This window comes from Sycon ciliatum, chromosome 12 (assembly GCF_964019385.1).
Source record: "Sycon ciliatum chromosome 12, ocSycCili1.1, whole genome shotgun sequence".
NCBI lineage: Eukaryota > Metazoa > Porifera > Calcarea > Leucosolenida > Sycettidae > Sycon > Sycon ciliatum.
The window spans coordinates 25929910-26001998 of record NC_088654.1 but is presented as its reverse complement, the minus strand read 5'-3'; the positions used below and the strand labels follow the sequence as shown (position 1 = coordinate 26001998).

The 72089-nt window shown below is 47.9% G+C and overlaps 2 protein-coding genes across 3 annotated transcripts; both read left to right on the top strand.

Annotated features, from left to right (window-relative positions):
- Window positions 1-20306: 20306 nt before the first annotated feature.
- On the top strand, window positions 20307-67919 carry LOC135828416 (complement receptor type 2-like). 2 transcript variants are annotated; one of them, XR_010555660.1, is made up of 10 exons: window positions 20307-20605; window positions 25130-25216; window positions 36908-36998; window positions 43255-43449; window positions 48486-48656; window positions 53510-53674; window positions 59045-59215; window positions 64123-64149; window positions 67093-67682; window positions 67735-67919. XR_010555660.1 is itself a non-coding variant. In XM_065340866.1 (9 exons), the coding sequence occupies exons 2-9, from the start codon at window positions 25208-25210 to the stop codon at window positions 67458-67460; spliced, it is 1197 nt and encodes a 398-aa protein (XP_065196938.1). In that variant the 5' UTR covers window positions 20307-20605; window positions 25130-25207; the 3' UTR covers window positions 67461-67919. The 2 variants fall into 2 exon arrangements, 1 of the variants encoding a protein (XP_065196938.1); XM_065340866.1 differs by having other exon boundaries at window positions 67093-67919.
- On the top strand, window positions 30764-35419 carry LOC135828389 (uncharacterized). Its single transcript, XM_065340836.1, has 2 exons — window positions 30764-32302; window positions 32627-35419. The coding sequence occupies exons 1-2, from the start codon at window positions 30916-30918 to the stop codon at window positions 34963-34965; spliced, it is 3726 nt and encodes a 1241-aa protein (XP_065196908.1). The 5' UTR covers window positions 30764-30915; the 3' UTR covers window positions 34966-35419.
- Window positions 67920-72089: the final 4170 nt, after the last annotated feature.

Below are 72089 nucleotides of genomic sequence, written 5' to 3'. Positions count from 1 at the left end.
TCAGTAGAACAAGCGCCCCAGGGCGCAGCACACAAAGGCAAACAGGACACTATGTACACACGGGCATGGCTATCAACACGGAAAGGAAAACCCCGAACACAAGACACTGACAATGGAGAAACGTCTCTGGCAAGCGGCTAACAGGACACAGATTCGGCATTAGCCCCAGGAGTCATCGGTGGGTCAGGAGAGTATACACACACACACACACACACACACACACACACACACACACACACACACACACACACACACACACACACACACACACACACACACACACACACACACACACACACACACACACACACACATACACACACACACACACACACACACACACACACACACACACACACACACACACACACACACACACACACACACACACACACACACACACACACACATGTGCACACACACACGCACACACACACACACACAAGCACGGCCAGGATGGGAATAGACCGGCAGACGTAATCGCGGCAGCACACAGACTAGCACCGGAGAAGTAAATCGCGTCCAGACTGAGACATGGCGCAAGATTACTATTGAGCAACATTATGTACTGTAGACTGGTTGGATCCATCTCATATCAAGACCCCAAGGTGTGATACTGTAGCTGCGGGCATTGTAAACGCCACGGGAAGTTTCCAAGTCGATAATGCAGTCACAACGCCGGTGAAGAACAACGAGAGAGAGAGAGAGAGAGAGAGAGAGAGAGAGAGAGAGAGAGAGAGAGAGAGAGAGAGGGAGAGGAGAGAGAGAGAGAGAGAGAGAGAGAGAGAGAGAGAGAGAGAGAGAGAGAGAGAGAGAGAGGGAGAGGGAGAGAGAGAGAGACCGGCGGAAGTGAGTTCTTTGGAGCTGTGTGTACCAGCGCACACGCTCACACACACACATATGTGTGCATTTGCGCAACTTTAGCACTTTGCTGGCATTGGTTACACCAGGTAACCAAGTTTGCACGAAGCCTGATTGCTAGCTGGACAGCACTCACTGAGTGGAACACAATAGTGGCAAAAGCGGTGCACGCGTTACGTTACCCCTGCTGAAGTGTTGCCACGGAGCAAGTCAAATCACCAGCCGTTGGATTGCTTATTGGCCGACGCCTGGTCTACAATACTGTCGTCAAAGTCGTAGTCGAGGAGATTATCGTCTGGGACATCGACATCCAGGTCATCGTCCCATACAGGCTCTTTCTTGACTACCGCTGGGACGGCAGGGCTGTGAGCAGGTGGAGCGGCGGCATGAGTAGCAGCAGGACTAGTGGCAGCGGGACTTGTCAGCCGGTGGCCAGGCACGGGTGACTGAGCAAGTGGTGAGCTCCCAGCCGTACGTGTCACCGCAGACGCCGCAGACTCTGCCACTGTCGCACTCGACTCTGTTGTTGTTGCTGTTGTTGTTGTCATTGGCATGTCCTCGGTGCTGGTTGGAGTTGCAGCAACGGCCATTCCGCTGTCATCTTGCCCACCATTGGCGTTACCATCGTCATCCACTGTGACCTTCGCCGGCTCGGCATACTTAGTGTACAAGTACTCGACGTCGCCGTCCGCATCTTCCACCAGGTACATGCCGTCGCTGTTCTCCTCTTCGGTGATGGCCTGCGCCGGGTCCTTCCAGGGCGTGGTGCCGTCGTGCATCCAGGGCAGCTCCTGTTTGATCTGCACCGGCTTGTCGCCGGCCATGTGGACGTAGTACGCCGGATCGTCCTTCTCCCGCTTGATGGTCAACGGCTGGCCGTCCAGGCCCACCACCACATGCTCAGCCGCGCCAGCTATTGCAGCACTACCGGCCGTCGGCGGCGTCGTCGCGCTGCTGGCGGCTGCCACCGCCACCGACGCTGACATTGTCTGCTCTAGCTGTGACGTCGCCGTCGCTGATGATGTCGCCGTGTTGTTGTCGTTGCTGCCGAACGGATTGCCGTCCACATTAACTGTGTACATGTACTCCACTTCGCCGTCAGCATCTTCCACGCGGACTAGACAATGTTGCTGCCATTCCTCTTCGGTGCGCGCAGGCAACCTCTCCGATGGCACGTCGTGCTCGCCGGGAGCGCCGGAGGAGAACTGCCGCCACGCCTTCTCCTGCTTGATCGACCGACGGTGGCCGGAGTCCACGTCCATTGGCTCGTCTCCGTCGTCCAGATTGCGGCTGTTGCTCTCCTCGTCGTCGGCGCGGTGGCCGGTCATGCGCGACTTGGCCGCGGCACGCTCCAGGTGCGACAGCAGCAGAGACTTCTGTCGGCGGCCGCGCGACCCGTTGGTGGCGGCGGCAGGCTTCACGTCCGGCAAAGAGGACACGTACTGGTCCTTGTCGGGGCTCGGCGAGAGACCGTCCATTGTGATTGGTTTGCGAGGACGTTTCGCCGCTGGCCCATCACCCGTGCTGCTCTCGTTAGCAGCATTGCTAGCGTGATTACTAATTTTGCTATTATTACTGTTATGGGGTGATTTGAGGGGTCCGAGGCGGTCGTGTACGGACACGCGTGCCTTGCCAGTGCTTTTGCTTGGCGCCGAGATTGTTTTGAAGTGCGACCGCTTGTGGCCGGCCGACTCAAACTTTGGCCGCCGTAACGTCGTCTCGGCCTTGCCGTGCGAGCAGCCGTGCCCGCAGTCCCCGCCGCCGTCTGCGGACTGCGCCGCGTTGGAAATCGTGATGGTCTCGCCGCTCGTCTCCTGCTTTGGGTCCGAAGTGGCTTTGTCGCGCATGTCGTCGTAGAGCGCCGCCAGCTTCTTGTCCGCTTTGTCGGCCTTCCCCTCGTCGGCCGCACTGCACGGCGGCAGGTCGCAGTTATCATAACCACACTTACCGCACAGTAGTCCCAGATGCGGCTTGCTTGTCGTGCTTTTCGGCCGCTGCGGGCCGGCCAGGAACACCTTGAGGCTGAGCGTCGCCAGGCGAATGAGGCCCGAGCGCAGGAAGCTGCGACAAACCAGCCGTCGCTGCTGCGTCTCCAGGAACATGGGGATGGCGGCACTCTCTTTCTCCTCGCAGCAGTGCATGCACTTCTGCTGGTAGTAGCAGCAGATGCAGCCCTCCCACAGGTCAATGTCCACCCACGCCATTTCGGACGCCCAGGTGTGCCGGCACAAGCGGCAGATGAAGCAGCCCTTGGCGTGCACCGACGCAATGCGCTTGGACTCGGGCACCAGCTCCCGGATGCGCCCATACTCTATATCATACAACTCGCATATGTGCCGCATCACCACCTCAAACTGTTTACTGTGCATGACCTGTGGCGTCTTGCGAGCGCGTGATGGCTTGCCAGCCGGACCGTACAGCAGCTGGCTCATTTCCCAGCGCCTGTAATCCTCTACACGCTGACGTTCTCGAGCCACGGTTCCGAACTTCTCCAGGTAGTCTCGACGGAAGCCGTTCTCCTCGCGAGGAGGCTCCTCATCTCGCCTGTAGTCCTGTTCCGTGCGACGTGAGCTGTTGTTGTCTACGTCCTCATCGTAGTCGCGGCTCTGGCGACCATAACCACTGTCATCTCTGTCGCCATTGCTACGCCTGTCATCGCGGTGCAGGTCATTGCCAATTCGGAACCTTATGTCCGCCATAACTACCTTCGTCCGATTCAAAACAAAGGAGGCAAATGCTGCTTGAATGCAGCTTCTCAATAAAGCTTTTTGCCGCCCCAGCTACTGGCCTACTGCGCGTTTCTTCAGTGTTCCGACATCAGGCACTGCTAGTGCTACTGGCGTTGCATAACAGGCTACCGCGACGGATGCAGAAGAAGAGGATGAACTTGAACAACTCGCACAAAGTCTCCGAAAACAACAATTCAATACTATCCCTCTCAAACACATGTTCAGACTCACAATGTTATGTTTTCATTTTGAGAATGAGTGATAATATTTTGCAGCTTTCCCCATATCGATATCATGCATGCAATGATCGATCAAACCAATGAACATTTTTTATTCGCAATAATCATTATTTTTAAAAAAAAATTATGCACAAAGTACTCCTCTTTTTCTGCACAGTACAGTGCGTACACGTACGTACGTACACATCTAGCTATATCTGTACGCGGATCTGTACGATGCCGGCCGGGTTGTAGCTTGGCTAGCTAGGCTGGCTGGTGTTGCCACGGTCGTGACGTCGCCATGGCAAATAATAATGGTAAGGCCAAAACAAATAATGACCTTGTTTCCGGTCGCCCGACCGGGCCACTTTTTCCCAAATTCTGAAACTTTTTTTTGGTCCGAAATGTATACAAACGGTGGCAATGCCATGTGTGCAAGTGCACTCAACGAGTCATAACTCAGTCAAATCTCAACCGAATTCCAGAATCGAAACACCTACAAGGTAGCAGAGGTTCTCAGCTGTCGGCTCGAAAACCTCCGGGGTCGATACGAGCTAGAATAACAGAGCTGGAAGGACTCGAACTGTTTGCTTGATTTCTCAGAATGTACGAAAACAGGAATACACCCCATGCTGTACAAGAACAGTGAGTCAGTCAACTTTGACATTGATTCTTGCCATGATATATGTACAATGTACATGTGTAGGTGCTCTTGTCCATCAATACCACAACGATTGAGGAACCAAAAAAAAAGTATCCAAAAAGAGTTTCATTCCGGCCGACCGAGTCTCCTTTTTGAGGGGTTGCCGACCGGAAACAAGCCTATTTTTTGTTTAGGCCTAAGAAATGGCACTTCACCCGATTTTTTCAAATCGCGTTTTTCCTAGTTCATCATAGGGTTTGTAGTACCGTACTGGCAATATATGTTGCCGCAGTGAGGCCATGAAGCGTTACATTGGCACATGTTTGCCGCACGCAGGGCGTTACATGCAAAGTCGCACAGGAGCCGTTACACAGGTTTCTATATTGCCGCAGTCCTTTTTTTGCTATTGCCGCATCACTCTTTTGCTATTGCCGCATCATTTTTTTGCTATTGCCGCATCATTTTTTGCAAACTGCAATGAAAAGATCGCCGCACCCCGCCGGACGCGCGTTACGAACTCAACGAAAATTTGTCGCACTAGCCTGGTCGCGAGTTACGCCGCACCCCCCTGCGTTACGCGTTACGCGGCAACTAGTACGGTAGTTTTTTTTGTTTGTTTTTTTGACAACTGTCGACACTGCATTTATTCGCACAGCAGAAAAGCAACCAACAGAAAATCACGGAGTCATAACAAACAAAACAAGATCATCGGATAATAAAAAGTGTGGCTAGACATGGCTACTCCGCAAGAGTCTCAGTCACGCAACTGACAGTCGTTGACTGCCAGCACAACAGGAGTGGCAGCATCCAAACGACTGCGGTAGGGAGAAGCACGGTGACCACGGAGGCTCATGTTGCAGGATCTAACCAAAGCAAAGGAGACAAGAGAGCGGATCCAGGACATGACGGAGGAGTAGGGTTCATGCCGCTTCTCCGAAACCATATGGCCAAGACGCTTCAGGAAAGCGTGGGCTACCTTGCCGCACCCACCAGATGCACTGAATACCAGTGGGAGAAAGGAAGCATGCTCCACCTCCCTGACGCGTTCTTCGTAGGCCCTTCTCTTCTGCTGTTCGTGCTTGGCATAGGTGGACGCGGGAGTTGAGGAAGTGTTCGAGCGCGCATGAGGGTTAAAAACCCGAACATCACAGAACGTGCGCTCAAAACGACTTCCCCAGACACCAGATGCCGCCACATCAAGACGAGCACCATCTTCCAAGATGGCAGAGCGATACCGGAGCCTTTCACCCTCCAGGGGCTGCAGAGGAGGTTCTATCTTCACATCCGTTGCCACTTCACGCAGTAGGTCGGCTGTCAGGTCGCGGATCGTGTTATGGCGGAGAGCCGGGTATCCACCAGTTGGGCACGAAAGAGCATGGCTGGTGTTAAATGCCTTGCCACACACACAAGTGGATGGCAGGCGGGGAGGGACCCAGCCGAACCGCAGACAGAGTGCGTCTCTGAAGGCGCCTTTGTGGAGGACAAACCCGAACTGCTTCAGGGGCCGGCAAGTGAGCCAGTTGGACGCTCCTTTCTCGGCCGCCATCCTCAGGGTTCAATATTGTAGTAGTAGGGAGGTTTAGTCCCACGTAATCCGTGGGTACTTTACGTGGGTGTACCACGTGATACTCAGTGACCCACGTACAGACGTTTTCTGATTCACGACATACCGTGTATGGAGGCTCACCCACGTTCCGCCAGAACGTGGGTGAAAATCAGAATGGAGCGCATTGTGCGAGCTGTGAGGGTGCTCAGCTGAAGGAGTTTCCGAAGCACGAAATCAAAATATTGGATGAGCTTCTTAGGCCGGGGTAGCTTCGTCTTTGACCAGGTTTTGGCCTTTAGCTTCATGCTTTTGTTTGTTCCGTGTGACTAAACCGTGACAACATTGCAACGTGGGTGCCCTTCATCCACTTTACGTGGATCACCCACGTACGCGTTTCCGTTACGTGGGAACTAAACCTCCCTAGTATCAGGCCTGGTTGTCTCTAACCGTGACTCCGACCGCCTATCGTAATGGATAGCCGCCTGGAGTCTTGGGCTAGCTGCTAGTGCTAGGCATCAAGTCTGTATGCTCCTTGCAATGAAAGTAACAGTTGCGATGTTTTGTACAAGTCCGAAGATCCTTGAATTTTTTTATTGCTTTTTCGGATGAATTGGGTGGACCATCCTGGACGAAAAGTCGTACGACCATGGTCGTAGTGGTCGTACCGTGTGTGACGCCCCTGAGTATAGTCGCTTCTTGTAGAGCTAGAGGTGGGTACTCAGATTGTTAGATTGACAGCATGAAACAGAATATGTGTGAACTATAACAAGGTTTATCTAGTATTGGGTAATACTTATAAATGGGTACTCGTATGAGTCGTATCACCATGATCACACACAGGGTCATATCTGAGAAAATTTTATTGAAATCCACAGTGATCAGGTGACAGGATCGCTGTAAAAATAATTGTAGCCTGCAGGCTGCAGCTAGCTAGCTGCAGGCGGCGCGGGCACGGTGGCCGCGCAGCAATGGTCAAACGGCACTTGGCGAACTTGGCTGTATCAAAAGCAACTGGACCGGATGGCATCTCTGCTTGTGTGCTCAAGATGTGCTCAATGATTTGAACTGTTACTCGCAGACCCACTGGCAAAGCTCTTTGCCCTCTGCTTCTTAGCCGGTGTGCAACCTGGGGAAACTTGCCCATGTAGTCCCGGTTCACAAGCGGTCCTCCAGATCCTTGGCATCTAACTACCGACCAATATCACTGCCAACGATCATGTCGAAATTCATGGAGGGCATTGTAAACACGCAACTGGTCAACTACCTAGAGAAGCATGAGGTGTTGCCAAACAGCCAGTTTGGATTCCGACATGGTAGAGGAACTGCAGATATCTTAACGGCTCTCCAACATGAATGGGTTCACACCATTAGTACTGGCGGTTGTGTCCGGGCCAGGTCCTCGCCGTGGATGTTGCCGGTGCGTTTGACTGGGTATCGCACACAGGAGTGATGTACAAAGCAAAGCAGACCGGCGTCGATGGACGCCTGCTTGTATGGCTACAGGACTACCTCACCAACCGAAACATCCGCGTTGTGCTTGGAGACCAGACTTCAGATGCTCAACCAATACAGGCTGGTGTCCCCCAAGGCAGCATCCTAGGACCCAGCCTCTTCCTTTTATACACCTGTGACATTGAACAATGTTTAACTCCAGGAATGCAGTTGAGCAGCTTTTGCAGACGACACCACACTCTACAGCTTAGTACAGCCAACTGACGATCTCCAACAGTCCACTGCCTCCCTCCAAGGGTCCCTCAATAGTCTTGAGGAGTGGGGCCGCAAATGGCGCATCTGCTTTGAGCCAGCCAAGACACAGCGCATGACTCTACATTGCAAGCACGTTCCCCCCTGCACTCCACCAGTCGCCTTTGGAAGTGAAGCACTCCAGGAGACAGATACCCTGAAGCTGCTGGGAGTCATGCTCGACCCTACTCTCTCCTACAGAGCGCACACTCGCAGTGTTGCACTGTGCGCCTCCCAAAGGCTGGGTTTCCTACGAAAGGCAGCACCCATCCTGGACGACCATGGTCGAGTGGCAGTCTACAAGGGATTCGTGCGACCCCTACTTTAATATGCCCCACTGGTCTGGTCGAGCGCAGCTGCAACCAACATGGCCCAGCTGGACAAGATTCAGCAAGGTGCCCTGCATTTCCTGGGACCTGGAACCATCCTCCAAAGTCTTCAGCTTCGCCGGATGGTGGCAGCCCTGTCATACTTGTACAAGTCGCACTACATTCCAGGGCCTCTCCAGGTAAAGGCCATGCTGCCACCAACCAAGCTCCCTGCCGTAGCTAGCATGTGCACACGGCAAAAACGTCAGACGCACCATGGCTTCCAGCTGAAGTGGACACCCCTCGCACAGCCCCTGACTACCTCCTGCGATCCTTCCCCTTCTTCGCCATCACACCCTGGAACAACCTGCCTGCGAACCTCCTGCTTCACGAACCTCATTCAAGACGCCTCCAAACCTTCAAGGTCAACGTATGTAAGGATCTAATCCGAAAAAGATGGCTGTGGTCCACAAAGTACCTGTGACGATGATATTGAGACCCATTTAGTATCTACCTTTCTACTAGTACTTGCTTGTTATGATTATTGTTTTCTTTTTTCTTTTTCCTTTCTGGTTTAGTTATTACACGTGTATTTATATTATTTGGTGCAATACTAGCGCCCCTTTCTCGCACCAAATTTTTGCTACTTGACCATGCACCCCCCCCCCATTTTTTCGATGCCAGGTTGCAACACTAACGCCGAGACCCCTGGTCGGTCGAGTTGCTCCCTGTACATCGGCACGTCGTCCCTACATCCCCTGTGTCTTGTTTTGTGTTTGTCTCCACATGTCTCTTTGTAGGGCTGTGTTCCCAATAAAAATAAAATAAAATAAAAAAATAAAAAGGTCACAGATTCACAAGTGACTTTTGTATAATTATAATTAATTAAACCTTGGTTCTCCATCTGAGTCCATTCATTTACAGTATGTTGTAGTCTTTTGGACGATGAGTCGACTGGTTTTGGTTCGAAAAGGCTGCGATGCAGCGTTCGGCCCGCATTCCCAAACGAACGCGGGTGAGTAAGAGGTCACGTGCTCATGCATACACCAGAGAAAGACCAAGGAACTACAAGTAAATAGTTAGTTAGTTACGCTATACTGTCCACTAACACCACCAGTTACTAAACAATCAGCTCATGCGATAACATAATTGCACGCCACTGACCGGCGGTAGTACTGACGTCACGTCAGTACTACCGTCGGCCAGAGTCGTGCAATGTTATCGCATGAGCTGATTGTTTAGTACTGAACTGGTGGTGTTAGTATAGTGGACAGTATATTATTATTATTAAAAAATTATTATTATTCTCGTATCCGACCCGAATGGGACTCACGACGGCAGAATTAACTGTGAGCATGTGTGTGTGTGTGAGAGTGGGAGAACGAAATGAAAAAGAAAAGAAGAGTCTTGTAATAAAGGTCAAATTTAAGAAGAGCAGTACTAGACTAAATGGCTGAGCAGATGTTACTCCATTGTTTTCTGTCGCGGGCATACATGTAGCTGCCGAGATCACGGAGGCAGCTGGGCTCAAAAATACAGATAGGTGTGAGGCGGACAGTATAGCGTAACTTGTAGTTCCTTGGTCTTTCTCTTTTGTACAGTGTAGCGTAACTAACTAACTTGTAGTTCCTTGGTCTTTCTCTTTTTTACAATTAACATACTGTACATGTATGGACCGATCGCGGTCATCCGTGCTTTTTAAGAACGAAACGGCGCTTTTAGTTTTAGTGACATTTTGCACACAAATCCCCATCTACTTGTAGTACTGAGGGCGCAGTCACCCAGTTTCACTTCCACCGAAACTGGGTGACTGCGCCCTACTAGATGGGGATTGTGTGCAAAAAGTCACTAAAAGCGGCGTCTGCACCATGGTGGTTTGTGGCTCTTGTAAAAAAGAAAAGAAAAGAAAGATGGAAGACGAAGAAGAAGAAGCGTGGGAATCCGGCGGCAATGCCGGGCTGGGATGTAAGTCCAACCGATTGCTCGTGCTAGAGCTGCCACTGCTTGTTTGTAAGGGATTCATGTGTGTTGCCTTTTCCCATGTTCTCCTCCGACTGTACTCCCAGGACTATTATTACTATTAACAAACGAAGGTAAGTTTTGGGTCGCAAGTATCCACGCAAACACACATCCAGTCAAATAAGGCACTTGTCAAAAAGTATCCGAACGTTTTCGGTCCCTTCTCTTCAAGGATTGTACAGGGAATGGCTCAAGTTGGAAAGACTAAAACTTATATAGCGTAAAGATAGTGAGATACCAACACTCGTGACAAGGTGGAAAATTATCAAGTTCAGAACGACACAAAACTCGAAGGAAAATGGGTTACGCGAAGCCAAGTGAAAATACGGACTGGTGAGGACGCACGTACAACGACAACGGAAGTGACAACAACCGTGAATATTCGACAACGTGGTAGACCGCGAAAACGAACCTCTACATCGGACACCGGACAAGTTGGAGTAAGAAGCTTAACAGAAAACCGCAATGGAGGAGAAGTAGCTGAAAGGACACAGGGGCATCGCACACAGAACGGCCAGTGTCAGGAAACGTGGAAGGCCGCGGAAACAGACACGCGGAAACAGACAGAGACGGATAGTGGTGGTGCCGCGAAGAGGCGAGATGACGGGACATAGGAGGAGACAACACCCAACGGAGCTAAGAATCGCACCTCGTCAATCAAGCAACATCTGTCAGCCCGTATCAATTGTCGTGAGTTGTACAGTGATAATGTTTTCTTAATATTGTCACGTGGTAGATGTGCGTTGCATTTGGTGTTAGAAGCTTTGTATATCCGTAATAACAAGACGGCATCGTCTGTAGGTAGGCATCGGCGGCTAATGCTAGTGGCATATTCGCAGCAAACTGGCATTATGGGTGCTTTTGATGCCAACTACTGGACTAGCAGACGAGCGAAAACTGGTCACACGCGGCGTAGTCCGCAGCCGGCTGAGGCGTGGTGGCTTAGCGTCATCTGAATCATGGTCCCTATCTATTCCCACCTAGCTAGCTATATCCAGGACTCCTACACTCTACATAATTATGTACCCGTAGTTCAACATGGCAGGCTGTGTTGCTGCGCCGGTCAAAATGCAGTAACATTATTGTTGCAAGCCACTAACTTGGTTCGCGTTCTTGTCAGCTGCCGCTGCAGTAGGCGTAGTACTATTAAAACCCCGCCTGGTTCGCGTCCGCTTATCAAGAGCAGGCAAAGGTAACTAGTACCTGTCCGCTGATGCGGAACAAGCATCATTATCATCATCATGCAGCTCTTGACAAACCAGTGTACGTGTCACATGATCTGACACGCGAAGAGCAGGCCAAGCGTAACGATGTTTGGCCTACATTCCGCAAGCTCCGCCAACAGAACTTTCGTTGGACGCTTCCCAAGTACACTATCATGGTCAAGGAGAAACCAATGACCGACGAGGAGATCGCCCAGGTTGTATCGCAATCTGCATAGGGGCGTGACGGTGGTGCAGCGGAAATGGTGCGCTCCAACCCAACGAACAACTCATGTATGGGCGCATTGCCTCATCCAATGTGCACAGCAGCTCATGATGACAGCTCTTCCACCACGCTAAAATGTAAGTCTGCATACTCCCCGCATCTCAATTGACATTGCACCAAGCACTCACACTACCCAATGTGTTCCATTTGCACTCAGTTTTTCCCACATAAACATTTGCAGCCTCAGAAATAAATTACATGATATCGCCACACTATTGCATACCACTTCCCCTAGAATTGACATTCTCGCCATTACAGAAACTTGGTTAGACGCATCCTTTACTGCTGCCGTCCTCCACATCCCCGGTTATATCTTCTATAGACGAGACAGGCAAAATGGCAGGGGTGGTGGTGGTGGTGGTGGTCGGGGGGGTTCTACGTACATGATCATATGAGTCCATTCGCGTGCAGAAGTCGTTCTCCAGTCCACACTTGAATGTGTCAGATGGTGCCTGTGGTCAGCGCCCAGGTCGATCCATGGTCTTTGGCTGCATATACCGGCCTCCTGATTCCCCAGTCAACTTCTGGAATGAGCTCGAAGATGAAGTTGATGACATCTCTAGCTTCATGGACATGCTACCCCTACTACATGTACTAGTATACTTTAATGTTAAAGGGGAAGTTAAGGCAAAAATTAAAATTTCACCAGTTGTAGTCTTCGGGGTGCTGAGTCGAATGGTCTTGGTCCGAGAAAGCTGAGACGCTCCCTTCCTACTTGAATCCCAATCGAACTCGCGCACTTCCACCGAAACTGGGTGACTGCGCCCTACGAGATGGGGATTTGTATGCAAAATGTCACTAAAAGCGCCATTTCGTTCTTATAAAAGCACGGATGACCGCCATTGGCCCATATGTTGTGCTCTTTTGGACGCTGAGTCGACTGGTTTTGGTCCGAAAAGGCTGCGATGCAGCGTTCCTCCTTTATTCCCAATCGAACATGGTTGAAGAAGCGGTCACGTGCTCCTGGGTGCCAAAATCACCTGGTCACCACGCCAGCAGGCGACAACTTTCACACCAAGGTTCAACTCGAGTGACAGGACTGCACCCAAAAAAGGTCAAAACAGGCTGTAAGTTGTACCCTGCAGGCACGGTGACCAGGTGACTGGTGTACGCAGGAGCACGTGACCGCTTGTTCGACCATGTTCGATTGGGAATTAGGGGCGAACGCTGCATCGCAGCCTTTTCGGACCAAAACCAGTCGACTCAACGACCAAAAGACTATAACATATGGGCCAATCGCGGTCATCCGTGCTTTTATAAGAACGAAATGGCCCTTTTAGTGACATTTTTCATACAAATCCCCATCTAGTAGGGCGCAGTCACCCAGTTTCGGTGGAAGTGCGCGAGTTCGATTGGGATTCAAGTAGGAAGGGAGCGTCTCAGCTTTCTCGGACCAAGACCATTCGACTCAGCACCCCGAATACTACAACTGGTGAAATTTTAATTTTTGCCTTAACTTCCCCTTTAATGTTCTCAATCCGCCAAACATCAGCAACCACAACCAGCTCCAGGATTTCCGCGACAATGCAGTAGGCCTTGGCGGATAATGCCGGCAGAAAAACTGGCAGAATTCGGTACTTTTTCTGGTAAGTTTCATGATGTTTGGTATGTGGATAAAGAAATGGAGCAGAATTCGAGGAATTCCTCGCCATAAGGTTTGTATGGTTCTGCCAATTTCGGTGCAAAAAAAGCAGAATCTGCCACCTTTTCGAGCATTATCCGCCAAGGCCTACAATGCAGGACTCCGCAATGTTATACTCTCACCAACTAGACTACCCAGTGACACCTGCATTGATCTCGTACTCCTCCCCAGTCATCTCCCCACTATCCGACGATCCCTTCTTACCAGCCGTCAGATCCGTAAACCATCAATCAGAGCTCTTGAACCCAATGGCTTTGGCCCTGACTTCTTGCAGTCTCTTTCCTCGCGTGACGTTAGTGACATGACCCAAGATGAGCTGACCCAGTACTGGACTGCCACCCTCCATGCCACCTTTGAGAAGCACTGCCCCATGAAATCAGTTTCCAACTCCACGCATCCACCGCCGTCACCTTGGATGACACCTGAGCTCCGCGCATTGCTGCTTAAATGCAAACACCTGCACAGGAAGTGGCGCAAGCATCCTAATGATGAGCGTCTTCGACAAGAATTCCGTGCTGCCAGATAGGGTCCAGCGGATAATGCCGTCATTATTCGGCATTATACGACTATCCGAGCATCAGGGCATTATGGAGCATTAGAAAGGAACAAAACGAGCATTATGTGAGGTTTGAGCGGCATAACGAATTTCATAGTGGATAATATCGGGAAATCCCAGGTTTTTGGCAACAATCGGCAACATCTCATGATCGTGAGATGTTGTTTGATGATTGGTTTTGGCCATGAAACTCTGAGTAACAACGAAACAGCCCTATTTTACTCCTTTTGTGTACCTCTTGCGTACTACGCTCCGCCCATTCCGGGCATTTGAGCACTGTGCATTGTACCGGCGCATGACTTTGTGATTGTGTACACACGTAACACCTTTAGCACTAACGCTACATAACTAACGTTATTGCTACATAAAAACGTTATGATTGTAGCGATGTGGTCAGGTAAATGTACAAGCCATTTGTGAAGCATGCCCAACCGAGGCCGAGGCAATTGCGCAAGTGACACAAATCCGGAGAAATTATTTACGAGGTTTCTTTTACTTTTAGAATAATGGAGAGCTATGGAGGAGACATACGTGATGTGAATATCAAACAGACGAAGAACAGTTTTCTAGTTGTGCCAGAGGCTCTGGCGATAGCATCTCTAGCGATACTGAAGTAGACACTAATGCATTGCTAAATTTGGACCAGGATGAAGGAGCGGCTATAAACAGAAAGAGCTCGTTCCAAAATAACTGCCTTTGCAGAGTCCAGCTCAGTAGGTTCGAAAAGAACTAGAATTTCTCATGGACTCAGTACCAAGTTGATTGCTCAGCACCGCCTGTCTTACTTTCCTGATGAAGCACGTACAGTTAGTTGTGGACGGTTGTAATGCCTACAGTCAAATGCTACAGTCAAATGCTATCAGAAAGGAAGAGTATTGTGGCAAGCCATACGTCTACACACCATCTCAAAGAGAAGATGAGAGCACAAGCGAAGGATGTAGAGTGGCAAAAATAACTTCTGACCACGTGTTTTCAGGATTTCCGCAAATGGGAGGGCTCTCCATCTGAGATCGGATCTCAGGAGCTGGCCTCACGTCTGGTGTTTCAGATGAAGACATTATTCACAGAGTGGACGCAGTGACAGCTTGTCTGCAGGCAGGAATACTATGTGCCAAGATTAACTTCATCCCAACAATGAATGACTACCTGCAATAATGGTTTCATCTCTCACTACATGGATAATTAGGGGAGGGATTTGATACACCGACTATTCTGCCACAACCCTGCATCAAAGTATTAGTTGGAATGGAGAGCAATCAATGGAGAAGTGATCATGTCTTATAGTGCTAAGAAGTAGTGGAGCTCGTGAGAGATAAGGTGGCAACTTCAGATGCAGATCGACGATATGCATAATTTCCTGGAAGTTTGACAATGTGCAGACTTTCTTCCATTTTTGTCCCAAACCAAGAGCATTATAGCCCTTGCTGAAGCATTATAATCAGCATTATAAGGCAGTTTTTGGAGCATTATGGTTAGCATTATACGAACATTTTCGGAGCATTATCCGCTGGACCCTACTGCCAGACGCGCTGGAACTCTTCTCAACCGTAGGCTGAGAGAAGCTTATTACATCCGCCAGTTCTCATCGAATGCCGCAAACGCACATGCTCAGTGGAAAGTACTGAACCGACTCCTAGGTCGCCATAAGCTCCCAGCTACTCTTCCCGTCGACCCGTCTGCCCTGACCACGGTATTTGAAGCGCAGGTCACCAGCCCAGACTCCTCTACTTCAGCTGCCAAACGACCCGCTGGGCCACCAATCCAGCGAGCCTTCATATCCTTCAAGCCAGTCTCTGTAAACACCATCTCCAGTGTGCTCAGAAAACGTGGAAGGCTACCGGCTCCGATGGGCTACTACCAGTCCTCCTGAAGAGTAACCATGAGTACATTGCTAGTTCCCTCACTACTATCGTCAACGAGTCTCTTCAAAAAGGACAATTCCCCACGGGCTTCAAAGCAGCAGACATCTGCCCAGGGTTCAAGAAAGGAGAGCGCACCCATGCAACCAATTACCGTCCAATATCCCTATTGCCTGTGGCATCGAAGATACAGTATTGGAGCGCGTTATCTACGAACAGCTGCAGACATATATTCAATCTGAGCCTGACCTTTTACCACCTGAACAATTTGCATACCGGCGTTCCCACTCCTGCGAGGATGCTCTCACCCTCTGTGTCGATCGTTGGCACAGGTGTCTAGATAAAGGCCAGTGCGTAGCAGCTGCATTCCTTGATCTAAGTAAAGCGTTTGACTGTGTAGATCACACACTTCTAGTCTCTGAACTATTTTGATTTTGGCCTTGGAGACACAGTTCTCTCCTGGTTCCAGAGCTACCTGGCTGACCGAACCCAGAGAGTCGTAACTCCCCAGTCTTCCCCAGGTGAGCCATACTACTGCACCCGTGGCGTCCCACTAGGGTCCGTCCTGGGACCACTACTATTCACGATTTACACCCGCTCCCTGCCCTGCCATGTTAAGCAGTCGACTACGCTGCTGTATGCAGATGATACTACACTATACGCTGCCAATGCATGCGCAGAGCAAGCCGTAGTTACCTTGGAAAGAGACATTGCTAACGTTGCCTATTATCTCTCTGAGCGTGGTCTCAAACTCAATACCGCAAAGACGCAGTACATGCATATCCGTACTCCGACCACTCCCGCTGGCCGCCCCCTAATGCTCGACGGTATTAGTATTTCCTCGGCTTTGAGCGTAAAATTACTACTAAAATACCTTGGCCTGATCATCGATGAACATCTATCCTTTAAACTACAAGTTGCAGCCCTCCGGAAGAAAGTTGGTGCTAAGCTAAGTACCATGTACAGAACACGTCGCCTCCTGACCACCCGAGCTAAACGTACGTTCTACTTATCCTTCATACAATCCACTCTTGAGTATGCGAGTAATGCATATGACTGTACACTTGATACGTCGGCAGTACGTGTAATATATTATTTAATCAGAAGTAGGTGATCAACTGAACAGGCAGTGAACCCAAAGTAAACTTCTAACTACAGTTGATGGTGTGAGAGTGTGCAAGTGATACTGGTGTGAAGCATGCCAGAGTTATAACGCAAGTAACATCAATGCACACTGTAGCTGATAGTGCTGCCCCTGTCTCACAGTGGCATGCATGTGCATGCAGTCATACACACAACTGCTAATAAATGATCAGCAACAGTGCCGGCATGAAGGCGACACTATAATTATATCTATCACTAGCACCAATCAAGTCCTACATTCACACCAAACTCAGTCACTGTCACTTGACACCATATCACACTGTCTTCGCACCACAGAATATGATAACCTGATCAAGATCAGTAAACGTGCATTACGGATAGTGTTTGGTTACCCCTCGTCCTCCCATTCAGCCCCAATTCTCGCACGCTTCTCTTTAATGCCAATTTCAGTCCGCTTCAGTTTAAAATTGTACTCAGTTGTTTTCCGTTGCGTCCTAGGCCAGACCAGTGCCCTTCTTCAAGACCTCTTTGTACTTCGCTCTTCAGCAGCTAACACTTTGCAATGTCGGACCCGCCTTCACTCCTCCAATAGTCTTGTTTTACCCCGAGTTTATTCACGCTACGGTCTGTTTTCTCTCTCTTATTTGGCTGCAGACAGATGGAATAGTGCTCCATCTGATATCCGCACTGCTGCATCGCCATCCCTATTTCGCTATGCATTACTTTCATTCTTAGGGTACCCCGTAAGAAGACCTTGAGTCTGTGGGGACTGCCCTATTAAAATATGAATAATTAATAATAATAATAATAATAATTGTAGAAAGGAAAAAGACATTATGGATACGAGTTAAGAGTAACTCTCCATCACTGTAACATGATACTTTATACAGTCAGAAAGTGCAATAACTAGGCACAAAACTGACAGAGTACTGAGACATTCGACATCCTGACACCTAGCTTCAACACATCTCCGTAGCGCGGTACTCTGTCAGTTTTGTGCCTAGTTATTGCACTTTCTGACTGTTTAGAATCAACTCGTAAAAACTCCAAGTCAATCTCCCATTGACACAAACCTCGTTTATTCAACATCCAATATCCTATCCTATCCTATCCAATAAAAAACTTAGCCCGGAAGGAAAAATGCATATTTTTTTAGGATGCATATTTTCAGTCCGGTTTTTTACATCATATTCTGTGATAATCAAGGAATCACATCCCAGTAAAATCTCAAAATTGACCCCTGAAGCCAATGTGACCCTTTTCTCGTGTGGGGGCTCATATATGAACTGTCTCACAAAATATGCGGAAATATGCGCAAGCATATTTGGGGGGGGGGGGGAATAATAATAATAATTTAAAAGTTCTGTAGATCGCAATTCTAAAATAATAATAATAATTATTATTATTACCTTCTAATAAGTAAACAGTTTCCTCTGAGACAAAAATGCGATAATACTCATAAAAAGGACACACTTCAGGCTCATTACAAACATCTTGAAATTTTTTGTCTTCACAAGTATACTTTCAAGCCTTCTCGTCAGGTGAAATACTGGCAAGGGAAAAGGAACAGGAACAGTGGATTAAATACAGTACCCTAGTAAAAAGTAGTGGTTGCGACTTCGGCGATGATTTGTAAGAAAGGGTTTGCTCCCCACACCGGAGCTCGCGCTATTCCGCCGACTTTACTTGACACTTGACTGACTCACGACTGCCATCCAGAGCACACGAGAAGTCCATCGAACCTTCGACTCGGCAAACCTGCAAGAAAGCACCACTCCCTGCTCAATACACAGTGTTTCGGGGAATTCACCCCTCATCAGTTGAGCTTGAGTAGGCTGAGGAAGATTGTGCCTGAAGAGCACCACTTATAATTATATAGTGCTCTCCAGGCACAAACATCACCAGGGATACAAACTTACAGAGACGCTCCGTTTCCAGCGCGACAAACACCTCGTGAACACCAGATAGCAGCGTGAGTCAGTGTCGCTCCTGGACGGTGAGGCAGACGTCGAGGACCCTCGGTCATTCGCAACGCTGTCACCTCCAAACCAACTAGTCGCAAGCCCGCGCTGGGCACAGCAGTACGAAGTAGTGGTTGCGACTTCGGCGATGATTTGTAAGAAAGGGTTTGCTCCCCACACCGGAGCTCGCGCTATTCCGCCGACTTTACTTGACACTTGACTGACTCACGACTGCCATCCAGAGCACACGAGAAGTCCATCGAACCTTCAGTTAGTAAAATAATAATAATAATAATAGGTGGTAAAACAGCGCAAAAAAGAAGATAGCTAAAGATAGTCCAGTGGTTGTCTCTTGTTGTCGCACTACATGTCACGCTTATTGAGTTTTCTCGCACTTGCACCTTTGTGTCATTATTGCAATTAAATTTAAGCGGCTCACCAAGCCGCTTACACGTTTGCTGCATCTGATGTTTCCAGTAGTGTTGATCATCTGGCATGGCGGAAATATCAAGATGACCTCAATTGGCAGAAAGCCGTGAAGATAGTGCTCACCATCCCACCCTCATCTGCAGCTCCTGAATGAGTATTCTTCTCTTCGAGTCGGCAATGTCATACCAGCAGCAATGTACATGTACATGTATATTGGAAGGTCACATCGAAGTTAATTAAGCCAATGCTGCAGTACAAGGAAACTGCAGGGAGTTGTGAGCTTACACCTGATGTCCATACTGCACAACGAGAGGCAGAACACAATGTCAGTAGTCTTGATTTTGTTTACCTCAACACATAAGTCCTGTTACATTTGCCGGACTGTCATACGCTGCAGCCGATTTTGAATTTATGACGTTCTTTACGATCCCTTTTAGTAGGCTTTTACCCACAATTTTCACTTCGGTTACGAGCATTACTAGAGTGCAGAAGGAGCATTCAAACTAGCATTATTTGCTGTAATAACGAGCAGTGCTGGAAGCATTATCAGTAAAAATAAACGAGCATTAGCCACCGATGCCTATCTATAGGGCCTTCCCTACCAAAATAATAAATCCTAGCAAGAGTTTTCGATTCTAGGTACAGTATTGGCACCTTCCTCCTATTGTAGATCCTGAATCCGGAACTCCCTTGGCAGGTCGTTGCTAGGATTTGACCAATCAGAGAAGCACCGTACCCTGGCATAATCAGTCGCCGGGTACGGTGTACCCATGTCCGTTAGGGCCTAGCCCCCAGGCGTACTACGTAGGTCTACGCTGGTGCACTGCCAAAATATGCACCAGTCGGCAGTGTTTTTTTTTAAATCTTGCCCGTATTTGGGCAGTGTTCGTAGCAGGGAGTAGTACAATACCCGGTATTGTACTACTCCCTGGTTCGTAGTGACCTGGTACTAGTACATAATCTGCCCTTTGGCTACATATATATACGGTGCACGACCTCGGGCTACGCCCTTGGGCATCAATCAGCCATCATGCCCTCCTTATCCGTACCATCAAGAGTAAAACTGTTTATCTACTCTTGAGTCTTGGTACCATGTGATATGATCTTCATGCTCATTATGATCATACACATAGTCATTCTTCGTTTCGCGTACGGGAAAGTCATTTGGATGGGCCAAAACGGCCAAAAAGGCCGTACGGGAAATAGTCCACTTTTTCCCGATGCGACGCATTTCCCATGCGATATGCGCGAAATGAAGTATGCATACTGTACATGTAGCTGAATCAGACTATACGAGATACGCACTGCACGCGGGTAGCCCGGAAAAAATCCCACAACACCATGTTGCCTCGTACCTTGCAGCGGCAGCTGAAATAAAAGCGGATGCAGTGGGCGGAAGAAGAAGCTCATTCGCTTCACTGTCTCCCCGAGGAAAGGTTACACTGCGTCGGCTGTCCTTGGCTACCGGTGAAGAATATTTTGTTGAACTGTCTTTGAAGGTGAGTTGTGAGTAGGATTGTTCTTGTAATGTTTGTATTATTGTATTTATGGACTCTCCACAGGCTTTATCTTAAACTCCCATAAATAAATAAATAGATAAAAAAACTTGTTAGGCCTCTCCTTGCGCATTGCAAGTAGAGAACCCACTGTTTGATACAGTTGAACATCGATTATCCGACCACCTCTGGGCAGACAACTGTCAGGCGGTGTTCAGATAAGGCAAATGTTCCGGATAAGAAAACACACTGTAAATACATGTACATTGTAAATAGAATAGAGTGCTACTTTTCAAAATTTTCGTATTTTTTGAATGGCTCACTACATGCACAGTGCGTACTCTACGGCACGTGCGCCCAAAAAAACTGTTACGGATAATCAAATGGTCGGATAGTCGATGTGCGGATAATCGATGTTCAACTGTATCTGCACTCTACAGCCTCCCATTATAATGGAACTCCCTACAATTAAATTTGTCTTTGGGAAATCCTCAAGAATATTATAATTATTTATTGACTTTTAATCTCTACTGCCACATCCGCACAGTAGCCCTTTCCCAAAGATGCTCGCCACTTTTTTCCGCAACTTTCCATTGTTCAGGAAAAAATCGAACTTTCGCAACTTCCTTCATTTTCGCGAACTATTTCGCAACTTTTCCACAACCTTGGCCCCATGGCATGGGGTCAAAAGGTCAAGTCACGGACTACATATTGGACGAATGCATACTCGCTCATTTCCCGCCTGCCTTCAGACTCATTTCAGAGAAACAGTAGATCAACGGTAGTTCCCTTTTCCTTGCACTGGAATGATGTACTGATATGGAGGATACATGCAACAGGCTACTGGCACTGTGTAAAGTGGTGGTTCACAGCAGGAAGGGGTGTACGAGTTTGCTGTTGCTGCCCTACTGCTATTTCTGCTCCTTTTTGTTTTGCACAAGAACTCTCCAATTTTAAGTTGCGATATTAGCAACTTTTGAGCTTTTCAGTCTGAAAATATGGATGCGATTTCAGCCGCTACTAGCACTTGTTTAGGCACGATTGCGAAAAGCCTATGCTGCGAAAATTATAGCATCTTTAGGAAAGGTCTACCGCATAGAGTCCTTGGCTACACAACATGAAACATATTCAAAGACCTACCCACAATATCTCACGGCAGACAATGGTGTGAAGGTGAAGAGGCCCGAAAGAGAGTGAGAGAGAGAGAGAGAGAGAGAGAGAGAGAGAGAGAGAGAGAGAGAGAGAGAAAGAAAGAGAGAGAGAGAGAGAGAGAGAGAGAGAGAGAGAGAGGGAGAAAGAGAGAGTGTGTGTCACGGCGATCCACAAAGTTAGTCTCAACTCTTAGCACTAGCTTGATGTAGTTACTTTCTAATCTAGTGGTCACCTTAACTTTCGGACGGGCCTACTGACTTTCAGGCACGAACTGACTTTCAGGCACGGACTGACTTTCAGGCACGCACTGACTTTCAGGCACGGAGTGACTTTCAGGCACGAACTGACTTTCGGGCACGTACTGACTTTCAGGCACGAACTGACTTTCAGGCACGGACTGACTTTCGGGCACGAACTGACTTTCAGGCACGAACTGACTTTCGGGCACGAACTGACTTTCAGGCACGAACTGACTTTCAGGCACGAACTGACTTTCAGGCACGAACTGACTTTCAGGCATGATCTGACTTTCAGACACGAGCTGACTTTCAGGCACGAACTGACTTTCGGGCACGAACTGACTTTCAGGCACGGAGTGACTTTCAGGCACGAACTGACTTTCGGGCATGAACTGACTTTCGGGCACGCACTGACTTTCGGGCACGAACTGACTTTCAGGCACGGACTGACTTTCGGACACGAACTGACTTTCAGGCACAAACTTACTTTCGGGCATGAACTGACTTTCATGCACGGACTGACTTTCAGGCACGAACTGACTTTCAGGCACGACCTGACTTTCAGACACGAGCTGACTTTCAGGCACGAACTGACTTTCGGGCACGAACTGACTTTCAGGCACGGAGTGACTTTCAGGCACGAACTGACTTTCGGGCACGAACTGACTTTCGGGCACGCACTGACTTTCGGGCACGAACTGACTTTCAGGCACGGACTGACTTTCGGGCACGAACTGACTTTCAGGCACAAACTGACTTTCGGGCATGAACTGACTTTCATGCATGGACTGACTTTCAGGCACGAACTGACTTTCAGGCACGATCTGGCCAAGAATTTGCTAAAACCACCCTTTGGTGCTATTTTGCCGAAAATGAGTTTTTGGCGGGAAGTTGGTCCCTGGCCATTGCACAAACATATGGTGAAGTCATGTGATTAGGCTCAAATTTTATATATTCATTGAAATATGACCCATCTTATTAAAGCTTTTAGTGCATAAGAATGCCAAAAGTAATTGATATTCACACTATATTTCGTATCTGAGGCTTCATACACCTGTCATACACCTTTCTGTGTAGAGAGAAACACTATTTTGCACAGCTATCCAGTATTCTACTATGTATGTTCCGAACAAATAATTAGGACATTGGCTCTGCTTGGTCTGGTGCTGGGCAGGTGACATCTCTGCTCTCTGGGTGTCAGTGCTGGTGAATCTGTTGGTGCAAGTACTTTGCACGTTGCTGTGAGATTCCAGCCGTCTGGAGCGTCACTGGCAGATGATCAGATGCCAGGCAGTAATACACTTTTGATAAAGGTCATGGGCCATGTTAGCTTCTTCAATATGAGCTCTGAGTGCATCAGTGTGCTTTTTAAGCAAGTTTCTGCCGTTCTTGCCCTTATGATCTGAGACTGCAGATCGAAACATACACCGCACACATTTTCTTTTGGTCTCATAATTATCACATCACTGCACTCACTAGATCACTGCTCCAAATTTTCAAGAATGTTGTGTATGCTGCTGGTCCTCCAGTTGGTAGTAGCACATGGCAGGTAAGTATTAGTTGGAGCTGGCCTGGGCAGCAGGCTGGGGAAGTCCAGTGATGTCACCATAGTGGTGGATGAACTGCCGGCCTGATGTCAGACACTTCATCTGGAGGCAGTGCATTCCAGGGCAAAGAACCCTCACATGCGTGCTGAGGGGGAGCTACAGCATGCTCATGGACATCCGCCTTATTTGTTTTAGCTTCCACTCCTTTACATAATGTGCGTACATGAAAACAGTCTGGCACACTTCGTCACCATCCACTTCATAGCGATAAGTGGATCGGGACCTTTCTCCGCGCTGCATGCGCAATGCTTCCATGGTGAGAAGTAACTGCACCGCGTTGTCTCAACACATCGAGCTTTCCAGCGACATAACAGTACAGCTCCTCGTTCGTCATTGCGAGCGCTGTGTTGCGTGCAGTGAGTAGAGTATCCGGTGACACGTTCTTAACAGTTGACACCGGCACAACTGCAGCCCTTGTCCACTCGCGCCTGTACCACTTCAACAGTACTGGGCGCCGCCTGGGCACGGGATTTCTTAGGTTGGCCCTGTCGTCCGGCGGCGAGGGCTTGTGCTGGCTGTAGCGCTGGCGCCTCGTTCAAATTCTCCTCCGCATCGATCGCAAGCGCGATCGGCAGGGTCACGAGCGGAGAGGCGTCGGTTGATTCGTCATCGCTCTGGTCGTCAGAATCTTGCTCTGACCACCCGAAGAACAATCTATCGTCATTTAGCAGTGCTGACGACTCCGCTGCCGAGAATCCGACAACAATTTGTGCCAACGAGCGCCTTCGTCCTCCTTCCGCCATGACTGTCACCTGCGATGATGAGAAAATCGAGACGTGCTGACGTTTTCATCATTTTCTGAAAAATTACACAGCACCGAAGGGTGGTTTTAGCAGATCGTGGGGCATCTGACTTTCAGGCACGAGCTGACTTTCAGGCACGAACTGACTTTCGGGCACGAACTGACTTTCGGGCACGAACTGACTTTCGGGCACGAACTGACTTTCGGGCACGAACTGACTTTCGGGCACGAACTGACTTTCAGGCACGTACTGACTTTCAGGCACGAACTGACTTTCAGGCATGATCTGACTTTCAGGCGCGGACTGACTTTCAGGCACGAACTGACTTTCAGGCACGAACTGACTTTCAGGCATGATCATACTGACTTTCAGGCACGATCTGACTTTCAGGCACGGACTGACTTTCAGGCACGGACTGACTTTCAGGCACGATCTGATTTTCAGGCACGGACTGACTTTCAGGCACGGACTCATAAGGCACGATCTGACTTTCGGACCTGACTTGTGTGTACTGACTAGTAGTGGAGAAGTCATTTTCATGTAGATGTACTTGCTAAGCGGGGGTATTTATTTCGGGCAGGTACTTATTTACGGACTTTTACAGTATACCATGATATACTACTCCTGGCTTGTGATGGTCCGACTTGGCAAGTTCTGCCGTTCAGGATGCAGATTAACCTCACGCGCTGTGTCGGAATCACGGGCTTGGCCTGCACGGCGGCCATTATTGCGCACTCATCTGTCTTCTCCTTTGTCTTGCACTTTCATTCTCTTCTTTACTTGCAGAGAAGTCGTTTGCTGTTTCCAGTCGTCTAAGCTCTGTGTACGTTTGGAGTGGCTCTTTGCGAGCGGTGTTTCATAGCGATGGAAATGGTAAGATATTTGGCTTCCTGGTACCTCTTTGTACAAGTAATGTGTGATACGGGGCTTTAGACTGATGTTTTTGAAGGGGTTGTTGTTCTGAAAACAAACAGAAAGAAGCATAAATATAAGGATCATGGTCTGGACGAGTTAGAGTTCATCTATAAATCTTTTCCTCAGGCCAGTAGCCTGTGTATTCGGAAGCACTCTGAAGAGGGGGAGGGGTTTAGGGAATGGTTTGGGAACTGTATTCTATCGGTATGGCATTTTATTATCTTCTTTGGGCATTCTCCGTAGGCGGACCTAGGTCTTCCTACACCGGGGTGTAAGGTGTACGTGTGTGTCGAATCCAGCTTGGGGGTGCACCGTGGGTAAAGAAAGGGAATTAGTGGCTAGGCTTCGGGTGACTTTTTTTGTAAAAAGAAGGGAAAACATCATATCAGAGAGGAGTGAACAGAGGAGATTTTGAAGGCAGCGGAACACGGAGGGCGAATTGGCGAGCGGGTCGGTTTTGTAATTGTTTTCGGATCCCCCAAAGGCTTTCGCCTATCGAGGGGGTTTCCAAACTTTCCATAATATTTTGCTGGTGACCACTGCAATGTTTTCGTCAGTGTTCAAGTCTTGTGGTTCTGTGAAAGCCAGTTGGTGTACTGAGCCTGGTTTTCATGTCATAGTGACTTTCTCACTCGTTGTTCATGTACCATACAGGCCCGGTGCACCGACTTGAGGTGGGGTGGCCATGGGAGGGGTCCGAGGGTCCTCCCCCGGTAAAAAATTTCAAAAACTGAAGCCAATTGCAAGCATTTTCGCCGCGAATTTTCCGGGCATTTTGTGCCATTTCAGTGTAACTACAATGAAAGACTTTTTAATTCTGCAACAAACCAAGAAGACGCAACGATCGGGGACAAACATTACCCGCCCCAGGAAAAAATTCAAAAATCGAAGCCAATTGCAAGCATTTCCAGGCATTTGGTGCCATTTCAGTGTAACTGCAATGAAAGACTTTTTTGTTTCTGCAACAAACCATGATCGGGGACAAGAAATTGCCACGTTGCGCTAAGCTGCCATCATCGTGCTTTGTTTCAGTGTCAGCCGTCGATTTCACCCCTAATCTCGATATTTTGCTCGATTTTGCCAGCGATTTCCGCTTCTTAAAATTCTTCGATATTTTGCCGAAAGGATTACCGGCAGTATCTGTCTGGGCCTAGCCCACAGGTTACAGGTAAGACTGCGTTTGCATGAGTTCAGCATGAGTGTTGAAAGTATAGACAAAATAGGTGAGTGTTTACATGAAGACAGTTGACCCAGGTCAAATACTGATTTGCCGCCAAAAGTCCACTTCTAGAGTCCTGTATGGTCACGTGAAGTCTTTTGCGCGATATCCGCCTGTGCAGTGCTAATCAAACCTGGCGTGAGTTACGCACAGAAGTACGTTAGTATGATTTCTCGCACCGGGTTGATTTCAACCCTCCCCTGGGGAGGGGGGGGGGAGGATTGAAATCAACCCGGGGCAAAATTTCAACCCGGGTCAAGCGCAATGCGTCATGCAAATGCGCCAGTCAGTCGGTCAATCTGTGTTGTTGGTGGGTTGAAACTTGACCCGGGTTGAAGCCCCCGCATGTTTAACACAGCGTGTGCGTGTTCCTGTCACTCGAGTTGAACCTTGGTGTGAAAGTTGTAGCCTGCAAGCACGGCGACTGGGCATCGCGGGCGACTGGTGTACGTATGAGCATGTGACCGCTTGCTCAACCGTGTGACGGCGCGAGCGTCCATGTTGACCGTATCTCTGATTTTCTTCTCGCACAATTTTGTTGACTGTCAGCCGCGTAAAGCAAGTGGTAATATGCGCTCCTGTTCGTTGCTGAAAAGACGAGATGCACTTTAAAATATTCAGCCTCAGCCCTCGCCTAGGCTGCGTCGTGTAGCTCGCTCCTATGCCCATAGACCTACAGTGGCTGCTGTAGACTGCTTCGCGTGTGTGTGTCGTCATTGTGAACATGTCACTGTCGCCATTGTGAACACGCCACGGTCGTCATTGTGAACATGCCACTGTCGTCATGTCCACTTGTGTTAGAATTCGCTTGAATGAACAAATTTCCAAACACACACACACACACACACACCTGTCCTGTCCTGAACATTGCCGTAAAATGGTCACATGTCCCCTCATATGAGGGGCCGACAGACATGGGGTAGGTCGTTGAATACGGTGCGCAGCACGCTCCGCAGGCTAGCGGCCAACGAGAGTTCGGGTGTACTTTGCGCAGCTGTGGAGTTGGAAACCCCTCTTTGATCGGCAGCATCTGCCACATGCGCTGCAATGAGCCTGGCAGCAGGGTAGTGTTAACTGAGTCCTCGCCGGCACTGGTACTGCCGCAACCGAGTTGGGCGCAGACAAAGAAGCGACCGAGTTGGGCGCAGACAAAGAAGGGTCCGCCACTGTGCCTGTAGAACAATCGTCGTCGGGTCGACACTTATGGACACCGAGGCCTCCTGCGCTCCTGAACCATCTCTTACACGACGGGCATTTCCTGTTCCCAATCTGATCTGCGATCGGCTTGCTGCGCTCCTCTTTGCACTTGCGTCGGGCCATACCACTCTTCGACAGTGACCGGCCACAGACCGCGCATGGTGTTCGTGGTTGCGGGCGTGGTCCAGATGACGCAATGCTGGAGTACGCCCCTCGCCATTCACTGCACTCTTGTGCCAGGTCAAACCATTCCTCATTGCCCAGGTCGAGGCATCGAACATCCCCTCCCACGGCGTCACGCCACCTCTTCCGAGGGCCACAGGCAGGACGGGTCGGCAAGAGGGCGCCAAACAGCAGCTGACGCGGAGTACGCTCCTCCTCCATTCTGCACAGATGATCAAGCCACTCCATTCGGCAACACAGGAGCCGGGTCGGTAGATCGTCTTGTCTGGCGGAGTTCCAGATTGCCAGAACCTCTGTGTTAGTCACGCGGGATGTCCAGATGTCAAGTTAAGTGATGCCCAGGATCGAACGGATACATCTCATATGGAATGTCGAGAGGGCGGCTACATCCCGGCTCAGCAGCACCCAGCACTCAGTGCAGTAGAGCAACAGGGATACAACACATGCCTCATACACCTGGCGCTTCGTGGCAACTAATAGGTTGCGGTCCATGAACACCGTACGACGCAGCGCCCCGAAGGCCCTCGATGCTCCAGCAATGCGTGACTTGATGTCATGAGCCGATCGACCATCTATATGTACGATGGCGCTGAGACACCTGAAGCCAGCCACGCTCTCAACAATATCACCCACTACCATCAAAGGCAAGCGGTCATGTGCTGTGAGTCCGTAGCCGACCGGCATAACCTTGGTCTTGGCGAGATTCACCTTCAGGCCAAATGCGCCAGCAACACGTACAAAGGCAGCCAGAGCCTGTTGTGCACCCTCATGGGAGGTAGCAACCAGTGCAAAGTCATCCGCATTCGGCGGAGCGGATAACCTGGGTGTCGATGCAGCGCCGTCTCTCCCACTGGGGTATTACAATAATTCTAGTCAATACAAGGGACTCTCTTTGATCTTGGGTGTTGCCATGTTCCAAGAAGACTGGACTTCTTACAAAACCAGGTGTTACACAGCCATCCTTCATGCAAAGCCAGAAAACTAAGAAGTTCCTCGCCAGATGAATTTACAGCACCCACTCCATGAGGACCGCGGATCCTACACCAATCATCGTCCCTCTGTCCAGAACCTACCCGTGCGTTGAAGTCCCCGAGCAGGATGTATTTTTCGTCTAGTGGAATTTTACTCACTACGTTCTGCAGCGAGTTGAAAAACTCATCCTTTGACGAGCGAGTACTGCTGAAAGTTGGAGCATAGGCTGTGATGATCGTGAGCCACTCTGGGGAACCGTCTGTCGAAGTAAACTTCAGGCGAATTGCCATCACTCATTCCCGGAGCAATTACTGATCTGGCATCCCCCGTCGCGCCACAATTTCAAAGCTCGTCCGCTCAGTACGAAGGCGACACCCTCACCTCGCCACACGACTGGCCCTCAGCTGGAACAGGCCGTCCTGACATTATTACTTCGGCTCCCTCCACTCGATATTTCTCGCATCCAAACCAGTGGGTTTCCTGTACTGCCAGAGCGTCCATGTCCAGGCGGGCAAGGTGACGAACAATACGAACAATTTTTCGCTCGTCAGAAACATTTCCTCCGACAGCTGCTGTCTCAATAGGTCCGTCGCTTTCAACAGGCTGCAGACGTTCCACGTACCAATACTCAAGACCTGTTCCCCCTGTCGTTGTCCTTGTGCGGTAGTTGTCACCACCCGCTGGTTCGCAACACCTCGCGGGGCATCTGAGAAATTTTAGAAGAACAACGAGGAGAGTGTCGGCATCAGAAAGTACCCGATCAAGTCTCCTGTTGAGTCCTTTACCTCAGTACACTCTCCTGGACGGCTGGGGTAATCTTAGGCCACCCCAAGCCGTCCAGGATGGCTAGAAACTGCCAAAAACTACCAGAAACTACGGAGCTAACACATCTCAAACCGTCCAAGAAGACCCTTGACACACACACACACACACACACACACACACACACACACACACAAACACACACACACAAACACTACTACTACTACTACTACTACTACTGTAGCTTGGTTGCCACAGGGGCCACACCACTCCGAAAGGAGCCAGAGTCATTGTCAGGAGCAGAAACGGAGATGACGACTCAGGTCACTTTGTCGACGGAACTGGCGGCTGCAGTCTTTCTAAATGTAGTTATTGTCGTCCATTGTATAAGTGTGGAGATGACACGGGGCTGGGAGCAAGTGAAGAAAGCCATTTACAACACATACACTATCCTCAAATCAAGTGGTTTCTTCACTGCAAATTACAATACCTCCATCAAATTTTCGGCCAGTAGCCATCATCAGGATTGAGGGGAAAAACAAGTGGGAAAAAATATGAATGAAACTACACCTAACGTGATAAAGTACACCATCCTTTGGGCACAGGCACACACACATACACATACACATGCCCATGCACATGCCAAAAACAAACAGACACACACTCACACTCGCACCAACACTCGCTCACACATGCTCACACTCAGAATCACACCCAGTGTCACCCACCCTCACCCGTGTACCCGTGTGCAAAAATAGACACACATACAAAAAACAATGGGTGTGAATAGTGGTCGGACTGCGCCTTGATCCTTGAAGGGTGGTGGCGTTCCTACGGATGCGGAGTGACGCAGACCATGATTTTTTATGACAAAAAGGTGAGATTCTGTCACCAAACTGCACTGACGGTACAACAGAGTGCTGGAGTGTATAACAATGGCACGAACCAGAACGCATGGCCACAGCACAGGACAGTTGCAATGGCAACAGTGATCATTATCCATGTTGTGTTGTTGTTGTTGTTGTATACTTTATTTATAGTGGAAATCAAAACAGGCAAAATGCCCAATAACATTGGACCCACTGTGAATACAATTTTATAGGATATTGTGGAAAGGTAGAGATAGGAAAAAAAGAGAAAGAAGGTTGGTTGTAACGAACAGATATTGTAGTGATGTAATCATGTACATATGTATAGTGTGCGCATGCGTGCATGCTTGCAGTAGAGAACTCGCAGAGCTTGAAGACGAAGCCTGCAATGGCTACCTCCAGACTTGCATTGTTGTAGTGTTGCCCATCTACATTGGCGCAGTGAACAGGTCAAGATGACAACGAAGGGCAGAGTGCCCAAGGATTTTGTACCCGATTACGCCGGCGACATCGGGGCCGATTTTGAGCTTTGGCTCGAGGATGTCAATGACTACTTAGCAATTTGTAATGTTTCTACTGCTGCTGACAAAAAGCGTTTATTTTTGAATTTGGCCGGACTCTCAGTTCGCAAAGTTGTGAAGGGTCTGGTTATTCCTTCTCCGCCAGCAAATGATGATGGTTCTCCTGGAGACGAGTACGTAGCACTGACGGACGCCGTTCTGGCGCACTTCCGTCCCACCATCAATACGACGTCAGAACGTCACAAATTCCGGCAGCTCAAACAAGGGCCGGAGGAATCCGTCTCCACCTTCGTTGGCCGTTTACGAGAGAGAGTGGACTTATGTAAGTTCGGGGCGACGGATGTGGACAGCGTGGTTAACTCCCAGGTGCGAGACCAGTTGGTTGCAGGTTTGAAATCCCCCGAAGTTCGTCGCGAGTTGCTCAAGGAGTCCAGACTCACCCTCGCAGATGCCATCACCAAAGCAGTGGCACTGGAGACCTCCTATGCGGAGAGTAAGCTGTATGATCCGCCGGCAGAGCCTGCCAATCAGTTCAGCTCAGTGGCTGCCGTTAGTGCGACCAGACAGCAACGCAGACAGCCACGTACAGTATCTGGTTCTTGCAAGTACTGTGGCCGTACACATGCTAAGGGAAAGTCGTTTTGCCCTGCAGCCAACATCCGCTGTCGCAGTTGTAGCAAGGTCGGACATTTTGCGGCCGTATGTCAGTCGCAACGCTCTGGATTAGATGCTAACGCCGTCGACGAGGAGCCCGCCGACCTAGCTGACCAGGCTCATTTGGTTTATGACACCGTGTACATGGCTGAGCAGACCGGGTCACACCGCCAGTTCCTCGCATCGCTATTGGTGGATGGCAAGGAGTGTGAAGGTTTGCTGGATACCGGTGCAAGCCGTACTATTCTCACCGATGACATTGTCCAGCCTACCCGCAGCAGTAATCGTGTCCTCAAGGCGTACACAGGCGGGGAGATTGCAACTTTAGGCATGGCTGATGTAACCATTGCATCTCCTACGCGTACCATGTCTTGTAGTTGTTTTGTTGTACCCCATGGGAAACATCGTATTCTGTTCGGCCAGGATGTGATCTCTGAACTTGAGCTGTTGGTTCCAGCGCACCTGGTGGACACTGGCAATTTGGTTGACACCGCACCAATTTCCATCTCCGTGGATGCTGAAGCTAGGCCGGTGGCTCAACCAGCACGACGTCCCCCATTCAGCGCCAAGGCCGACATTGAACATGAACTGCATCGTCTTGTCAAGGCAGATATCATCGAGCCAGTTAAGGAAGCGTCTGGATGGGTATCGCCGATCGTCCCAGTCCGTAAGTCAAACGGCACCTTGCGTTTATGTGTTGACTATCGGCAGTTGAACAAGTCTATTGTTAGAGAGCGACGTTCATTGCCAACCATTGATGAGATTACTGCGGAGCTTGCGGGAGCGGAGGTTTTCTCGGTTTTGGACGCAGAGTCTGGTTTTCACCAGCTCTTGCTTGACGACCAATCCCGACCGCTTACCACGTTTACCACACACTGTGGTCTCTATCGTTTCAAACGACTGCCATTTGGCATATCCTGTGCTCCCGAGATATTTCAGCGTGTTGTAACTGATCTCCTTTCGGGTTTGCCTGGTGTTGTTGTCTATATAGATGACGTCTTGGTGTATGGTCGCAACCGGGCGGAACACGATGCACGGCTCGCTAGCGTTTTGGAACGACTCAAAGCTGCTAATCTCTGCCTCAACTGGGGCAAGTGTCGCACTCGACTGACATGTGTCAAGTATCTCGGCCATGTCCTGACGAAGCAAGGTGTTCAACCCGACACATGCAAGCTTCAAGCTATCAGTGAACTGTCGGAGCCCACGTGCCTCGCCGACGTTCAGCGTTTTCTCGGGATGGTCACCTATCTGGGCAAGTTTGTTCCTCAGCTGTCTCAAGTAACTGAGCCACTTCGTTCGATCGTCAAGCAGCCAGAGCCATTTGTAGCTACTGAGAGCCTGATTGCGGCATTCAACGCAGTAAAGCAGGCAGTCGCTTCATCTCTGCAGACATTGGCGTACTTCCGCCCATCTCCAGATGTTCGTACGGCTGTCAGCTGCGATGCTTCGCCTCAAGGTTTGGGCGCTATCCTCTGGCAGCACGACGACAAGGGCCAGTGGGTGCCAGTCACTTGTGCCAGCCGATCATTGACTGATGTGGAGACACGCTATTCGCAGATGGAGCGTGAAATGTTGGGTGTGGTATTCGCTCTAACTCGTTTCCGCCAGTACGTTCTGGGCCGGGATGTGGACGTCTTCACGGATCACAGACCACTGCTCCATATAGTTCAGAAGCCGTTCGATGACGTCCCACCACGTCTCCAGCGTTGGCTAGTCTCTCTGATGCCGTATTCGTACTCACTCAAGCACATCCCAGGAAAGCAACTGTTGTGCGTTGACGCCTTGTCTCGTGCTCCGCTGAAGACCACTGTCTCGTCTCCAGCTGAGTCCCGGTCATTGAATGAGTACGTCAACATGGTTCTTGAGGCAGCACCAGTCAACCTTGAGGAGATCCGCCGTGCCACTCAAGACGACGCAACGCTCCACAGTGTCCTGCAGCGTGTGCTCACCTCATCCTGGCGCGATGCCTCGCCCGCTGAGCAGCCGTACTATCTCGTCAGAGATCAACTCACTGCAGCTGACGGTGTGTTGCTATTGTCGGCACGTGTTGTGATACCAGAAGGGCTACGCCATTCCGTCATGGCATTAGCGCATGAGGGACACCCGGGCCAGGAAGCCTTTCAAGATTCCCTCCGGCAGAGGGTTTGGTGGCCAGGGCTCACCAAGGACGCTAGTCTGTATGTGGAACGTTGCTCCGAGTGTTGGCGACGTCGCACAAACAGTCCGCAAGATCTTCTCCCCACTGAGATTGAAGGCGTGTGGGAGAAACTGGCAATCGACCTGGTATCTATTGAGGGCCACTCTGTTCTCTCCCTCATTGATTATGGCTCCCGGTACCCTATCCTCAAGGTTCTGTCCTCTACAACCACTACAGCTATCGTGGACGAGCTAGATGAAGTGTTTGCCCTATTCGGTCTACCGTCTGTACTGGTTTCGGATAACCGGCCACAGTTTGTGTCGGAGCAGATGACCACCTTCTTGCAGCGGCTGGGCATTCGTCACATCCGCTCCAGCCCACGTTATCCACGTTCCAATGGCATGGTGGAACGACTCCATCGTCTCGTCAAGGAAAGAATGGTGGCACTGAAGCCTCATTTACCTTTCCGTCGACGACTGAACCAGGTTCTGTTCGACGTCCGACATTCCCGACACCGCATGTTGGGAACCTCTCCAAACGAGGCTCTGTTCTCTCGCCCATTGCGTAGCAGAGTTCCTACCATGATCCCTCCTCGCATTGTCAACCCCAGCATCCAGCTGAGAGCCAAGGCCACAATGGCACGTGATCATGACGCTCGTCGTGGAGTGAAGGCCTTGCCACATCTGCAGGCGGGCAAGCGGGTGATCCTCCATGACGGATACAATGATCCAGCCAAGCCGTGGACCGTGGTGGAGCAGTACGGGAGGCAAGTGGGAGTAACCGACGGTGTCCGGATTCTGCTTCGTAACCGCCAACATGTCAGAGAATTGGTCTCACCTGCTGCTGCATCGTCTGATTGGCCTGAGTTTGTTGCCTCCGTACCCAAGTCACCGCTGTCCACGCCTCCTGTTAGTGTTCCGGTTCCGACTAGCCCGGCCGCACCACAATCGGCGACAGGTAGTGAGCCATTGGTGCCAGCGTCAACGGAAGCTGAGGCCCCTCTCACCCGTTCTGCACTTGCTGACGCCTCACCCGCGTGTTCTTCGCCTCGTCCAGTTTCTCCTAGCGATGTCTGCAGGGATCAGACCAGCTCACCAGCCAGTGAGTCTCCCAAGCGATTTCATGATGGCATGAAAACCCGTTCTGGCCGTCAGGTAACCCTTACAGAGAAGGCCAGAGCGGCTTATGGATGACTGCTGCTGCTGCTGCAGGACAGTGTGTCCATGGACACGTAGAGACCATTTTACCGTTTTTTTTTGTGCTGAACATTTTTTTGTTTTGTTTTCTTCCTCGTTCACAGCCGCTTGTCGGTAGTATGTAGCGTGGTTGTGTTTTGTTTTGTTTTTCTCAGTGATTTGCAGTTTTTAATGACTGGCGCATGGCATGCGCATTCGCTTCGGTTTTTTCCTTTTCTTCTTTTTGTTTTTTCTCTTTAATTAATTGGCTTTTCCTTCTTCACTTTGTTCCTTTATTTTGATTTCTTCTTCTTCTTCTTTTTTTTATTTGAAGGGGGAGATGTAGTGATGTAATCATGTACATATGTATAGTGTGCGCATGCGTGCATGCTTGCAGTAGAGAACTCGCAGAGCTTGAAGACGAAGCCTGCAATGGCTACCTCCAGACTTGCATTGTTGTAGTGTTGCCCATCTACAGATATCAATCCAGTGAGCAATGGAAAACCTATGTCGCCGATAATATATACTGCAAGGCTTGAGATTTGATATCCAAATACCTATTTGAACATTTTGCTGCTGGTGGCAATCTATTCCACATAATGGCTCCAGCGTGCGTTAGGCGCTTAGCAGAACGAGCAGTGCTAGCAGGTGGGACCACAAGCAAGTTGCTTTGGCCTCCGACTGGAATATGGTGCTATATGCATCATGCAAACATCGCCAGATGAAACAAAACATAAAACATGATATTATTCAAGTGCACAGAAACCTGTAGATCACATACATCAAGAGTCCATAACCCCCCAGAGTGTGCAACTCCAGGTTGGGCTCTGGGGGGTTATGGACTCTTGCATACATGCATTTGATTTAGCAGGGGAGCAGTACTAGTCCACGGTGGCGACTTGCAGACTGCCCGAGCGGCGCGTTTGAACAGCCTATGTAGCCGGTGTTCCTCAGCAACTGACAAATACGGGTAGTAACTAATAAAAGCATACACAAATAAAGGCAAACTGATAGATCTGAAGTAGGTGAGTCGGCATGGATATGGCAGCGAGGAAGCATGTCGCAGCAGGACAGCAATTTTGCGGGCAACACGACAAGCAACATGGTCCAACATTGTGTATGCGCAACTTTGAACTGTTGAGTGGGAGAGCTTGGATAGCCACGCACAAATACGTCTTGGTAACTCAAATATGGAGGGGTTCCGGTTCACGGAACGACATTGCACTTGTTACTTGAAAGGATTGGGTGACTTGAAAAGGAGTGTCACCAGAAAACCTTATTTGAGACAAGGTTGAGACAAGTAGAGACAAGTGAAGCATGCAAAAGGGAAAAGGCAGCAAAAAAGGAGCCACAGGCTCGCTGCGCATGCTCCGGGCTGAGAGCTGCAAAACGGTGCACGCGATGCATGCAGCAAGACATCAGCATGACGTCAACATGATGTAACACATAAACAAATAAAGACAAAATAATGAGCGTAACGCAGATTCGTGATGCATATTCACGACATTGTGGTCCAACTCCTCAGTTCAGAACCTCATCTTTTATCATAGTCCCACCACTACCTATGCTATGCTGCTCCCCCCCCCCCCCCCCATAGTTAGCTCTTGTTCTGTGTGCCGGCCATCTAGGGGGTGGTGAGGAATCCTCGATATTCTTTCTTGGCCTTCCTCTCTTTCTCTCTTTCTCTCTCCCGTCTGTTGTTCTCACTCTGTACCTGTACATGCATCTACTAGTTTAAACCATTGGAAAGCTTGGAGCTTCCTCTTCGATCTAACAACAATGGAGTTACGACAGTTTTACAGCACGCAAAAAATACCAGTCCGGATGGACTGATGCACGGCAAAGGTTTTTTAATACCCTGATGTTCCGTGTTCACCGTTCGGTAATTGACACGCAATTTTTCATACTTTTTTTAAACATGCGTTCTGCGCTGTGTGCCTCTTTGTTTTCCTTCCCCTAGACTACGGCATTTACGTTCTCCTGGGTCCTGATTGCCTTCATTGCCTTCTCATCCAGGGGAGATGCCTACATCTACAAACGCCCCAGTACAGGTTTGTTTTGTTAAAAATCTAAGAATGGACTAGGATGGAGAGCCAAGGATTAATTTGTAGAAAATAAAAAGGATCAAGGAACAACAAGTTACACTATAATGTCTACTAACACCACCAGTCAGCGGTCAGTGTCGTGCAATGTTATCGCATGAGCTGATTGTTTAGTAACTGGTGGTGTTAGTGGACATTATTATTCCCGTAGCTATGCAGAAGACGTTACTTCAGTAACGTCTGGCGCTAACCAGGGTCCACACAGCTTTAATTTGGGGTTTGTTTGTTTGTTTGTGTGTTTGTGTCACGCCTGGCGCTATGCCGTATCTGTCCCGTACCGTACCGTACCATCAAACACAGCTGGCCACATACAGCTGGCCGCAATATTCAAATAGGGTTTTCAAACGCAAGATCAAAACGTGAAGCAACTTGGAAGAATGAGTATGAATGTGAAGTGTATGGGGGAATGCATGTAAGGCGATAGTGCGAGTTCGAATCCCAGGTAATGCCTGAAAAAATAGGATAATTGAAAAATTTATAACATCCCTTTTCTTTTTTTGCCGTCATCAAGGCGGTAGACGGTGCGGTGCGTATTACCCTCGACCGTACCTGTCCCGTACCTGTCCCGTACCTGTCCCGTACCTGTCCCGTACCTATCCCGTACCGTACCCTACAATCAAAGACGGCTGGCCACAATGTATATTCAAATAGGGCTTTCAAATACAAGATCATAACGTGAAGCAACTTGGAAGAATTAGTATGTATGCGAAGTGTATCGGGGGATGCATGCAGGGCGATAGTGCGGGTTCGAATCCCAGGTTTAATATGTCTAAAAACAAAAAGTAGACACTTATAAGAATTTATAATATCCCTATTCTTTTTTGTCTAGGTCATCAAGGCAAAAAAGCGTAGCGTAGGGCCCTGAGCTTCCAAGCTCTCTCGTTTCTACCAATCTAATAATTAATCTTTCCGGCTGCACGCTGTGAAAACACAGTGTACTTGCACATGCACTACACCTCTCTCTACAAATTAATTAGGGCCGAAACGATTATACCGATTACTCGTATATCACTCGTTATGGATGAAATCGATAATCGTTATGATCGATAACGATTATGACAGTACATACGAGAGCTGCCAGTACATGCAGATGATGCATCATTGCATGGCATCATGCACGCGCGTCGTGCACGCAAGTACATGTACGTCAAAGTACACGTGCATGCAGCCGCAGGTCCGTACAATCATTGCGCGCTTGATCATTTTGGGTACTCGTAGACGTACATTCCGCCCTGAGCTGCCGACATCGTACTCCGCGCGCACTCACTGGACTAATCAGCGTAGCCGTAAAGTGTAACAACCGGAAAGCCTCATAATTTAGGTTGTAGCCAAACTGTGAGTGTGGCTGCCGGCCTTCTAATTTGTTCAGTTCTTGTCAAAATCTTACAGTTAGGTTTAATTTGTTGGCGAGGAGAGCAGTGACAATGCCGCCGCCTGTAAAAGCGAAAGTTAGTCGAACGAAGAGATCGCCAGTTTGGGCATACTTCGAGGAAGCTGGTAGCGTAGCGAGATGCAATTTGTGCAGCCGCGGGTTCGTCCGTCAAAGCGGAACAACCAACTTGTTCCAGCACCTGAGTTCTGCTCATAAAGAGCAGTACGCCGCCGCGGTAGGGAAAGGACCAGCCACCCAGTCGACAGCAACGACGACTACATGTACCAGCAATGTCGAGCGCAGTGGCAGTGCGACGACCAGTGCTGGAACGAAGCCCGTCACGTCGTTCTTCGGCACAGGTAACTTGCGAACCTGCGACAGCAGGCGGTCAGGCATGTTGACGGAGTTGATCATCGACTGGATTGTAGATTCCAGTCGACCCTTCTCCATTGTAGAGGACAGAGGGCTCATCGATTTACTGAAGCTGACTGAACCGGAGTTCAAAGTCCCCTCCAGAACCCACTTCGCTTCGCTGATCAACAAGCGCCACATGTCGTGACATTCACATGTACGAGTTTAGTGTGTAATACTCGGTACGTACAGAGCTCTGTGTTTTTCTCTTGTCTCCATATACTGCATGCTTCACGTTACGCGTTTATCAGTTTGACCCTGAGTTCATGTCTGCTATCCTGTGTCTCCTCTATTTCTATTTGCTTCCACATGGTACCCGGTTACGGTGTAGCACCGCACGTGTTCCGTCAGCTTGAACTGTAGCATAAATCGTACTTTAGTCCTGCTCACACTTCCTTTATATCACATACGCGCGCGCGGGGTTCTTCTGCGCTCTACTGCGCAGTACGGTAGTATTCCAGATTTTCCCGTATCCTTTTCTGGCTGGCTGGTGCCTTTTGCTGTTTGTCCTTGGAGAAAAGGACGGGCTTTTCCATTGGAAGTTGGAATTCAGTAGCCGTTTTCAGGACGCTCCTGGATTATGGTTTGGAACTAAAAACACAACGTAGAAGTAACTATTGTCTCTTGACTCTCTGGTGTATCATAATTATCCGTCCGATATCAACAAATCGTCACATGGTGCTGTGACCAGGATACGGATCCTGACGAACGCTGATTCGACTGGACGAATCACATCCCGACGACGATGTCGGACGATAAGGAAGTAAAACCTGAACCTGAATCAGACAACGCAACAGTTTCACTAGAGCGGCTGCTGCTACAGCGCAGTAGTGCCAAAGGGCAGGTAACCCGCATCCGCAACAGAATTTTTTATGAGCTGAGCAAGGAAAAAGAAAAAAATAATTTGTTCAAGCGTGGAGAACGATTTGAACCTGATCCAAGTAGCAATTCGGAGGGCTAACGCTATCTGCGAAAAGATCAGGGAAAAGTACGAATGTTTACGACGAGATGGAAGATGCTGAAAAACATTGGACGGGCTTGAACACTGGGAAGCTGAATTCGACCACTCCAACACTAGCATTTTAGACATGTTAGAATGGCCAGATTACTGGGACCGCTTCATCGCCGGTGTGGACTTGCAGAGGATGGCAGATGTCACGAAGTTGACGTACTTGAAGTCTACGCTATCTGGTGCGGCAGCCAAGGCGATAGAGGGAATCTCAGTGACAGGCGCCAACTACACCACTGTGAAGCAGATCCTGTGCGAAAGGTTTGGTCGCACAGAAGCCATAATCTCTAGTCTATACAGTAGACTAGAAGACATCCTGCGTGCTGGAGACTCGTTCAGCGACATCAGGCATGTACAGAGCGACATGGAGGCAATACTTCGCCAACTGGAGACGCAGGGTGAGCAACTGAATGAGCAGCGACTGCTATGCCAGAAGCTCTGGAGTAAACTGCCGGTTACTGTCGCCACCAAACTCGAAGAATCGCGAGGCTTGGCAGATGCTGGAACACAGTGGAAACTGCACGACTTCAGAACAGCACTGAAGCGTTATGTCATCATGCAAGAAACCGTTCTGTGCCGCACGAACACAGGCGGCACTATGGCAGAAGATGCCACTCGCTATTCTGCAGGTGCATTGGTGACGGGCGCACACAAGTTCACGAGCAGGAACAAGTCCGATGGTGACTGGAATGCCAGCAGTAAGAGAGGATGTGCATTCTGCGGCGGATCTCACCTGGACAAGAGCTGCACGAAATACGCAACAGTAGCACAGCGGAAAGAACAACTGATTGAATAGAAGCGTTGCTTTGTGTGCTTGCGCACAGGGCACCGGTCGACTCAGTGCAAGGCCACCTGCAATTGTAATGTGTGTTCTCGCATGGGTCACCATCATGTCACGATCTGCCCTGAATCTCAACAGAAATCTGGCAACACTACAGTACCAACCTGGTAGCTACTCAACCTGTGGCTGACGAGGTACCAGCATCTAGCACAACAACGGCCAGTGCAGCATCAACCAGTATCGCCATAGGTGCTGACACAGCGGCCCCTCAAACGCAGCCCACTGCTGCACTTCAGTCGTCTATTGCAAGTGGTGATGTTTACCTGCAAACAGCAAGAGTTCCGATTGAGAGTGCAGGCGGCTCCACAGTCATGGCGACAGTTCTCTTCGATTCTGCCAGTCACCGCTCTTATCTGACAGAGAAGTTGGCGGACTCCATTCAAGCAGATTAGGCACGCTATGAGTGGCTCTCTTTATCTACCTTCGGTCATGCAAGGAAGATGCAACGGAAGGTCTGAGTTGTGGGTCTTGGTCTGCGATTGAAGGATGGCTCATCCAAGCAAATCGAAGCCAGCATGTTGCCACATATCACCAACGCTATCACTCAGCAGGGTATCCCAGCAGCGGATATCATGGCACTCCAAGAACTGGGTACAGACAACTTGGCGGACACTATCTACCTGCAGGAAGTCGACCGTCAGATAGACGTCTTGATCGGTACAGATTTCCTCTGGGAGTTTATGGCGGGGAGCACCAGAGGACTTCCATCAGGACTGCAGCTTCTGCCCACCACAGGCGGTTTTGTGGTGACTGGCCGAACACGTCACTCCAAGCCCTCAGCTGCACCGATAAACAGCACAGCCATGCCAGCTATCGTCTCTCTAACTGATGCGACTCCCGACTCCTGCACCATCCCAGATCTGTGGGACTTAGACTGCATTGGTATCCAGGATTCAGCCAATCTGACGAACACCGACCTAGCCATTCAGCAATTCAACTCCAATGTAACGTTTGACGGTCAAACAAGGTTGAAGTGTAAAAAATAAAAATAAAAATAATCGAAAATTATTCTGCCGGACCGGTTCCTACGCCCATGAAGTACTTGTGTCCTTGCGGAGTCTGGCCAGCTCCTCTCGTTCCTCCTTGGTCATATTAGACGTCGGTGGCTTGTGTTTGGTGTAGGCAGCGAGAATATCGTCCTTGAAATTCACACAAGCTTCCTTTCTTCATCGTCACACATTTTCGGCGGTTGTTTAAACCCACGCTGCTTGAGCTTCCAGAGTTTTCTGTCGCCCAACAAACAAACAACTCAAATGCGACTTAAAGAATATTCGAATGTGACCAGCTGAACGAATGTTCGAATATTCGTTTCACCACTAATTGTTTCACCTAGATATTTCTAAGTGTGAATTTTAACAATCAAAGCGAGAACTGAACAAAGGAGAAAGGAGTGTGCAATCATCTGCTGGCTAGTCCTGATTGTTGCGGTGCGTATTCCGACTCTTCGTTCACTGTATTGTGCCGTGGTCGTCATGGTTATGGACTACAGTTAAAAGTGTTGGAAGCTATCTATCAGCGTCTGTACAAGCCTAATTTGTGTGTACAGAAAGATAGTATAATTGGGTTGAAATTGTTCAAGTAACGTGTCGTGTTTAGTGCGGCCAAGCTTGGCCGTTAATGTTCTAGGTGTAATGTACTGCTGTTATGTGTTATCACGTTGTCTTTCCTTCCTTTCTCCTTTGTTCAGTTCTCGCTTTGATTGTTAAAATTCACACTTGTAAATTTCACTGTTGTTGCTCTTAGTGTTATTTCTCTAACTTAGATATTTCTCCTAAATGTTTCACCTTCTCTGCATTTATTAGCAGGTTCCCTTTTTGTATTCTCTATTGTGATGTATTTTCTAACTGTCACAAGAAAACGTTCTTGGAAGCCTTTAGACCTATCTACCTTGCCTTGTGTGTTACTGCTCCAGTCGACATGGAAACGGTAGCTTGAAAGATCACAGGATCCGGGTGAGCAGTTTTTTCACTTCAAGTGGGTCAGACATCACAGAGCCCAACTGTACAGTAGATATTGGTTATAACGTGCCCTTCTGATTTTTCACATTTTATCACTATAACCGGTATATCACTACAGGCGATTTTCAACTGCGCGCGTCATACATACACATTATACATGTGTGAGTACTCGATCGCGCTAATGTAGCGTACTGATACATGATGCATGCTGCTGCACCTTCCCCAGTCTAGAGTGAAGAACTTCTTGGCCCCAAGGCATCATCCAGGAAGCATCAGACCAGAATACACTATGAAAACGCACATGTGGCTCCAAGTCGAGACGTGAATGCCTCACACGCTTGTGTTGCTATCACTATAGACGATATTTTTCCGTACAAAGAGGTGTTTTGAAAGGTGATTCTGTATCCTTATAGCCGATTTATCGCTATATCCGATATTATTGGTTATAACGATAATTTGACTGGCTTTTTCTGGTTTTGCTTTTGATATTTTCATTTTGTATCAATATAGCCGGTTTATCACTATGTCCGATGACTTTATAACCGATATCCACTGTACATGCGTAAAATCACTGGTTTAAAACTGTGCTTGTGTTGTTGTGTTGTCTTGTGTAGATTGCATTGTGCCTCGCTTTCCTAATGCTAATCACCCCGCCGAAAGAATTCCCTTGTCTTCACTGGTGGTATACACATGCTCTCCCGGTTTTGAGGCTGGACCCGATACCTCGCTGGAGTATCGATGTGGTGGAAACAACGCTTTTCGAGATGAATACTTTAGACCTTTTTACTCCCATCGTCCAAAATGTATTCGTAAGTTTGACTGTGCGCGTAGTCTCAGCCTCATTGTTTCAGGCCAATGGTTCTGTATTCTCTTTTAGAAACTCTTGACTTCTGACCTTTCATGGCATGAGTCGCAAACTACTTCACTGGTACAAACTATGACATCATGCCTGGGGATTTGCTTGATGATGATTTACCTGATGCCAACTCTCAGGACTTCTGCACCCCCTTCTAAAACACATTAACACAACCACTGTCCATATTTCACAGAGGTGACTTTGGCAGTGCTCTGTCACTGGTCACTCGCAGTATCAGTGTTGTGCGTGTAACACACGTGTTTGGCAGTGCTCTGTCACTGGTCACTCGCAGAAACAGTGTTGTGCGTGTAACACATGTGAAATACAGACTGGCAGTCTCAAGAACTAACAAGTGCAAGCAGGAACAAAATGAGAGAACCAAAGTGCACCAGGTGCACCGAATTCACCGAGTGTTGCCAGTGTGCAGACGACACTGCCACTGTTGCTGCTCAAGAGGAATTTCTAGCCCCAGAAGAGCATCGCCAGTCAGCTGTGACAGCAGCTGTACAATGGCTGAAGGTCTAGGAAGTGGATGACAGGTGGTCTTACTTTCGTCAACCAGTGGATGCAAGTCCTTCAGCCACTGTGCAGCTGCTGCCACAGCTGTCTAGAGCAGAGCTCTGTACTTGAACATCCACCGGCCACAGCTGTGGGTGATTCTAACCAGCCATGGCATTCTTTGCATGTACATGGAATGACATATTCCTTCTTGCATTACCTGTCAGTGTGATGTAAATTCAAACTGATGATCATCACAGGAAACCGTTTTTGGTGAACTCATGACCTCATGACCTAACTTGCCTTTTGAGTCGAAGTAATGAGTGCGCATTTGATTTTATTGATAGCTTCTGTAATAGCGTAACTTGTAGTTTCTCGGTCCTTTTTCTTTACTATAAATAGGACGACTTGGAAGGAATAGCAATATTTATGATGGAGGTTATGGCAGGGGGCAGACAGTTCCGCAGAGTGCCTGCCTGAAACAGAAACATAGAAGATAGTATGCGGCGGCCATGACGATGGAAGACTAGTGTGTTCGGACAGCGCTCACTGTTAGTAATGGTAATGTGGACCATTGCGAGATAATTACATCATGTATGACCATTGCGAGATAATTACATCATGTATGACCATTGCGAGATAATTACATCATGTATGACCATTGCAAGATAATTACATCATGTATGACCATTGCAAGATAATTACATCATGTATGGCGCGGATGGATGCATCTAAAGGGGGTGACCAGTGAAAGAAACTAGCGTCTAAAGTGAAGGGGTTGAATGTGTAAACAATTGACAAGGAGACAGTAGTCGTAAAATGGCAATAAAATTAATAAGATCAATTGTGAGAATGAAGCTGAAGACACCACTGCAGCTGTACTTATGGTTGATAAATATGGTGGTAAAGACACGCCTGGCAATACGGCGGTAACACACACGCCTGCCCACACATGGTCTCTAGGCTGCAAAGTTCTGGCACAGAGCTCTCCTTCTCACCACCCCCACCACCATCAGTTCGCGCCTGGCGCCTGGTCGATGCATGGTTGGCGGTATCCGGCATAGCAGGCTGCTACATCAAGTAGCGCATGGCACATACCAGATGACACAGCAACGACATAGCTCGATTGCGACGTACGTTTCGTCCCCGCTGGACTCATCAGGCAATCTTCTTCTTGGGTGTCTTCACACGGAGCTCGACTCGGGAGAATGAAGTTGAAGACACCACTGCAGCTGTACTTATGGTTGATAAATATGGTGGTAAAGACACACCTGGCAATATGGATACCGCCATATGGATACCACCAACCATGCATCGACCAGGCGCCAGGCGCGAACTGATGGTGGTGGTGGTGAGAAGGAGAGCTCTGTGCCAGAACTTTGCAGCCTAGAGAGCGTGTGTGGGCAGGCGTGTGTTTACCGCCATATTGCCAGGTGTGTCTTTACCACCATATTTATCAACCATAAGATCAATTGTGCACTCATAACAACAGCAACATATGAAGAAAGTTAACGCGGCGTTCCACTGATGAAAGTCACAAGAAAACGTTATGGTTTCTTCATTTTTTGCTGTTGTTATGAGTGCACAGTTGATCTTATTCCCGTAGCTATGCAAAAAGACGTTACTTCAGTAACGTCTGGCGCTAGCCAGGGTCCACACAGCTTTAATTTCGTGTTTGTTTGTGCCATCGGCATGCCTGGCGCTTCCCCGTACCGTACCATCAAAGACAACTGGCCACAATATTCAAATTATTATTTATTTATTATAAGCACGTCCGCGTAGTGGCCACACGTGGGCAGGTTTGCCCACCTCGCTTGTGCCAAACTGTGTCGCGTGTCTGTACGAAATGAGAGAGGGGAGAACAAAAACAAAAACAAACAAAAAACACAAAAGAGCAAAGCAAAACAAAAACAGGAAAGTAACGATGAAGGATCAAAATGAAGGAACAGAACAGACCAAACACGAGTAATATACATGTATAACAGAAGGGTGGCAGAAGACTACATCAGCAGCATCCACGAACGAGGAATATCGACCGAGGGACATGATAAAGGGGAAAGAGAGAGGATGTGGACCGGGGACGGGGGAAACAGAGAAAGAGAAAGAGAGAGATACCGGCGATGAACAAAATACAAAATTTGGAAAGAACTAAACGCGACAAACGAAGACAACAGGACGTGGCGTGCTGACCTGGCGAGGAGCTGGATGATGGTGATTCCTTGACAGCCGTACAAGCTCTGATGGTGATGGCAATATTCAAATAGGGCTTTCAAATGCAAGATCATAACGTGAAGCAACTTGGAAGAATGAGTATTGTATGCGAAGTGTATCGGAGGAATGCATGCAGGGCGATGGTGCGGGTTCGAATCCTAGGTTATGTCTAAAAAAATAGGAAAAATGAAAAAATTATAACATCCCTATGCTTTTTGCCTAGGTCATCAAGGTGGTAGACGGTGCCGTCGTATTACCCTCGAATGCAAAGAGAAAGTTGACTCTCGCTAGGCAAAAAAAGTATAGCGTACGGCCCTGAGCTTCCAAGCTCTCTCGTTTATTGGATTGAGTATGCCATAGCTTATTTAGATTTTCTTTAGTTTCAAATTTATCAAAGGCTGTGTTACTAGACTTTAAAATGGATCTACACTTCTCTCTAGCTTGAAGTACATCAAGGCTAGTTGGGTGCTCAGTGACTTGATCTATATGTCCACACTAGAATGGCGTATTCAGTTGCAGGGCAAACGTACCCTGACACAGGGGGGTTAAAGTGATGTAAATGACGGCCCATGTAGCAGAGTAGGTTACTCTTTGCCGGAACTTCCTGAAAACGGTTGCAAAATGATTATAAAACTTTAGATCAGGGCTTAGCTCTACTTCAAGGTGAACTACAGAAGTAGGGTGACGAATCGGAATATTGTCCATCCGGGTTGGTGATGATGTAGACAATTGGTAGTTGCAGAGGGAGGAAGTCTTCTCCGGTGAGAACTCACCATGGACGCTCCTGGCCCATTGCTGGTAACTGTCGAGCTCCTGCTGGACGTTAGACCGATTCTCATCGAGGGATAATGCCCGGTGGTGAGCATACAGAAGAGTCACGTCGTCTACAAACAGAAAGGGGCTACTATGGTGGAGACTATCAGGGAAGGTGTTAATATACAGTAGAAAGAGTGTGTGGGGGGGGGGGGGGGAGGGGGCAAGGTGCGATCCCTGCGGAACTCCGCTGGTGATGGAACGAGTCGCGGAGACGGTCTGCTCTATCTTCACTTGTAGCTTTCTGTGGCTTAAATAGCTCTGGAACCATTTTGACTGTGGAGTGATCCATGCATCGTTCTAGACATTTGATGAGTGTTGGGTGGTGGACCTTATCAAATGCTTTCCGGAAATCTAGGAAGACACAAGGGAGGTTCTGCTCTACGTTTTGGGAACGCGACGCAAAGAATCACGCGAACTTTCTTCGCTTTCCCGTAACGTAAAGAAATGCTGTTCTGCTCTACGTTTCACCTAGAGAAGTCACGTGGAATGTGTACTGGGAATTTCCCCTTCCATATTTGGCAGTTTTCTGCATGCAGTTGATCGATACCCAGCAAATCCGTACGCATTTTCTCTGCGTGTGCCACAACGTAGAGAACCCCATCTCCGCGTAGAAATCTGGAGCCAAAACACGCACACGTGCATGGATCATGAAATCAAGGGAAAAATGTGTACCTGGCCAAATAAATGTGTACCTGACGGATTCGGAGCGCGCCACGACGCCACGAATGAAGAGGCTTCCATTCGTGAAAACGAGCTCTCTGCAGGGACTCTGACGAATCCTCGAACCCAGGTGACGAATCAGCATTCATTTCGTATCCGTACGCGTGGTGGGAAAGGTCCCTATTTGCTCTTTACAGAAATTGACTTGAACACCAGCTCTCTACTTGACAAAATAATGACTAAAGCGAAAATAATGGTTAAAACCAGCAAATCATTGAATTCTTTGCCAGCAAAGGCTCTTCTGCAAAAGGAAGTTGTCATGTTGGAAGGTGGCTCTTATTATTGAACAGATGAGTGCAATAGTGTAGGTGGACGTAGAACACAGACCTGTTGCGTAATAAGTGTTTTATTGAGCGCTTTGAGAACGCTTATTGTCATCTGGGCGCTGCGACTTTCTAGAATTCTGCCAGCTGAGTCTTGTCAGCAGCAAGCAAGGACAATTGTTTGTCTTCACTGGCTAGCTAGCCATGCTCAGCTGGTGGGTGCAAATTATGACAAGTCAAACTGGCAAGAACACAGAATGTTGGCTTTGGAGTTGGTGGTGTCTGGACAGGTCTTCCAGGAGATCATATCCCCCAGGAGTATACAGCTTTCCACTGTTCATTTGGAATTGCACCCTGCCCTGACCAAATAATCAAGGAAGTCATTGCGCGACTTCTGGACTAATGCAGTGGTGCTAACAGCAAGAAGGTCACATCATGTGCATCGCTAACTCTGTCTATTCTCTTTCTCTCCCATGTTCAGCCATCACATCCTGCACAGTACCAAATATCCCGAATGGAAGGAAAGAGAAAGCCCATGTTTCCATCTCACAATCTGTTCGCTATTCATGTGAAATGGGGTTCAAACTTGTTGGAGACGCAACGCCAGTCTGCGAAACTTCTGGGAAGTTCAATTCCATTCCTACTTGTCAGCGTAAGTACACGCCTGCGTCTATCTGCAGCCATTCCAAGTGTACACACGTCATAGAAAGGAGGTATTTTCAAAGGGTGTTCCACAGTGCTTTCTTGTGTCTTGTGCTTTCTTGTGATTCTCAAAGGCGCTGACGCCTGTTGGGAATTCCCTAGTAAAAGAAGAATAAATAATAATAAAAATAATAATTCTCATCAGTTGTATTAAGCCCGATTCATTCTTCATCTCGCGTACGGGAAACCCATCGCGCGACGGGTTTCCCGTACGCGAAATAGTTGAGCTCAGATCAACTTTTTCGCGACGCAACGCGTTTCCCGTACGCGACATGAAGTATGAATCGGGCTTTATATCACTGCTATTGGCCAGCAACCGATACAATCACTATATCCCGAAGAAGTGCAGCAACCCCTCCTTGTACAGGGAATAACTTAACCGGAATCGCATTGCAGTTTGCTACGCAATTCTTCAGAAATGTGTTGCAGAAAACTGCGATGCATGTTGATATTTCACTGTACCCTTTGAAGCACAGTGTACATGCCAGGTGTGTCCCTTAGGGATGAAATAGATGCACGAAGCTTCGAAAGTGTTGAGCTATGCATCCTGGCACCAGGCTAGGTTTGCAACCAAGGTGTTACAGTGTACTTGTGGTCTGAGCTTGCACTCTGATCAGCTCTGCAGAAGGACAATGTTGTCAAGTGTTGAAGAAAACTGCTATGCAACATTTTCGAATCGCTATTCAAGTTTGAGTTTGTGTAGCAAAATTGATATGCAAAAGATTGAAAGTAAATGAGTCCCTCCATGTATATAACACCAGTAGTACTAAAGATGCAAGCCAGCTAGTATTAGGGAAATACCGAAATAGAACCATGCAAACAACAATGCGAAAGCTGTGAAAATAATGTAAAGAAGAGGTTGGTGCGACTTCGGCGATACTTGGCGAATTGTGTGTTGACAAGTTCAGTGGATAGAGCATTGCTCATGACAAGCATGGCCCCGGGTTCGAGTCCTGGTGGGTCTGGATTTTTTCTCTTTCAGGCAGTGTCCACTTCCCTGACTGATCCTTTGAATTTGAAGTTCTCCCAATCCTTTCAAAATCAATCACTTTCTTTCACCTCTGGTAGTTTCCAGAAACTGACTGTGGTTGGTCCCCTGGGGGAGGGAACAAAGACCCAAGTGCAATCAGTATGTGTGGCACGTGTTGTGAGCTGCCTTTGGAATGAAAAACTTGTCAGCGCCTTCTAAGTTCAGCCTGGTCCCATAGCTCAGTGGATAGAGCATCGCTTATGACAAGCAAGATCCCGGGATAGAGTCCCGGTGGGTCTGGATTTTTTTCTCTTTCAGGCAGTTCACTTTCCCGACTGATCCTTTGAATTTTTAAAAGATGTACACGTATTATTATTATTATTATTATTATGAGGAAGAGAAAAATGACAGGGGTGACAGTGTTGAAGCTCTGAGCAGATAACGTTGGCAGGAGTGCCTACACAGAGAGTAGAAGATGGGAGAAGAGTGGTCCCGCCGCCTCGAGAGTCGCCATGCTTGCGAAAGGCTATGCCGGCAATAAGAACAAACGGAGGAAATATCCCGTCGTTTGGAGACTCGCCGACTTCGTGAAAAGATTTGTCGACAGCAAGAGACAGTGCTGAACAGGCATCCAGTCGGCATGAGAAAACATGTGATCATGCCCGAACCTGTTCGGTATGCGGTGACTGCGGTCCGTAGGCATAGGGCCGTCACCTATGCAATCTATGCCGCTATGCAAAAGACGTTACTTTATCGGCTAACATCATTGTACATGTATTGCAAAAACGTTTCCATCAGTTCGAATAACATTCATGATGAGCTAGGCAAAAAAGTAAAGCATAGGGCCGTGAGCTTTAGAGCTCTCTCGCTCAAAAACAGTTCGAACGCAACGTAGAAATAAGTTTGAGAGAACAAAAAATTATCAAGTAGGGCAATGTAGATGTATCTGGCAGGAGGTGCTTGCACTCAGCCGTGACGGGGTGACAGTAAACGCTGACAGACAGAAGAGAAAGAACTAACGGAAGAAGAGAAATACTATAGCGCTGCGGAGCGAAGATCAAACGGAAAGTTCAGCAAATCGTAACATGTGATTACATTCAACCTGTCACAATCAATACGCGTGTCTCTCAAATACTACTCAACCAGTCACAATCAATACGCGTGTCTCTCAAATACTACTCAACCAGTCACAATCAATACGCGTGTCTCTCAAATACTACTCCCACACTGCTCTGAGCACGCAGCGCTGTCAGTTCGTCCCTCAACAATGCACCTTCGGCCAGGCCGGGTGGAACCAGTCCGGTTGGTCAGGCCATGGCAGGACCAACTTGTTGGCTACCAACACGTGTGTTTACTGCTGAGGAGGTCATGTGTATACCCCGCTACATATCATACACAAACTGTATGAAAGTCATGTGTATACCCCGCTACATATCATACACAAACTGTATGAAAGTCATGTGACTACCCCGCTACATATCATCAAGAGTACATGGTTATGTACTCTTGATATCATACACAAACTGTATGAAAGTCATGTGACTACCCCGCTACATATCATACACAAACTGTATGAAAGTCATGTGTATGTATATATTATAACAAGGGACCGAGTGTATATGTATAGGATATTGACCAAGACGAGGTCTATATGGGAAATATAGGCCGAGTAAAAGACCGAGGTCCGCCGAGGTCTTTTACGAGGCCTATATTTCCCATATAGACCGAAGTCGAGGTCAATATCCTATTTATCACGATTCCTTTGCCATAACCCCAAAATTTGAACCTTTAGGAGCTATTTTAACCTTTTTAGTATAGCATTTGTACTATAGTGTACATAGGATGTTGCTTTATTTTGGGTACAAGACTGTAAGAACAACAGAGTTCAGCATCTGCAGCACAGTGGCTGGGTGGTATAAGGGGTTGCTTGAGATCCATACTGTTGTGAGTTCGAATCCTGCTTGTTCTCTTCCTTTGTCTTCTTTCTTTCAATTTTTCTTTTTGAAGTGGAGAGAAAAATTCTAAGTCCTTCCAAAGTCGAAAGATTACAATGCCTAAGTGGTCGATACAAGCGGTCGATATAAGCGGTCGATATTGCGGCGATATGGGTAATATAGGACCAGTCAAGGATCATGAGAATTAGTGGAGGTCGATATAGAAGAGTGATAACGAGAAATATAGACCAGTATAAAAACCGAGGCGAAGCCGAGGTTTTTATAACTGGTCAATATTTCTCGATATACACGAGGTCCCTTGTTATAATATATTTATACCTCTCCATGCGCAAGCTCAAGAGCAAAAAGGAGTGAATATAGCTTTCTTTCCCTAAAAAGGAGTGAATATAGCGTTAGAGAAAGAAAGCTATATACACTCCTTTTCAGAGAAAGAAAGCTCCTCAGTGGGTTTTTTCCGATGGTTTTCCTCAGTGGTGTATATACCTCCTTAGTGGTGTATATTGAACAGTGTATATGGAAATTTATTAACTTCATGGGAGATCTGGTATATGAGTGTGGGTGTATATGGAGTGAGGTATAAACCCCGCTACATATCATACACAAACTGTATGAAAGTCATGTGTATACCCCGCTACGTATCATACACAAACTGTATGAAAGTCATGTGTATACCCCGCTACATATCATACACAAACTGTATGAAAGTCATGTGTATACCCCGCTACATATCATACACAAACTGTATGAAAGGCATGTGTATACCCCGCTACATATTATACACAAACAGTGTATGAAAGTCATGTGTATACCCCGCTACATATCATACACAAACTGTATAATAATATAATATCTTTATTAGGATGACCCAGAGGCTTGTCGCCTATCAAGGGGTTCACCGCTTTGAAGGATGTACATGTACACGTATGAGCTAAAGTGAAAGTAGTGAAAAGTTGTGCAACGTGAATGCGTTGGGGAGCACACGGGGGGGGGGGGGGGGGGGGGGTTATGTACATGGCGTAGGCATACCGGAGAGCGAAGCACTATGTTTGCAAGTGAGTTTGCGAAGCTCATTCTTGAAAACAATAATGGATGGTTCTGCAGTTAGTCTTGGTGGGAGGCAGTTCCATAAGAGGGAGGTTTGGAAGAGAAACAACGATTTTGATGTGGTCTTTGCTTTAGGGAGAACAATTTTGTTAGGGCGTCTCGCACTCTGCGTGATATTGAAATGGAATGAAGCTAGGCAACATCGATACTTGAAAATAAATTTGTGCATGGTAACCAAGCTTAAAAACTGCCTGCGGTAAAGTATGAAAGTCATGTGTATACCCCGCTACATATCATACACAAACTGTATGAAAGGCATGTGTATACCCCGCTACATATCATACACAAACTGTATGAAAGTCATGTGTATACCCCGCTACATATCATACACAAACTGTATGAAAGTCATGTGACTACCCTACATATCATACACAAACTGTATGAAAGGCTAGGGTATGGCCGGACCTACCAAAAATGCTCCCACCAGTCTTGCTTCCCGGTTAGAAAGCTGTTGGTTTGCACATCAGAAATGTGTTTGGCGCTAGATGCATAGTCGTCAAATGTCTCGGCACTCTGGCACTTTCTGACTGCAATATCATCCAGTTGAAGTTCTGGACAGTAGCTCGTGGCTCACACCAATATGTTCCCTCTTCATTCCAATTTATAATAATATTGGCTCACTTTCGATTGTGGGCAATATAACTGTCTTCTTCTTCATGGGAAACATGATATAAAGTGTTGCTAAGGGCTTGGTAAAAATGTGTCTGCTAAGGGCTTGGTAAACATGTCTGCTTTTTTATACTCACGGAATATGTGTCCTTCCGATATGTGCAGGCATCACCTGCTCCGTGCCATTAATTGAGAATGGAGCAAGGCAACAGGACAGGGTGCCTTACCCTCGATCAGCGCAGTACACATGCTCTGCGGGTTTCGAGCTTCGTGAAGCACAGCCAAGGTGTATGGTTAACGGCCATCTCAGTTCAGTGCCAACGTGTAAAGGTTAGTGTATACATGCACAGAAAGAAACGGCATCATGACAAGTGACAAGTGACAAGTGCCAAGTGACAAGTGTACCTGACTCCTCGCACTACATGTACATGTACAGTAGAACCTGTCACGGCGACCACTCGGATAAGGCGACCACCTGTCCCAAAAGACCACTGAAACCAGGACCAAGGGATGCTATTTCCAGTCAAATGACCCTGAATAAAGAGACCACCTGGCAACAGAGACCACATTTTTAAGGTCCCTTGAGAGGTGGTCTTAGACAGCTGTTTCACTGTACATTATTGTTTAGTAGTGGTGTGCACGGTCAGTCGGGTACCCATGCTACCCGTGACGACCTCGGGTAGTCGGGTACCCATGCTACCCGTGACGACCTCGGGTAGACGGGTACAGAATAGCACCAGAAAACCCGAAGTCGCAGGTGACATCATGTACAGTGCACGTGCACAAATTCATGTCGTACTCCGCACGTCTACCCAGTATGGAAGGGAATGGGTGCATTGTGGTGTTGCAATGGAACCATTACCTGATCGGGTGCCCGTGCTACCCGTGGAAAGCTACCCGAACCAGATACCCGAAGAGAATGCTACCCGACTCAGCTCTATTTATTGTACATGTGCAATGATTATGTATGTGGCAGCACTGAGCATTAGCCCTTTCCCAAAGATGCTCACCACTTCTTCACTTGCCAGCAATCGAGGATATCTGGGAGTTGTAATTTTTGTACTCCTCGGAGGTGTGGTTTTAGGCCTGGGCCAAGCACAAGGAAAAGCCTTCTGGCGTAGTTCTGCCGAAAAAAAACTGAATAAAATGTTTGTAAAAAAGAGAAGAAACACATGAGAACGAGTTATGCAGCAACTATCCACGACTGTAACAAGATGATAAACGGTCGGAAAGTGCGATAATATGGCACAAAACTGACAGGCTACTGAGACATTCAGCGACTCGAGACCTAGCTCTAACACAGTGTAGTTAGACCGCATTGTCATGTTATTAACTGGTCTCGTCATCGTCCTGTAACAGTCGGCATTCTTTGTTGCCGCGGGACTTAGCTTGTGCACATTTTCGCTGCGCTCACCTTCCCCTCTTCGGTCCTACGTAACCATGAACCTTCCAAGTTGGAAGGCTGTTGGTTTGCGCACTGGAGATGTGTTAGAGCTAGGTCTCGGGTCGCTGAATGTCTCAGTAGCCTGTCAGTTTTGTGCCATATTATCGCACTTTCTGACCGTTTATCATCTTGTTACAGTCGTGGATAGTTGCTGCATAACTCGTTCTCATGTGTTTCTTCTCTTTTTTTATTACTGGCTCAGTATTTTCAGGTTTACGGTCTCCCCAAAGACCATAAGGCAGGATTGCCATTGCGTCCCGTGGTCAGTTCTTGCGACAGTCCTACAAGTAACCTTTCGTTGATTGTTGAAAGGATACTGAATCAGCTCCTTATGTTCGTACCTGCTCATCTAGATAGCACCGAAGCCTGCATTGAAGACATCAAGAGGCATCGCCAGGTCCCGGATGGCTGCATCATCGCCTCATTCGATGTAGTGGGCCTCTATTCGAACATTCCTATAGATGAGAGCATTTCGGCCGCTATTACCAAGCTAGAGCAGCATAAAGATGATGTCGACATGCTTGGATTGACGGTTGCGGATGTACAGCTGATGTTGCAGTATGTTCTGTCAAACAACTACTTCGAGTTCAATAGTAAACAGTACCGTCAGAAGCGTGGAATTGCGATGGGGAACCATCTGGCACCTCCGCTGGCCATCCTCTTCATGGATGCGCTTGAACAGAAGGCCCTCTCGACAGCTACAGTGAAGCCAGATCTCTACAAGCGATATATCGACGACTGCATACTACTGTGGAGACATGGCTGGAAAGGTTTAACAGCACTTCTAGATCACTTCAACGGACAGCACACTACTATCAAATTCACAATGGAACACTCGGTCAACGAAACTCAGTCAGTGAACTTCCTGGATCTAGCGCTGTCTGTGCGTGGAAACAGCATAGAGTGGGAGCTCTATGTTAAGCCTTCCCACAGTGGTGTCCACCTGTCCTATGAATCATGTCTCCCCTGGTCGTGTAAAAGAGCTGTTGCAACGAACCAATTCTCTCGAGCTATCCGTAACTCGTCAACACCGGAAGCGGAAGACAGGAGCATGTCCATAATTGAAGAGTTGCTCGAGAGAAATGACTATCCACGCACCGAGATAAACGCAGCACGACGAGCAGCCAAGGGGAAGAGACAAGATACACACCCGTCTCAACAACAGCAGCGTGACAGCAAGCGCAGACACAACCAATTCAAGTCAGTCATCAAACTGCCCTTCATCAACGACTCACTTGCCGCTCGTGTCTCACGACGTGTTCGAAAGTTCAGTCCGCATGTTCGTGTTGTCTTTGTGTCTGGTCCTTCTTTGAAGGATATGTTGGTCCGATCGTCGAGTGCTGTACGTGTGTGTCCCCGTGAGAAGCAGCGATCGGAGGTGAAGAGAGGGAGAGGTCGACCAATGGAGTGTCGTGCATGTGATGCGAGTATGGTGGATAGTCAGTGTTTAGTCAAAGGTGTTGTCTATTGTATATCTTGCACGTTGTGTGCGGAATTGTACGTTGGTGAGACCGAGCGGCCGGTGAGGGACCGATTCGCTGAGCACTACCGAGAGGCAAGGGCGATGGTAGCGAAGGCTCCCTGGGGCTTCCACTATCGTACCCAGCATCGAGAATCTTTAAAGTCTTCCAACTTTCTGCCCTTCCACCAGGCAAAGATTCTCGGCAGGGAGGCTTCGCTACCATCAAGGAAACTGCTTGAAGCTATCGAGATAAGGAAGCGCAAACCAGCAGTCAATTGCGATGACGGCTGGCGCCTAATTGACTGATTGGATGTCACCGGATCGTCACTGGAATCGACACCCATCTCCTCGAACTACCACTGGACTTTACCACCTGACACAGCACATACACATACTTTGCACATACACCGCTGTCATATACATAGATCGCCTTTAGCATTCCCACACTTGAAAGTGTTCTTGTACGTGCTGTGATAGTCTTACTAGTCTTCTTTCTTCTGTTTAGGTCACCTTACAGGTGATGATTGTAAACTTTAGTGTTAGTGTTAGTGTTAGTTTTCTTGCCAAATTGTGTCTGTGTGTATGTGTGAGTTTTCTCATCTTTCGTTTTGTTTAGGTCACCTTACAAGTGATGATTGTTTAGTTTGCTGGCCTTGCCAATTGTGTCACCATGATGTGTTAGTTCTAGAACATTCATCTGCCTGCATTATTCGTCTTTATATTTCGTAATTTGGCCTCCCCTTCCTCAATGCCCTGATGATGCCCAATGGGCGAAATATTGGCAAAGTTATTTATTTGGTGCAGCTGAGAGCCTGTTGCCGGAATGGCGGTGTTTTCAAGTGCAAGGAATACGCTGCAATGGAGTTTGGGAATTCTGAAGAAACGTGGCTCAGTATCTGAGTTTAAAATGTTTGTTGTTTGATCCTTTGTAATCTTTGCAGCTAGTCAAAGTTAGCTGCTGTTTGGAGCAGAAACACTGAATTTAAAATTATTTGACTGTGTATTGCATGACTGTACTCAAGCACGCAGGTTTACTTGCATTTTAGCTGTTTGCCCGGAATGGATGCTGCTCTGCGGCCCTTGGTGAACATTACCTGCGCTCGTGGAGCAGCTGAAAAGGACCACTAGTATGTCTTGTTCCCGGTTTGAAAGTGAACAGACCACTGTTGTGCGAAAAGGAGTAGAGAGCGGCAAAGGTACGTCTGTAGCTGATTTTTGAGTGCTCCTCGTACATTTTGATGGTCAATAGAAAATTCTCAGACCAAAGTCAGCGCGGCGGTGGGTGTACAGTTTCCTTGTGGAGTTTTTAGTTGTTTCGTCTCGTACCTATGTCAGTATCGTAATGGTGAAGTGGACGGGATGATTCTCTTCCTCTAGGCTTCGTTCGGTCGACTTTGCTTCGTCCTCGTTGAAAAGTGATGCTTAAAAAAAGGTCGATTCGCAGAAATATGTTGATTTTCAATGTACGTCATGACACGCGATTGCTGGCTATACAGTTTTATTTGTCTTCACTGGCTAGCTAGCCATGCTCAGCTGGTGGGTGCAAATTATGACAAGTCAAACTGGCAAGAACACAGAATGTCTCTTTGGAGTTGGTGATGTCTGGACAGGTCTTCCAGGAGAGCATATCCCCCATGAGTATACAACGCTCCACTGTTATTAGGCCGTCGAAGTCTGACGTCACAGCTTCTTGACAACGCGTAGTTACTTGGCCAAGTGGTGACAAACAAAAATCGCGTCACCTGCACTTGTTGTGTTTCCAGTGGCAGCAGCATGCAGTGAACACAGCTACTGCATCATATTGACTGAGGAGCGCGTGAGCGAGACTATTTTTATTTCCAATAAACTGCTACTTGTCGCCGAGTTTGTAGTTTTCGCTTTGTAGAGAAGCGAAGGAGAAGCCGTAGCTGATTTTTGGCTTGGCCACTGCTGCGCCTGTACTGTCGTTTGGCTTTACATATAGGCGCCGAACAAGAAGTCTCTGCTGTAGGCTATCACAACGATCGCTGATTTCTTTTAGTGCTGAGACCAACCAACTCCGGGCTCGTGTCCTTGTCCAGCGGCAAGCGAAAATCAGAACTCCTATCTCTCAGGTGCTGGTGAACACTCAGCAGGAAAACACTGCACGGTGGCTTGAGAGCGAAGGAGAAACTTCTTGAAGTAAAACAAAATTTGAACTCGCGATCTTGCACCAGCGCGCCGGTGCCCCAGTCAAAGTGATGCCGTGACCGTTGGAAACACGACAAGTGCAGGTGACGCGACTTTTGTTTGTCACCACTTGGCGTTGTAACTACGGGTAACTACGAGTTTTCAGGCAGCGTGACGTGACGTGACGTGACGTGACGTAGGCACTTCGACGGCCTAATCCTAAGCACCATGCCCTGACTACATAATACAGGAAGTCATTGCGCGACTTCTGGGCTAATGCAGTGGTGCGAACAGCAAGAAGGTCACATCATGTGCATCGCTAACTCTAAGAGTTGGTGGACAAGCCGTTGATTAATCACTCTCATTGTAATATCAAAAAAGTATTCTTTCTAGACCAAAGAGTGGTATATTTGATAAAATTTAATAACGATAGAAATATTTACGATACTTCTCCAGACGTTTCGTTGTTCTGAACAACATCGTCTTTATCCACTGAGGATGTTGTTCAGAACAACGAAACGTCTGGAGAAGTATCGTAAATATTTCTATCGTTATTAAATTTTATCAAATATACCACTCTTTGGTCTAGAAAGAATACTTTTTGATATCGCTAACTCTGTCTATTCTCTTTCTCTCCAATGTTCAGCCATCCCATCCTGCACAGCACCAAATATCCTGAATGGAAAAAAAGAAAAGGCCCGTGTGTACATCAAGGAATCTGTTCGCTATTCATGCAAAAAGGGATACAACATCGTTGGCGACGCAACGCCAGTCTGCGAAGCTTCTGAAAAGTTCAGTTCCACTCCTACTTGTCAGCGTAAGTACACTGCATACACGTGGCCAGTTTCTCGGAGTAAAATAATGTCTGCAGCCATCTCAAGTGTACACACATCATACAAAGGAGGTACGCTTGGACATCTCTTATCCGGGCACTGCCTGTATCTCAGGATAACTCATCTACCATGTATCATATCTTAGCTTGAAGAAGTTTACTTGGCACGCATTACACATGAAAGGATACAAAAATAATCCACTGATGAAAACGTGTTGTTTACACAGGTTTGCAGTGACAAATAAGCACTTACTCACAACAAAAAATTCAAAATCCCCCAATTCAAAGCATTTTTGCCATAGGAACTCAAGCTGAAGGCTTGCCCGGTAGAGAGACATGCCCGTATCTGAGGCGTCCGGACAAGGGACGTTTGAGTGTATTTTCAAAATGTATCCCATAGTGCTTTCTTGTGATTCTCATCAGTTTTATAACTTTTATTATATCACTGGTATTGGCCAACAAGAGAAACAAATAATTCAAACATAGCTACAAAGACAACTAATTGCACAGTAATCATTTCCTATATAATTATGTCGACGTGTATGTGTAAAATGTTGTACGATTATCGCAAGGCACACAACGAAAGGGAAAGCGAGGATTTGTTCAGAACTGTTTTCTTGTTACAATCATCAGTGAATCTACGTAACAATGGAATGGGGACTACTTGAACTAATCTTATATGGACAAATAAAAGTGAAAGAAGGGGAAAAAGAGCGAAACAAAAAAAGGTGATTATACTACATCTATTCAGCAGGGGGCAAGCTTAGCAGGTAAGAACAATGCATATGTGAATCATCAGCATCAGCAAAACAAAGAACAAACCTGAACAGACGGAAGGAAGTGTGAACGGAGGGGGGGGGGGGGGAGGGACAATCATACTCACCACACTCGCACCATACACTACGTAAACAATTTGAGGGTGATAACACTTTCCTTCTGTACACACAACACTGGCTTGTACAAGTGAATGAAGATTGCCTCTAAAACTTTAAGCTGCATAATATGAGTATGACTCGCACGACACAACACAGTGAAAGAAGAATCCGAGTACGAATGACAACAATCAGGATGACCCACCAAATGCCTGTAAACTGCCGATTTCTTCACATCCAACTCCAGGTCACAATCACACCCGACATCACTAGCCTCATCGCCATCCGCTTCATCCTCGGTATCAATTTCTCCAACTGACTCATCTGAACGCTCCTCCTCTTCTCCCCCATCCACCGACCTCCGTGTTTGTACCTGGTCGCCTCCTTCCTGCTCCACCGACTCATCATCATGCTCCGCATCCTCCTCTTCGTCCGTTGACCTCCGTGCTCGCTTCCGGTTGCCTACTCCAACCAGCCCCGTAGCCCGCGCGCCACCACCACCGAAGAAAACCGTATAGTCCACAGCTGTACGACGCGGTCGTAAACACAATCATGGAGCTGGTAGCCACTGGTCTCGAGATTTTCTGTGACGAGCCGGCTGTTGGTATCAGAGCTACGTCATTGCATGTTGACTGTGTATCTGCCACATCCACCATGGATGGTTCCACGCCAGGTGCTCTAATAGTTGACGGTTCTGATCGCAGCACGAGTGTTGGAGACGCCACTGGCAAAGGAACGTTCCTCGGCCTGTCACACCATCTCTGCTGCGGAGCTGATGTAGACATGGGTGCAGTCGAAATGCTGTCAGTCGATTCCGAAATCTGCATTGGAGGCTGCACTGGATTCTTTCGAGGCCGGCCGCGTCTAGGTCGCGTAGAGCCCTGGGATTCCGGTAGAATCTTCAATGGTACGTGTTGTTTGATGCGTGTGTACAGGTGTTGAGCAGTCCTACCAACATACCGGCTGCCACACTGCCGGCATTCAAACTGGTAAACCAGATGGCTAAGTTGGTTGGTTGGTAGGACATCCTTCAACACCCGAAACGCACGCATCGTTGTAGAAACTGGGCGAAATTTGACAGCGTAGTAGGTCTTCCGCACCAAAGCTCTCAACTCTCGGCAAACATTAATAGATTCTTGACCTTTCCAAGGCAGACACAAATAGATAGGGCACCTATCTGGACCAACAGTCGGTTCTTTGTCATTCACCGTGGCAAAAATTGATTTGAGGAAGTCCAACTCCGCCGACAGTTTGCTCTCAGAGCAAATGCGCTTGGCGCGATCGACAAGGTTGCGAACAAGATTCGATTTGTATTGTGTGGAACAGTATGATTATAGTGTCCTGTGAAGGTACTCCTTGGCTCCCAGAAGAGGCATTCCGGAGTTTGATGACACAGGTTACGCTTGGCGTGGAATTCTCTTTCAACGATATAATGTATAAGCAAGTGGACGGAGTGGCCATGGGGTCGCCGCTGGGACCTGTATTAGCCAACATTTTCGTAGGGTATTGCGAGTCGAGAATTGAAGCGTGTATGTGGCCAGATCTGTACGTAAGGCTCGTAGATGATTCATTCACATCTTTCGACAACAAAGAGCAGAGCGAAGTGTTCCTGGAGTTACTTAACAACCTGCATCCTGCCTTGCAATTTACTTGCGAGCACGAGCAGTCTGGCAAACTGGCTTTTTTGGATGTGCAAGTCGAGAAGACTAATACTTGTACCCTCACCTCGGTCTACCGCAAGCCAACCTCGACAACAAATAAACGCAACGCTTATATATATATAGAGAGAGAATATACAGTATACATGTATGTAGTTCAGTCTCATGCTTGCTGCAACAATGGGTCCACAATTGACAAGTGACAAACGGCTCAGGTCACAATTCCCATACAAATCTCACCTTGCTGTGCTGGAGGCAGTGTACATTGTCAAGCTGAAGCCGGAACTGTGTGTGCAAAAGAACTGTGTGTGGAACGTTGCCACTGTTTTGACATTGTAGTACCGCGGTCACCACTGTTGTTTGACACTAGTTATATTCATTGTTTCATTTTTTTTTACTTGAAACCACGCACCCAATTCGTAAAAAAAAAAAGAAAAAAGGAGGAAATGACAAAACAACAGACTAGCAAGACATTGACTGAATGGGGCTGCAAATGCAACGCAGCGGTGGTGATCGGGTGCTGCAGGATCCGCCAACCAATGGTCTCGGCATCCGCGCCTGCTTCACACATCAGAAAATCGGGAGAAGAAGAGAAACAAAGAAGATTGAAGAAAAAAGAAAATAGCGAAAGTATAGTGTGGAGAGAGAGAGAGAGAGAGAGAGAGAGAGAGAGAGAGAGAGAGAGAGAGAGAGAGAGAGAGAGAGTATGTAGTTGGTGCCACTAGCGCTATCTTTAAAAGTGCTATTTTGTCACAGCTCTGACCGCCAAAGTGCCGGTTATAAGGACATGCTTGCTACCTTGTTAATCACCATTGTATTCGACTTGAAGAGTAATGGTACGAAAGGCCTAGTCGAAACTAGTGTTGAAAGGATCTCACTGGGTACTCGTTAGCTCGCTCGCCAGAAACTTGGCTCGTTTGTGTTGCGAGATCGTTTGCACTAAGGAGCCCCGTATACAGTACTGCGTACACATTACAGTACAGTCAGTGGAGCTAGTGAATTCTCCGTTCGAGTGAAAGTCGCACTTAGTCGTTTGGAAGGTTTTTCCCGCAATGCAGCAAAGAACAAGGCTTCTTGTAATCTTTCCAAAGCGGTCTATTTTTACAACGGCTGCTCAACGAAGGTGCTGAAAAGACATCTCTACACCAAATACCCTTCCAAAGTGAAGCCAGTCGAAAGTGGCAGCAACCCCGGCATCAGCAGTGAAAATTCGAGGCATTTGTAAATTTGGGGAAACCCCAAAACCCCATCTTTGCCACATCAGTGAAACTTGTTAACTCGCTCGATAGCTCGCTCGTTAGTGGAACTGCTCGCTCGTTAGTGGAACTGCTCGCTCGTTTGATAGATACGTTCGTGTTAACACTAGTCGAAACTAATATGGCTTCTGTGCTTCGTGTGCTGATTCGTGTGCTTTGTGTGCTGATTTGTGTGCTGATTTGTGTGCTGATTCGTGTGCTGATTCGTGTGCTGATTCGTGTGCTGATTCGTGTGCTGATTCGTGTGCTGATTCGTGTGCTGATTCGTGTGCTGATTCGTGTGCTGATTCGTGTGCTGATTCGTGTGCTGATTCGTGTGCTGATTCGTGTGCTGATTCGTGTGCTGATTCGTGTGCTGATTCGTGTGCTGATTCGTGTGCTGATTCGTGTGCTGATTCGTGTGCTGATTCGTGTGCTGATTCGTGTGCTGATTCGTGTGCTGATTCGTGTGCTGATTCGTGTGCTGATTCGTGTGCTGATTCGTGTGCTGATTCGTGTGCTGATTCGTGTGCTGATTCGTGTGCTGATTCGTGTGCTGATTCGTGTGCTGATTCGTGTGCTGATTCGTGTGCTGATTCGTGTGCTGATTCGTGTGCTGATTCGTGTGCTGATTCGTGTGCTGATTCGTGTGCTGATTCGTGTGCTGATTCGTGTGCTGATTCGTGTGCTGATTCGTGTGCTGATTCGTGTGCTGATTCGTGTGCTGATTCGTGTGCTGATTCGTGTGCTGATTCGTGTGCTGATTTGCTTTCCTCCAACCAAGAATCTATAGTAATGTTTTAAAAAGACGTGCAAAATATCCTACTTTGCGGGCACAAAGTCTAACGACCTTGCCAGCACACACGTCTTGTATTTCTCCAGCACAGAGGAGAGAAGGAATGTCATACATGTAGCGTTTCTGGATTTTTAACTGTGGATTCTTTCTCGTTAGAACGCTAGACGTTGTGCCCCGTTAGAGATTTTACTCTTACAGTAAGCCATGTGTCCACCACCAACTTGCATGAGATGCCTACAAGCACAATTCCACCGACTCAAGCAGCTTGAATCTCTTATCATGACCTACACCTGTGCCTACACCTGTGTCTACATGTCTTACTGTCATACAGGAATCGGTCCGGAGTTCAGCAACATAGGTGAGTGCGTGAGTGAGCCTGATCAGTAATGCTGCAGAGCAAACATCTGCGCAGTTTTGCAACACAGCACTCTCTGCTTGACCATTGGGGTGGCTGCTGCTGTATAATATACAGTAGATTGGATAGAGTGTGTTTGTGTGTCACAAGTTGTCGTGTGTTTGTTGATGAACTCTTGCGGGGCTAACTTAGCTGGGGTAACTCTTTGCCGGCCGTCTCTAACTCAATGTATGTGAGGGGTGGTCTCAATGTATGTGAGGGATGGTCACGCAAATACATGTATGCATGCACACAGCCAGCAATACCTCCAGAACCATGTGATGTAGATCATGTAGGTATGAGAAAACCATTATGGGCCGCGATCAGCTAAAACATGTACATGTACATGTATTTGGGGTTTCGTAAAAAAAATGTTGAGAAATGACGGAATGAAAAAAAATGTTTTGTCAAGCGCGTTCAAGCTGCGCTTCATTCATGAACCGGTGGCGATCATCTTCTCAAATTTTGCTCAAACACTGGTTTGGCCGTGTAGTTCAAGTAGTCGGTGAGCAAAGATTGACAATGTTCGTATCTAGTGACACTGGAGCAGCTCGCAGGGCCAGACGATCGCTGTGCATGGCCCAGGTTTGGTCAGGTGTCGGCAAGTCCGTGGCGGTGGGTCTGCAGAGCGCCGATGACAATTTTTGGGGATCTCAGTGATGTTGATGTCAACAGCGAAGCTGAATCGCCCGCCGTCACCTGTACCCAAGAGGCACAAGCTGCGGGCGAGTACAATAAGCGACAAACTGCCTTACGACGTTACGTGCCGTTCAGCTCTCATGAGTCGTCTCACGCAGTCTCGGAAGCGCAGGTGACGATCAAAAGTGTCACTGCGAGAATCGAAAGAGTGTGCAAGTGCAATGCCACCCAGAGCATCGTGGTGCTTTCCAGGAAGAACTTGGTCCATGACCAAATAGAACCTGAGACATTGCAGGAAAATATCCTAGTCAACCAATTCAGCCTGCACAACAATGCTAGTACTTCGAAGTAGCTACACACTTGTCTAGGGGGTCAGACATAGTTTTGTGAAATCTTGTTATCAGACCCTCAATGGAGATGGTTCCTTCTGAGGGTCTTACATTCCGGTCTCGGTTTCATGTGGCATTGGCCTCCAAAAGGATGGTTGACTCGGCGGCAGAGTTCCTGGTGTTCAGTGTGGCATTGGCCTCCAAAAGTATGGTTGACTCGGTGGCAGAGTTCCTGGTGTTCAGTGTGGCATTGGCCTCCAAAAGGATGGTTGACTCGGCGGCAGAGTTCCTGGTGTTCAGTGTGGCATTGGCCTCCAAAAGTATGGTTGACTCGGCGGCAGAGTTCCAGGTATTCAGTAAGGCATTTGCTACATCAGCTCTATCAGCTCTAGCGCGTCTTGGATGCGCACTCCAACAGCACTCCGGCGCACTCCAGTTAGGTGTAGAAAATCAGTACCGTCGGTCAGTGTCGTGCAATGTTATCTCATGCGCTGGTTGTTTAGTGGCTGGTAATGTTAGTGGGCATTATAGCGTAACTTGTTCCTGGGTCCTTTTTCTTTTCTATAAATTTGAGAGTCTTTAGAGAAATAGAAATGTAGTTGGTGCACCTGGCGGATAGTGCCTGCACCTAGCTAGAGGTGAGAGCAGGACTGTCAGATAATGGAAAGACTGAGTTAGAAAAGGAGAGGCGACGAAGTTGCAGACTGAAACTACAGGAAGTTCAAGTGAGACGCGATCTCTAAATTTATACGCATAGTAAATATTAAAGGGGAAGTATACCCTAAAATCAAATTTTCACCAGTTGTAGTCTTCGGGGTGCTGAGTCGAATGGTCTTGGTCCGAGGAAGCTGAGACGCTCCCTTCCTACTTGAATCCCAATCGAACTCGCGCACTTCCACCGAAACTGGGTGACTGCGCCCTACTAGATGGGGATTTGTATGCAAAATGTCACTAAAAGCGCCATTTCGTTCTTATAAAAGCACGGATGACCGCGATTGGCCCATATGTTGTAGTCTTTTGGACGCTGAGTCGACTGGTTTTGGTCCGAAAAGGCTGCGATGCAGCGTTCCTCCTTTATTCCCAATCGAACATGGTTGAACAAGCGGTCACGTGCTCCTGCGTACACCAGTGGCCTGGTCACCGTGCCTGCAGGGTACAACTTACTAGCCTGTTTGACCTTTTTTGGGTGCAGTCCTGTCACTCGAGTTGAACCTTGGTGTGAAAGTTGTCGCCTGCTGGCGCGGTGACCAGGTGATTTGGGCACCCAGGAGCACGTGACCGCTTGTTCAACCATGTTCGATTGGGAATAAAGGAGGAACGCTGCATCGCAGCCTTTTCGGACCAAAACCAGTCGACTCAGCGTCCAAAAGACTACAACATATGGGCCAATCGCGGTCATCCGTGCTTTTATAAGAACGAAATGGCGCTTTTAGTGACATTTTGCATACAAATCCCCATCTAGTAGGGCGCAGTCACCCAGTTTCGGTGGAAGTGCACGAGTTCGATTGGGATTCAAGTAGGAAGGGAGCGTCGCAGCTTCCTCGGACCAAGACCATCCGACTCAGCACCCAGAAGACTACAACTGGTGAAAATTTGATTTTAGGGTATACTTCCCCTTTAAGAACTCAGATGGTGAATGAAGTTGGTGAGCCAAGGAAAAAATTGTCACATGGAAATTGTGGGCACAAGTTATGCGATTGAGTCCACCAACTAAACCAGTTGATGCCGTGGAATGTCTCAGTACTCCTTGTCAGTTTTGTGCTAGATTGTGCACGTCTGACTGTTCAAAAACTGGTTTGCTAGTAGTTGGTGGACTGAGGACTCGATCGCATAACTTGTGCCCAGTGCCCACAATCTCCATGTTACAATATTAAAATATTCGTGAACGGCGTGGCAGTTCTCCACACTGGACTCAATCTGATGTGTTGTCATTGTGCAGAGAGCACTTGTCGGACAGGACAGAAGCTCCATTACCTGGCTAATGATCAAGGGAAACATGGTCGCAACAGCAAGGAGGCTGAGCAAGCATGCCAGAATAGGGAGACTGAAGTGCCAGGAGCGCAACTCAAGGACTGCGTGAATAAGATGATTCACTCTCTTCTTAGGACCAGATGCAAAAAGTTGCTTCCCGGTCTACCCCCAGCTATTATCAATTTTTGTGTGTTTCTCGGGGTGCGTGGAAATCCTCCATTGGCCTGGGTTAGATTCCACACATGGAGAGGGTCCGTCCTTGCCCTTGCCAATAATGGAGAATCATACTCGCTCACCCAGAAGTATCTTCCGTTTACCATCTGTAAATCGGGCTGAGTGGAAGCCGTGATTGTTTGCATGGAATTCCGCATGCAATGCATGGTATTCAGTCCCCCAATTCTGCATGTTTTCCTTTGTGCACTAATGTTTTAAAAGTCTATAATTATGTCGCTTACTAGTACATGAATTGTCTCTGCCAATTACACGTGCAGCTGCTGCCGCTTGCTAATGTAGCTGATGTTGCGTTGCAGTCATACCTGATCAGCTCACATTGAGCAGGCAATGAGACTGCTCACATTGAGCAGGCAATGAGACTGCTCACATTGAGCAGGCAATGAGACACCCTACATAATAATACTGTGTCATGCTGTGCCCTGCATGAGCGCATTCATACCCGTATTCAATGTGTCGCTTACGTCAAGTGCATTTCCCCATCGGCGTTACGAAGACCGGTACATAAAGCTCTCAAGAGTGTGCAGCTCTGCATACAGCCTACAGTACAGGGTCTCCCACGGCGACATCACAAGTTCCAAGTACAGTTCGTACTACGTACAGACTCAGTGGTTGGTTGGTTGGTTGGATTTATTTAAACTAATTAAAGTCGTACAACAAACAGGCATGATCATATGAGTGACGGCTAGCCTGCGCATCCCGATTATTTCTGACTATGTTCATTATCATGATGCGCACTACTACTGTTATCTGCCAGTGGGTTTCTGTCCCGGGTGATATTTTGTTAACCCCACAGTCGCTAAAAACGGGCAGGGGACGTACAACGGGCATACTACATCATGTGATGTGAGTTTCCGCCATCGGCGGACTCGAAAGGGTATCAACTTCAAGAGTTGCACATTCCTGGCGGTGGGAGCTTAAATATGTACTGTTGGTGTTACTGTGATTCGCCTCTATGCATGCAGGACAGCTCGTGCTGGTATTGACAGATGTCTGCCAGTCTAAGCAAAGGGAAGCAATCAGAAGATTCGAAAACACGTGTGTACTGGTATCTTTGATCCACCAGACCACACCGGCCCCCACACTGCTGGGAGTGGCTGGAGTGGACTTTGACGTTTCTTGACAGCTTTCACAGGACCTTTGTACGATGTGATTCTTCACAAAATTTCAAAAACGAAGTATGCAGGAAGAGGCCGAAGAGCTCAGCTTTCCGCTGCAACAATCGGCGAAGAGCTCAGCTTTCCGCTGCAACAATCGGCGAAGAGCTGCGATGTCGTATTCCAAAGATATCGCACTCGACATTTCAGCCGCGGAAAAAGTCGATTTTTTTCTGACTACGAGTATGGTCGACATGACCTTAACCCTTTAACCGTCAGACCATACATTTGTGGGTCGAATTCGACCCATGATTTGAAATACTCGCACTGGAATGATTTTTTACCCACGATAGAAAATTTACTATCGATTCGGTCGCAAATTTTCCAGGCTTTCTGTTGCAGAAATCCGCGTTGAGCTACGATGTAGTGGAGCAGAGTTATCAAGCGCTGAGTACTGCACGCTTGTCACTTCCGCTGCGCTGGGCGCGCGGCTGACGTCGTCACGGGATTTCCCCGTTTCTTCACGCGCTCTGTGACTGTTGCTCGCGACCAACGTATTCCTCACGAAATGCTCGATCCCTCAAAAAAAATTTGAACACTCTACGATGAAGGAGACGGCCATGGCGGAGTTTTGAACTTGTCATTTGCATGCCTGGCGTTGAGACGACGTCGCTGCGTTCCAGCGCTGGTTGTGTGACTGCTGAGGCGAAGAATGTGGTACCATCGTGCTGGTCTCGTCCAGAGCTTTCCAACGAGCCCAAGATTATAAAAATCGAGTGAGTACAACTAAAGTTATGACCTGGCAAAGTTGAAATTTCGTTCGGCGTTTCAATGGGTGAAATTTATATGACGGTTAAAGGGTTAAACGGGCGCGGGGGATTTTCCCTCTCCAGACATGCTGAGTCACCTTGGCATGCTTTTGAGTTTGAGCGGGTCCGGGTGGGCAGCATGAAAAGAAACTCAAGCAGAAATGTTTATCATGAAGGAGCGAGAAATGGCTGGTGAGGAGAGAATTTTCCCGGATACCCAGCGATGGGGAGTAATTGAAGCACCCTGGCGTTGGATATGTGATCTCAGTAGTGTCCAGTTTGAGCTCAATACACGCAGCTCGTGGAGAGCTTTCCACAATGCCCAAGATTGTGAAAATTGGTTGATTAGAACCGAAGATATTGTGAGAATGAGGTGAAAAATATCGCATTTGGCATAACAGCTCGTGGAAGAAGCTAAAACTGTACCAGTACTGCATATAAAGCCCAACTTGTCTTTGTACATACTAGTAGTAGTACTGTTCTTTCAATCAAATGAACCCCTCGATAGGCATATTGCCTTTGGGTCATTTCATAATAATAATAATAATTATTATGATGACCAAACGGCAAGGAGACAACAATTTGATAACCGCAATCAATAATACAAGCTGAATCGACATTTGTGTACACTTTATTCGTGCAATGTAAAACTGTGGAGACAATGTGCAATAAAACGATGAAAATGTGAAAAAATGGTGTAGAGAAAATAAGGATTCAAACAAGTTACCGTACAACACTCATCAGGAATCTTCGTTGTACTAAAGAACACTGAAAACAAAATTGAACTATTATAGAAAATCTACGAAGTAGTGGTTGCGACTTCGGCGATGATTTGTCAGAAAAGGGTTTGCTCCCCACACCGGAGCTCGCGCTATTCCGCCGACTTTACTTGACACTTGACTGACTCACGACTGCCATCCAGAGCACACGAGAAATCCATCGAACCTTCGACTCGGCAAACCTGCAAGAAAGCACCACTCCCTGCTCAATACACAGTGTTTCGGGGAATTCACCCCTCATCAGTTGAGCTTGAGTAGGCTGAGGAAGATTGTGCCTGAAGAGCACCACTTATATAGCGCGGGCGCGGGCTTGCGACTAGTTGGTTTGGAGGTGACAGCGTTGCGAATGACCGAGGGTCCTCGACGTCTGTCTCACCGTCCAGGAGCGACACTGACTCGCGCTGCTATCTGGTGTTCACGAGGTGTTTGTCGCGCTGGAAACGGAGCTTCTCTGTAAGTTTGTATCCCTGGTGATGTTTGTGCCTGGAGAGCACTATATAAGTGGTGCTCTTCAGGCACAATCTTCCTCAGCCTGCTCAAGCTCAACTGATGAGGGGTGAATTCCCCGAAACACTGTGTATTGAGCAGGGAGTGGTGCTTTCTTGCAGGTTTGCCGAGTCGAAGGTTCGATGGATTTCTCGTGTGCTCTGGATGGCAGTCGTGAGTCAGTCAAGTGTCAAGTAAAGTCGGCGGAATAGCGCGAGCTCCGGTGTGGGGAGCAAACCCTTTTCTGATAGAAAATCTAAGTTAAAGAAATAACACTAAGAACAACAGCAGTGAAATCTACAAGTGTGAATTTTAACAATGAAAGCGAGAGCAATAACGAATGTGTGTACTAACAATAAACTTGCAACTGAAAAATGAACAAAGAAGTGAAAGAAAGAAGGAAGGACAAAGTGATAACAAATAACAGCAGTACATTACACCTAGAACATTAACGGCCAAGCTTGGCCGCACCAAACATGACACGTTACTTGAACAATTTCAACCCAATTATACTATCTTTCTGTACACACAAATTAGGCTTATACAGACGCTGATAGATGGTTTTACATTGCATGAATAAAGTGTACACAAATGTCGATTCAGCTTGTATCACTACCGTAAAGTACCGCCAGAGCGCCCCACCATCTCATCCTTTCGTGGAGGTGGTCTGCTGTCTGTAGGTCATACGACATGAATCTTGTACACATATTGCACATTTTGCAGTCAATCCGTACCTTCAAGAGGACACAAGCTCCACACAAAAACCTGCCAAGCGTGACCTTAGTACACTAAGATTCTCACATCGTACACACTTCGTTGCACTCTGCCATACGATTTTCCTTTCTCTGGCTGTAAAATCAAGGTGGGGCGCTCTCGCGAGACGGGGCGCTCTGGCGGTACTTTACGGTAATTGCGGTTATCAAATTATGATGAAGAAAGGAAAAGGACAAAATGTTACGAGTTATGACAAACTGTCCACCAACGTAACCAGATCTTATACCGTGAGCGAGTGCGACAAAATGGCACTATCATGTAAATATGATGGACTAGTTATGTACAATAACAAGTAGTTCCACACGACGTACCTTTCGCCGTATAGGTCATGACGGCTCATCAGGTGTGCAAAGCCGAACTCGGATGGTGAGCCAATATAATTATGATGAAGAAAGGAAAAGGACAAACTGCTACGAGTTATGACAAACTGTCCACCAACGTAAGGCAGGCGAGTCGGTTGCCCATATCCTATGCGAGTGTTCAAAGTTCGCTGGACGGGATTACTTGGAGCGGCATAAGATGTATATGTGCGGTATTACGGTACTGCTTGCTTTCTACACAGATCTGAGATGATGTGAGCGTGTATGCTGTTACAGGTTTGTGTGATCATATTCACTGTCACGCACAAATTCTACAGTTATGATCGGTGAAATCCGACCTAAATTGCATATTTGGTACCCTCTACTTGGGGGGGGGGGTACATGTAGCTATAAGCCCTGGAAATGGTACAAATGCGGGTGGTCGTACATCTACACCATCACAGTGATGTCACAGGAACTGGTCCAGGGC

What these genes read in the sequence shown, in the direction of transcription:
- LOC135828416 (XM_065340866.1), top strand. An exon ending in TTCCATTCCTACTTGTCAGC is followed by an intron (nt 48,657 to 53,509) that starts GTAAGTACACGC and finishes CGATATGTGCAG; the next exon opens with GCATCACCTGCTCCGTGCCA. An exon ending in TTCAGTGCCAACGTGTAAAG is followed by an intron (nt 53,675 to 59,044) that starts GTTAGTGTATAC and finishes TCCAATGTTCAG; the next exon opens with CCATCCCATCCTGCACAGCA.
- LOC135828389 (XM_065340836.1), top strand. Translation starts at nt 30,916, where the DNA reads ATGACAACGAAGGGCAGAGTGCCCAAGGATTTTGTACCCGATTACGCC. An exon ending in ATCGCCGATCGTCCCAGTCC is followed by an intron (nt 32,303 to 32,626) that starts GTAAGTCAAACG and finishes TTGTCTATATAG; the next exon opens with ATGACGTCTTGGTGTATGGT.